Source organism: Corvus moneduloides, chromosome 18 (genome assembly GCF_009650955.1).
Source record: "Corvus moneduloides isolate bCorMon1 chromosome 18, bCorMon1.pri, whole genome shotgun sequence".
In the NCBI taxonomy this organism is placed as follows: domain Eukaryota; kingdom Metazoa; phylum Chordata; class Aves; order Passeriformes; family Corvidae; genus Corvus; species Corvus moneduloides.
The window spans coordinates 6,436,765-6,507,530 of NC_045493.1; the positions used below are offsets into that span (position 1 = coordinate 6,436,765).

The 70,766-nt window shown below is 42.9% G+C and overlaps 2 protein-coding genes across 3 annotated transcripts; both read left to right on the forward strand.

Moving 5' to 3' along the window:
- Positions 1-18,076: 18,076 nt before the first annotated feature.
- Positions 18,077-29,464, forward strand: TOP3B (DNA topoisomerase III beta). The gene is made up of 17 exons (XM_032128119.1): positions 18,077-18,335; positions 19,052-19,183; positions 19,403-19,509; positions 19,919-19,993; positions 20,901-21,097; positions 21,748-21,904; positions 22,998-23,111; positions 24,005-24,095; positions 24,369-24,523; positions 24,700-24,805; positions 25,137-25,283; positions 25,666-25,839; positions 26,624-26,752; positions 26,941-27,090; positions 27,515-27,615; positions 27,857-28,058; positions 28,943-29,464. Exons 1-17 carry the CDS (start codon positions 18,266-18,268, stop codon positions 29,422-29,424), a joined length of 2,589 nt encoding a protein of 862 aa, XP_031984010.1. The 5' UTR covers positions 18,077-18,265; the 3' UTR covers positions 29,425-29,464.
- A 2,277-nt stretch (positions 29,465-31,741) lies between these two features.
- Positions 31,742-57,893, forward strand: PPM1F (protein phosphatase, Mg2+/Mn2+ dependent 1F). Of its 2 annotated transcripts, none has more exons than XM_032127634.1 (7): positions 31,742-31,950; positions 41,321-41,454; positions 45,006-45,205; positions 46,321-46,509; positions 47,638-47,781; positions 48,711-48,804; positions 49,915-57,893. In XM_032127634.1, exons 1-7 carry the CDS (start codon positions 31,775-31,777, stop codon positions 50,286-50,288), a joined length of 1,311 nt encoding a protein of 436 aa, XP_031983525.1. In that variant the 5' UTR covers positions 31,742-31,774; the 3' UTR covers positions 50,289-57,893. The 2 variants fall into 2 exon arrangements, with proteins under 2 accessions (XP_031983525.1, XP_031983526.1); XM_032127635.1 differs by having other exon boundaries at positions 41,324-41,454.
- Positions 57,894-70,766: the final 12,873 nt, after the last annotated feature.

Below are 70,766 nucleotides of genomic sequence, written 5' to 3' on the forward strand. Positions count from 1 at the left end.
GGGGGGAAAAATGTCTTCCGACAAGCTGGTCTTCAGCACCTTTTTAATGGATAACAGATTTGCCATCATCACACATCACTTGGAATATATTATGACAAGACACACAGGCTAATATAATGCATTGTCTACACAAGGCTACTATGTATTAGTGAATTAGTATCTTTAACTTGATACAGGATGATTCAGTTCCAGTTACAAAAGCTTTCAAATCATTTTCCTGGAAGAACCTGAACACCCAGTGCAAGTACTCAATGTAACCAAACAACATCAGCTGCTTTGTTACAGAAGTTGCAAAATGGTTTCTTTCTTTGGTGAAATTCGGAAAGAAAAGCATGGAAAGTGTTTGTGACTTTCAGCACTTAGTAACAAGCTTTCAGGAAAGCCGAGGACACAGACAGGGAATCAGAAATGTCCGATTTTCACTGTACTGGGTCCTGTTCTGAGAGATATGGGGAGCTGGCTGCACACTGAGCCTGGCTCATTTTCATTTCCAGTATTCAGATATGAATCTTGGATAGGTGTTTTCAAATCTTTCAGCTGTCTGAGTGCTGGGTGCTCGCTGGTCTGACAGGTTTGGCTACCAGGAGAGTGCATAGAAAGTGTAAAAGCATTAAAAGTTCTGTCCCACACAGGGAAAGCAGGGTAATGAAAGAGATGTAAACTTAAAAACAAATATCTTGTCTTATTAAAAGACCGGTACATGCAAACCTTTGGTTATATAAAAAATTTTTGATCAACAGAGCAAGATTAGCAGATGTGAGTGCATGCTTAATCCAGCAGGCACAGCCATCTCCACCAGCTACAGCCAAGACTCCCTCTGTCTTTTCCCTGGCTGTAAATAGCAGATCTAGAAATCTATCTCTTGTCCTGGTTTTGCCTTTTCAGTCAAGAAAGTATAGGGAGACTTACAACAGTTTCAGAAGTGCTCTTCAAACTTCCCTAGGCAGGTCGACGATGGATAGTTGGAACTGGAATGACTCAGGAGCATTGAGTCATCTGCTGGCATTTCCCCTCTCCTCTCCACTTGTGCAAGCAATGATTTGTTTTCTTCCTTCTTCTTGATTAGCTCTATAATATACTCAGATTATAAAGTGAACTCGATTTTGTGTCTCTTGTATTATCTGTAGTGTCTCATTAGCCTCGGTACCATCATAACCCTTCTCTGAATCATCATTTGTATATGGATGTTTGACATATCAGCTGATTGTCCCTTTTTCCTTCCCCATCTCTTCTGAAAGCCAATGAAGCTATTTCTGTTGATACTTAAATATCACAATTTCTCCCACTATCACTAATAGCATAATGGCATTATGAAGAACCTTTCTGCAGTGCATTTTTGTGTGATGTAATGCAAACAAGATGGAACTCAATGAAGACATCATTAAATGTTACCCTCTTAAAATTCATTTAAGAATGAGCAAGAAGTTTGGGCAAAAAAAGAGTTGTTTTTCTGGGTCTAAGCATTGAACGAAGTATTTTCAGGACAGTTTCAGTCAGGGCAGATTTGACATGGAGAAGGCACTGTAATGTTTATATGCGTGTGACCATAAAAAAGCCTTGAGCGCACAGAAAATAGGTGTCTATGTGCCACTGCAGACACTTGTGTCATAGAAATAGTCCTGTTTTCCCCCTTCTTGTAGGGTGAGGTGAGACTAATTTCCCTAGGGCTTATAAACATTTCTCCAGATATATGCTAAAATGGGGTTCAATGTCTCCTGCTTTTACATATCGGACAGTCAAAGTAATGCTCGCTGTGAACATTCTGATCTCTGTGATGTAGCGTGAGATTCTCGCATGCATATTGCTTTATTTTTGTTTTCTTGGCACCCATAGTCACAACCTGGTTTTCTCTTCTTCTGGAGACCTTTGTCCAGAGAGCTGCTACTTTTTAAAAATCAAATCATTAAAGCCATTGTTACTTTTTTTTTCCTTTAACACAGGATAACAAATTCTGGCAGGTTTTTAGTACTTGATATCCACAGGAACTAGCACTGCTTTGCAAACATCCTCAGATTTTCAAGGTCTTGTTCCACCAAATACAACCTGCATTTTTCTATTGTTTTCCTTTGTTCAGCTTCCCTGTTGTCTCATTCCATGTGGTCTCACTTGAATCTTGTTTTAACTATGATAAGTTCTTTTGTTTTCCTATTCTATCTTATCTTCACAGCCACATTTATTTTTCCTATGTAAAGCCAGGCAAAATGTCTTGGTGTTACAGTGCTGATGTAGGGGTGCCCAGAAAGCCAGAAAATGCTTCTCAAGAAACATGGCTTGTAGATACCAGTGAGGCTGGGTGCACACACTTTGCTGGCTTGGGTCTTTTCCTTGATGCAGTTTTGCAATGCATTTGAGCAATTGTTTTGCTGAAGCAATGAGATGCTGAGCTGTCAGGCTTTCCTCATTCTGTGATCTCCTGAAAAGGCATACAATTAGGAACTGTCTTAGGAAATTATAGCTGTTTGCCCTACAGGATAGGGAACATTGGGTTCAGTTGGTATCCCTGATGGATTTGACTTCTGCAGAATTTTGTTCTTGATGGCAAAAAAAAAAATTATCCCTAATATTTTGGGTTCATTTAGGGGCTTAACTTGAGAGAAGTAGTGCTTGGTGATGTCATCCTGCCCAGGGGTATTGCAGAAAGACTTGCTGTTGCTACAGACCTGCTGCAAAGGTGCCCAGGCTCTGCCCAGTACTGGCAGGCAGTGACGAGGCAGGAGAGCAGTGGTTGCTGTGTCAGTGCTTGGGGAAACAGCAGGCACTTCTGCAGAAAAATTTACTGCCCAACACCTGCCAGGCTCTGTTGTCCTCTGTGTGTCCTGGGGAAAGGAAAAGCATTGACAAGCAGGGCAGTGAAAGGTGGAAACGAGCTCATCTTTCCTTGCAAGTGTGTGAAAGCAAGTGCAGGTTTGAGGCTGTGCTTTTCCAAATGCAATAGTTTTGTCTGTGCATCCCCTGGCAAGTCACTCACAGGGGACACCCTTGTTCTTACTTGTTTAATTAAGCATTAACATGTGGGTGTTACCTTGCACAGAAATTAGAAGTCTCCCTTTCCATCACTTGCTTTATTTTAGCTTTTGGAATGGGTGAAGATTTGTTTTCCTTTCCAGAGTAGTCACGCTGTTATGATGGAGAAGCTGGAGGGTCCAATTACCCTCCCCTTGATGTTGTTTGTAAAGCAATTAGAACTGGCAGTGTGTGATTAAAACCAAGAAGTTATCACTCCTGTCTTGAGGCAGGAGAGGTGACTGTTTGCAGATGAATATGCACCAAATCTACAACAGGAATAATTTCCTCAGCCAGTGTGTAACCGCCTCTCCTCTGTTACTGACTGCAGGTATAGAGCTGTGTAGTTTTTTGCGCATGAATTAACACTTGTAGCTAATAGCAGTAAACTCACAAATGGACTATTACTTTTTATAGCCTTTTAGCAGAGTCAGCCTAGTGGAGCAAAACTGTTAACAAATTAAGATACATTTGACAGGACTTCAAGCAGGAATCATAACCCAGGAGTCACTGGTTGGGACAGAAATGTAAAGTTGTCTGTAGAACAAGGCTGCGTCTCAGCTGTTGTGTGGTGACAAGTGCTAAACCACAAAATAAGAATTAAGACCAAGAGTTAACCTTGGAGAGATTTTCAGAGCAAGGAACTGACTTCGTGTAATGGTTGTAAAGAGCCTGTCATATCTGTAGTGCTACAGGATATAAAATAACAACAGTCACAGTAAAAATAAGTCATATTTGTCTACTTATGACACTGTGCATATTTTAGACATTGTATGTTGATCAGGAAACCTGATCTGCTGAGGGGAGGGTCTTTAAACCATGGACAGAACATATTTGACAGCGCAGATGCAGGGATTTTGTGGTATTTGTTACTTGAGCATAAACCAAACTGGAGTAAGAATGGCTGTAGGAACTATCAAATATGTTCAAAACAAGTCACCTTTTCCAGCAGACACCCTGCTACAGCCTAACAGGGTGTGGAATTTCTGGTATGTGGCTACAGCTCCGTTGTTTTGTTTGTTCTTTTTTTTAATCGAGGGGGTGGAGGTGGCTGCACAGAGGCTGTGTTTGCAGAACATCTGGATGAGCACTGGCTCCTCTGGTGCGTCAGTGTTAACAGAGAGTAGCTGCCCACCTCAGAGCTTTCTGCCTCTCCACATCTGTGGCTTTCAACCCTGTCATTCTGCTTTTTATTCGAACTTTCATAGAGTATCTAATATCTTTTACCTCATCAAATCCCATCTCAAAGACAATCTTTTAGTCAGCTTTAACTTTTCCCTTATTTTGGAACTAGCTGGCAGGGCTCTTGCATCTGACATTGGTTCGTTTTCTGCCTCACCTTTCCAGTACTCGACACTGCATTTTATAAGGCAGAGATGCAACACATGTCTTGAAGCCCCAGCATAAGCTCTACCCTACAGGGGGCTTTTCTCAGTGCATTCTTATTTTTGGGGCTTGTTGACTCTGTGCAGCATCACATCATACACCTGCATATGCTCCTATTGAGGAGTTCAGGGCAGTTCAGTCTGTCGCCAGCTCCCCAATGGCTACGCTTATTAGTAACTTAAAGCCCAAACTTAGAGACATTCAGGCTGATTTTATTCCTCTTTCTCTATCTTGAACCTTCGCTCCCCACTAGGATTGCTGAAACTTCATTCAACATAACTGAAGGCTCGTTCTCCTCTTAATACCTTGTGATATTCTGCTAAGAACATCCAATGTTACAGTTCCAGCATAATTATATTTTCCCATAGGTGTAAAATGTGTCTGCATCAATAGCTTGTTAAAAGAGTGTAATAAAAATTATGACCCCACAATTCTGCTATTAATATAACAATTCTGAGCCAAGAAAGCTCCTTGATCCTTCTTATGTGTCTGCTGTAACATGGTACAAGAGCAGAACACTGTAAGCCACTTTAATCCCTTCTTTTCACCCCCTAGCAATATACATTGGCCCAAGAGAATAACATGAATTGAAAGTTTAATTTATTAATATGCATAGTGATAATGTCAAAAGAACAATATATAAAACCCACACAGAACAGGATTACACGGTACATAGGGGAAAGCCTAGAGCTAATATTTAATATAGCAAAACACAGCCAAAAATAACTTCTCGTCCAAGGAGCAAAAGAGGGAGAGCTCTGCAGGTGCTGGAGCAGAGGAGCTGTGCAAGCAGCCTCTGCCTTCAAGTGAACAGCTGGACCCAGCCATCCATCCTCTGGCTGAGCTTCCTCTCTGCTGGGAGGCACAGAGATCGTGGTGCTTTCCATGAATGCCAACTGTTGGGCAGTGACTGAAGTTCCCAGCTATCACTTTGTCAACTTTAAAGTCTCTCACTGCTGCAATTTAACAGTGCACACCAGAATCACAGCAGCAGACACAAGCAACACAGGTGGAGAGCAAGCCACAGCAAATGGGGAGCCTCAGAGCTCAGAGCACTTCCTCAAGTGAAGCATGAGACCAACTGTTCACTTCAGCTGAATTGTTCACTTAAGCTTGGGTGAGCAAAGTTTCACCAGTAAGCAAAGTATCCTGCAGCCTTAGCAGAGGTACAGCCACATTAGCATGTCACTGGATTTGCCAGAAATGAGCAATTTGCCCCAGAGTCTCCAATCAGTAACACTCGTGTGAGTGGAAAGCTATTCAGCCTCCAAGGGACCGGCAGGTTTCACACACTTTCTAAAGTTTGCTTTCCTGCCCCTTCCCTAAAATGAACAAGGAAGGAAAGGATAAATGTGAAGGAATAAAACTCAGTACTTTTTCAGTATTACTGAATGTTCAGTGTACAGCCAGGGGAGCAGAACTCACTCTTGGAGGACAAGTTGAGAGAGGGGTGAGATGGGGGGTTCCTTGGCTTCCCTGCAGGTTTCCCACTCTGCCATGCACTTCTTAAGTGGTGGGATGAGGTCCAAGATGACTGTCTATCCTGCCTGCTGCTTGGCACTGTCACCTCCCTGTACATGCCCACCAGAGAAACTGCAATAGCAAATAAGTACGTGGTCAAAATACGGGACCTACTTGTCTCTGTTGATTGAAGAGTCTAGGTCTGGCAGCCAGGGCTCTCTTAGCTGTTGTGTCTGTAGATTCATCTCCTGTCTGATTCCTCTTCCAGCCTTCCCCAGCTCTAATCTGCTTGCTGTCCTTCCCTTTGCTGGAGTTGATTACTCCCTTCATGGCGTAGTCTGATTTAGAAGAGCCAGGTCAGCTCAGCAAAGCTCTGCTGCTTTAAACTAACTCATCTCCTCTTGAATGCCACACAAGATGCTCAGCTCTTATATAGCAATAATCTCTAAAAGTCAGGAGGAGGCTGTGGAGATGAGAATTGAGGGCAAACCAGGAGAGCTACCTCTCAGCTGAAACACCGGCAGCTGGGAGAGGCTGTGTGCCCACAGCCTGGCTCTGCTGCATGCTGTAGATCAGAGTCCACAAGCACAGCAGGAGAAGAAAAGCAGTTGGGGTTGCCCTCCCAGCCTCTTCCTGAGGAGGGATAGATAGAAGAGGATGTTTGTAGCTGCAGTTCTTGTATAAGTTTGTTGTCTCTGAAGCTTTTCTCACTGGTGTTTTTCAAGTGCCGGAGCCTGGGCAGGTTAACACAGGTCACAGCTGCCCTGTGCGGAGGTGTCACGTCATGCTGCCTGTTTTTTATACATGGGGCTTCCGTGATTTATTTGCTGCTTCTTTTAAAAGCTTTATTTCTCTCTAGTTGGCTAAATTAATGTATTTGTAGTAGTTCAAAATGGGTGACTAACAGCAGGCTGGGCCCCTGGCTGAGCGGAGGAGGAGAGTTTTCCCCCTTCTTCCAGGAGACAGGGGTCAGGAAGAGCCATGTGTCTGTCTGGCCTCTGCAGACTTTCAGGGCCTTTGTGATATTCTCCTGCTTTCCTCCTGTGGTTGCCATTGCTCTGCAATTTCCTGTACTGTCATAATTTTTTTTGAGTTTTATTTTGATACTTGTTAAATATGTGATTATATTTTGCTTTGCTCAAAGCTTCATGTGGTGTGTGCCAGGGTTTTATCAGCAATAGTGCATTGGACTGACACCCAAGGGAAAACCAAGGCTGCAAGGAGGAGGTTTGCCCAGGGGCTTACATATAATGTGTGGGGTAAGTGCCAGGGAAGCTGTGGGCCAACACAGGCCCAAGTCACTTGGAAGGGCAGCTGTGAATACTGTGTTCATAGCAGTACAGTCCAGAGCAGGGCGAGGGGACAGGCAGCAGAGTTATGCCCAACATCAGGCTTCTGTACTGGTGAAGCTCTTGCTGGACAGAAAGTAGAGTGGTTGTACCTGCTCCATTGACCAGAGGAACATGAGGCTGAAGACAGGTAAGTGAGTCTCACTGGCAAAGTGAGTTTTACGTCAGAGGGTCCCCAGGTGGTTTCTGCTCTGTCATTGCGTAAGGAAAAAAAAATTGGTTTGCACAGTTTCTGTGGTTTTAAATATCTCATTGTATTGCATCAGTCAGATGTGGGGATATGATAGATGGGGTGAAAAAGAAATATGTGAGATAGAAAATGAAGAAAAGTGCCATCCTGGTAGTACAAATGATTCTGCCCTGGGCTGAAGAGGGCAGGAGAGAATATGACAGACAAGTGCTCAGCCAGAGTTGAAAGGCAAATCTGAACTAGAGGAAAAAGGAGGGAGTGATTCTTCAGCAAAGGAAAAAAAGATTAAGATCTGACCTAGATACAAAGATCATTCCCATCCTGGCCCCCATTTGCTAGGTCAGGGGAGGTAATGAGGAGAACAAGGCACCCCTAGGACTGCTACAAAATTCCTCCAAGGTTTTGAGCCCACATAAGGAGGCTCACCAGGAAACACAAGGCAGCTGTGCTGCACCATGTTTGAGCTGGAGTCTGCCTGGGTGATGGGGTCAGGTTCAGGGGATCCAAACCTATTGACTGTGTGTCCCCATTCCTCAGCTCCTCACAACATCAGGTAAAAGCCAACAGGCAGAGGATGGGGCCTGTGGAACCACGGGTGATCATTCTGTCAGCCTGCGAGTGAGAGGCTTTTACGCAATGCTGGCTTAACAGCAGCACCTCAGCTCCCACCGTGCATGGGATCTGACCTCCTCAGCTCTTTTCATGTGCTTTTCCCCTGCCCTGGGAAGGGTCAGGCTCTTGCTGTTGGCCATTTCAAAATAAGGGTGTGTAGCTCAGCTGAACAATGTGCCCTAATGACAAACTGCCAGTAGGTGACAAGTTTAAAAATATCGAGAGATATGATGAGAAGCAGCAGAAGAATAGAACTAGGAGTAATAAAATGAGGTTGGTAAAGGAAGAATCACCTGAAAAGTCTCCTGGGAGGTCTGCTATGCTGAGGCATGGCCTCTTGGATAAATGTGAGCCTTCCTATGAAACCATTCATGAATTATGTGAACTCTTTGCTTTTAAATGCCTTCTAGCAGAGACCGCCATCCATATCAAGTCACCTGTTAACTCTTGATATTTCCAGCCTCTTTTTTTTGCCTGTTGCCACTACCCTGATTACAAGGCTTTCTTATACTGAAGAGTCATTCAGTCTTATCTGGCCCAGCAAGGCTTCCTCTGTATGGATCGTACCCACAAGAAATTAAAAAAAGATATATTTCTTGCTCAAAATTCAAACAATTTTACTTGGCCTTCACTATTACATTTGTATTCTGGATGTGAGGGAAAATTTTAAATGTGCTTGAAGTGACAACTAAATTCCAGTTTCATTTTTAAAAGTGGCTCAGATACCTCATTAATGGTGAATCCCACCCACTTGAATTTGGGTCCATTTAAATTCTGGACAAGGCTTGGATCACATATACCTCCAGGCTGAGGTCTCTGATTGTAACTGAATCCAGGCCTTTGTGCTTAAACTCTCTAATGTGAACTGTGAAGAAAAACCATGCACATGGACACTGTTGATAAAACCTGTGGGTACTTCAGGGAGATCTATTTAAGTAATGTTAGGGTTTTTTAATGGAAAAACATATCTTGCATTTGTTTTTCACAGGTCTTTAGAGTCTGACAGTGAATACAAACCCCCTCACGTGTTACAGGAAAATAAACCTTTTGTCTGCTGTTTTTTTAAAAACATGACACACAGTGCTCTTTACCACTCCAGAATTAGAGAAAACATTAATTCGATCCATTTAAGTGATGAATGCCCACAAAATGAAACCTTTTTTTATTTTCTGGAGTGGTGACCTTGGGCAGATTAGAGCAGCTAGGTAAGAAATCCAGCAAGTATTTATCAAAGGCTTCTAAGACAGTGCAAACTCTAGTGAGTTCAAAAGCAAGAGACTTTCAGTCTTCATACAACTGACAGGGTCATAACGTTTCAAGAATGCCAGGAATCCATGTGGCTGTTCCATTAAACACCCCTGATTAGTGAACGTGCTGATAAACTTAGAGAGTCAGAGGTCAACATTTCGGAGCCCAAGGTACCCAGGTATCTGAAAAAGTCTCCAGAATTCCCGCACCTCTCGCCCAGTTAACCCCTTCCATCACTGCACCCATGGAGGCTTGAAAATGGGAAAAGAGTGCCTCACACACAGCACTTCCCAGACAATTCTGCAAAGATGTTGAGTTATTCTGAAAACTATGGAAAAATTACCTCAGGCACCTCCCATGGAAGTGTTCGTGACAGCTGCTCTTTGATTTCAGCTCGAGCTCAGAGTTAGTAAATGTGTAAAACCCCACGTTGCACTGGCTTATCCAGCCTCTCTTCCCTCGACTCCAGGTGGTACCATGATGGCAGCAGGCTGCGCATTAAAACATCTCCAGAGCTATCACATTGCAAACACGAGAGTGGTTTCAAAATGCTCAGGACTAGTCACACCACCCTGTCGCTGCACTGAGCTCTCCTCTCTGCTCAGGTTTTGTTGCAAGAGTTACAGCTCTACTCCCGCCAAGTGCCTCTGGCAGGCAATTGGGAAATCTGTGAAAATACGGGCTGTGTGCCTGAGTGTCGCTTTTGCAGGACATTGGTTTAACTGCAGCACAATCAGGAGGGTCCCAGGAAGGCTGAATTATCCCAGCAGCTCCCCAGGGTGTTAGCCCATTTTCCAGGCAATTGCCCTAACTGGCAAGTTCCCTCCATGGATGCCGCTTCTGCCTCAGTCTCCCAGGCAGAGATGCAAAATTTAACCGGTCCTGCGATATACGGCTTTTCATTCCACACGCTGATTATAAGCTGCTGGAGGCACTAAGGATTTGTGTCTGCTGAAGGCCACAGCGTGACCCCATCAGTTTCTTTGAAAATCAATAGGAAAAATGTTGGAGAATGCAAAAGAAGCAGGAACAGTCAAAGTAAAGACAAGTGATGTCCTGTAATGGCTGTAATGATTCTGAAACACGCAAGGTCACAGATAATCAGGAATCTAATTCTCCTTTGAAAGAATCTGTCAAGTTACTTCCCCACCTCAAAAACAACTGCTGATTGATGTTATTTATGGGCTAACAAACTCATTGAAGGCAGTCTGAATGGAGGTTGTACAGCCTTTACTATCCAGGTGGAATTAGGTAGCCTCAGCTGTAGAAAAAAAAGCAGGTAAAGAGGTTTTCATTGTTGTAGTAAAACATATGGATGGGATGTGTTTCACAAAGTGCCAACATTGCTGCAAACCAGAGCCACAATGCAGCAGTTCCATTAATCAAACCCCCAAGAGTTCACACTTGAGAGATCTCCCGATTTGGCTGCTTCACTGTGCTGCAGTTGTTCAGAATTGTTGTGAAGTGGGGAGAAAAGACCCAGGAACGATGGAGGTGCCTTGGGACTGGGCAGAAAAGTGCAGAGAGGTCAGAGCTGGGCAGGCACCAACATGAGCCTTACAGAAGGAACCAATATCTGGGGGCTCTTTCTCAGTGTATACTGCTCAGTGTGGATTGCAGGTAACACTTCAGGAAGAGGACATTGAACTCTGCAGGCTGTATCTGGGAGGATTTTGATGCCAGTTTGTACCAATATACACCCCAATGTGCTGGCTAGAGCTGCAAAGCAGGACAGTCTGTATCTAACACTAAATGTCAGATCCCTTCCTCTCTACCACAGCTCTACCCAGCTGGCTTTTGGTTTTACTTCAGATTGTAAAGAGCAAGGGCAGAGCTGTCTCCTGTAGGAGGGAGGTAAAGGGTTTTACAACAAGTAACTGGGTTGGTTGACAAGAGAAGCTCTTTTCCCTGGACTGTGTGTGTGCTTGGAGCTGGCGGTGAGGGAGCTATGGCATGCATCCAGATCCAAAGCAACCTCCAAACTGTAGAGATGCAAGGAAAATTTGGACTTCAGCACAAGCGTGGGTGTCAGCTCAAAATGTATAATGCAAAATTGACTCACAGCTCAAAGGCCAGGGCCACAAGCAGGGAAGTAGCAACCCCACCACCCACAGATTTTGGGATTAGGCTAGATGGCAAAGTCAGCCAGCAGAAGGCCATATGAACCTCTTGTGTAGATATAATTTAAAATACATTGTAATTGTGAACTGCATTCTGAGAAGTTTATTGTAATAGGGGGTCTTAGAGTTTGTTGGTTTGGGAGGTTTTTAAAGAAGATCCTTAATTTTTTTCACAGCTACTTCAACCTCAGCAAGCTCCTAGACTTGAGGGGAGATGGGTGGTCCTTTCCAAAGAAAGAGCAGTGTAACTACACTTGTTTGGATCATTTTAACTTCCAAGATGTGGGATAGAGAAAGACCATAAGAAAATGTGGTTGCAACACGAAGGAGAGAACATAAGAAAATATGTGATGAGTGAGATGTGAAACTCAGGCAAAGATGAGGTTTTGGCTGGCTCCAGCTGGGTTCAGCTGGCCCTCAGCACTGAGGATTCAATGCAATTCAAAGAAGAAATTCCAAATTCCAAACACAATAAAAATCATTGTTCAAAATGAAGTTATTTCTGCAAAGTGACAGGCAAGAATTTACCTCACTCCTAATTTACACAACTTGAATGTGTAGAAAGCAGAGACATGAATAATGAGATAGACAGTAAACATTGCAATGTCTAAACTTCCCTGTATGGTTATGAATTACAAATTATGTATTTCATCACATCCAGGTATTATTTTTTGGCAGTGAGGTTGTTCATGGTGTGGTATTTTGTTATCTAGATTTTTGTATCACTTGAACAAGAACTTTGAAACTGCAAATATGGTCAATACCCAGTGCAGGCACAGCATGGCCAGAGCACATGAGAGTCTGTTCTGCCAGAGCAGTGCTGGGGTTCTGACAGGACAACTGTCAACAGTCAAGATCCAATGATGTGTAATGTGTGTGTGTGTCCCAGCAATATCCTGTTTCATCAGCATTCACCCTTTCCTCTCCCTTCTATTATTCAAAGTTTTTTTAAAAAAAAGTTCTTATAAGGGGCACAAGCATAACTTTCACTCCAGCACAAAACCCTTCTGGTGCTTTGTTGCTCTGTATGTGGTAGACTCTTTCTCCTTCTCCCCAGCACTGAAGTATCTGGAGCCCAGCTTTGTAGTCAAGATTTCAGGCACATTTTTGTGGCCTCATAGTTCTTATTTCGTTTTTTAAAAGGAAAAAAAAAGCTATTTTAATAATCTGACCTGCATTTTAATAATTTCTAATGTCTGTGGTATCCATCCAGATGTGTTTTTGCCTGCCTGACCCTCCTGTCAATGCCTATTAATTTCATGACAATCTTTTCAAGTGTGTTTGGAAACAAACAGGGAAAAGTTACTCTAAGGTCAAGAATGAGCCCAGGGAGGTGAAACAGGAATGATCATGCTCACTACAATAGAGCATATGATATTTCTGTAGCTTTTTCTGTCTTGCTCTTAAAGCGAGCTCTATGCATACAGATCAGTAAAGCATCCCAGAAGAGGGAAGTTGCCACTCAAGTCCTGGAGGTGAGAGGAGGAACCAAGGCATATTACCAAAGGGAATCAGAGAGTCAGTGGCAGAACAAGGAGGTCCAGGGCTCTAATCCTTCACAAGCTCTTCTGATGGACAAGTGAAACATGAATGTCTCAGTCAGAGTGAAGGCTTTGACTGCTTAAATAACCGTGCACCGGAATAACCTGGGGGATAATTGGTGTTGAAAAACTTGGGAGCCAAAAGGGCAGCAGAACTGGTGAGGCTGAAGTGTCCACAGTGTGCAAAATGCTTACCTAGACCTGTAGCTTTCTTGATTTGATACACTTACCAAGTCAATGTAAACCAAAATCTTGCTAATTGTTTAAACTGAGAAACAAACTTGGTTTTCTTTGAGAAAACCGCAGGAGAGGCTGCTTTCTTCGGGGTTTCATTATTCTGCCCTGTTGGTACAGCTGGACAGCCTTCAGCTCTTCAAAGGAGAAGTGAAGGAACACCAGCCAAAGCTGGATGAAGTAAAGGATGGGGTGTCAGTAGTACCGGGATGTCAGTAGTCCTAGATGAAGCCTGCCCCAGCCCCGTGGACAGCTGGTGCGTTGGCAAACATGGACTCTTCTCCCTAGAGTTTCTCCTGTGGAAATGAGGGTGCTTGCCAAGGGACTGGTGGGGTCTGGCAACGCGATTTTTGGAGCCTTCTCGGTATGGTGAGAAGCACTTCTGAGGACAGGGCGGCCAAGCCTGAGCTGGCAGTAGCACACAGCCGGGAGAAGCCTCTGCGAGGAGGCGGCGGTGTGAGCCTCCCCGGCCTGGCGCAGCCGGCGGGAGCCCATCCCCGGGGAAAACACTTCAGCTCGGAGCGAAGTGAGTGTACCAGGCGCTGAGCCGCTGCGCCGGGGGAGCGGCGTGAGGGATGGAAGCGGTGGGAGTGATGGGAGCGGTGGCAGAGGCGGCAGCGCTGGGCGTGGTGGGATGGGTGAGCGGTGGGCGCGGTGGCAGCTGTGGGGCGGATGGCAGCGGTGGTGGCAGCGGTGGGGCGGGTGGCAGCGGTGGTGGCAGCGGTGGTGGCAGCGGTGGTGGCAGCGGTGGGGCGGGTGGCAGCGGTGGTGGCAGCGGTGGTGGCAGCGGTGGTGGCAGCGGTGGTGGCAGCGGTGGGGCGGGTGGCAGCGGTGGTGGCAGCGGTGGTGGCGCGGCTCCCCGCCCGTCCCCGCCCGTCCCCGCCCGTCCCCGCCCGTCCCCGCCGAGCGCGGCCGCGCCCCGGGGCCCGCGGGCGGCTCCTGCGGCGGCAGCGCCCCCCAGCGGCCGGCCCGGTCCGGTCCCGCTCCTGCCGCGGTCCCTTCCGCGCTTCTGGGACTGACGCAGCTCCGTGCCGGAGGACTAGGAATGGAGTGAGGCTCTCCGGACACTTTTCGGAGCGCTTCGAGCGACTGTGTGACCTGGTGTCCCCGCAGGGTTCGTGGATGTCCGGCAGAGGGATCCCTTCAGGCCGGGAGAGCCTCTGGGTGGCCCCAGGAACCAGCCACACACGCGTCTGTACCAGCCCAGGGGTACATGGGGACTCAGAGTGTCCAGAGTCTCTCGGCCATGTGTGGGAGAGTCCCGACCGTGCTTTCCCGGGTGACCACAAGTTGAAATTTCATGTTTCGTTGAGCATTCAAAGAAAAAAGGAAGGTTGGATTTTGTAGAGGGCTTTTACTAGAGGAAATTAAAAAATATATGTCTGACATATCTGAAGACTTGGTTTTAACTTGCATCCTGATTGTTCCAGATGTTCCGCAGATGTCAAAGGGAACTAGGCATCAAAACAGCAGAACAGGTTTGTTTCAATATGTTCTAACTTTAGTATTGCCAAAGAATTAAAAGGCCTGGGTTTGCTTTGATTTTTCCTTTCACTAGTAGCTTCAGTGTCTATTAATTGTCTACTAATCAAATTGAAGGTGAATTAGTTCCTTTTTGTTTCACCCAGCATGAGGCTGATATACATCCTGATCCTGGCTGCTTCCCAATCTCTTCTCTTTGGGTTTGTATGGTACTGAGCAGCTCTAGGAAAAGTGCTATAAACATTGGCAGCGATCGATGCACAACCACGGGGGTAAAAATAGAGAGCTGAGCTCTTCCACAAAGTGCTTATAAAATCCATCAGCTTGGGGCTTCCCTCTTTAGCTCTTCCCTTGATAAATTTCAGGATGCATGGAAGAGTTGAAAGCTGCAGGAAAGGCTGGAAACAGCTTCAGTCCACTGAACAAATCCCCTTAAAAGGGCCCAGCACCCCCGGGAAGCAACAGACAGGGCAAAGGGTCCCTCCACAACTTGAGGAAAGGAGCTGCAGCCCCTAGGGGCAACAGCCCTTGTCTTGTCCTGGGGGAAAGGTGAGATGAGGGAAGAGTGTGCTTCTTCCTGGCCTGGGCCTTCCCTTCCCACTCTCTTTTCTCTTCTTTGTACTTCTGACTAAGTGAGACATCAACATTCAACTAAAATTTAATGTGCAAAAAATGCACTTTTTCAGGAATCATTCAAAAATCAAGATTGTTTCCATTGTGTCATCTAGGTGCTCCTAAGACTCCTAAGGGGAATTTATTTGCACTGAAGGAGATGCCATCAGTGTCCGACACTGTTTGTAGTGTTTCCGTGTCTATGGAGACTGGAACCTGAGTGATGGACTGGGCACGGGTACAGAGGTCCGTGTCCCTCGAACAGAGCATTTACAATCTGTGTGCGTGTTCTTAAAGGAGTGTGGTGATGCAAGTTCAGTGCACCTGTGTGGACGAAGCAGAGGGGCGGTACCAGCGCTTCTGTACGGCATGGCACACTTTGCACACGGGCTTTGGAAGGAAGGGGTGGCTGTGCGCTTTGCCGAGGTCCTTGCGCCGGGCACCGCGTGTGACCTGAGCTGCGGCCGTGCCCTGACCCGGGCCCGGCCCGGCCCGGCCGCCGAGAGCCCACGGGCGCTCTGCCGCCAGGGGGCGCTGGAGCGGGTGCCAGCCCCGGGAGAGACCTGAGAAAGTGTGAGAGTGCGCGTATAAAAATATATATACATTGTATGTGTGTGTATATGTGTGTGTGTGTATGTGTGTGTATGTATATGTGTGTGTATGTACAGTGAGAAAGTGTGAGAGTGCGCGTATAAAAATATATATACATTGTATGTGTGTGTATATGTGTGTGTGTGTATGTGTGTGTGTGTATATGTGTGTGTATGTACAGTGAGAAAGTGTGAGAGTGCGCGTATAAAAATATATATACATTGTATGTGTGTGTATATGTGTGTGTGTGTATGTGTGTGTATGTATATGTGTGTGTATGTACAGTGAGAAAGTGTGAGAGTGCGCGTATAAAAATATATATACATTGTATGTGTGTGTATATGTGTGTGTGTGTATGTGTGTGTATGTATATGTGTGTGTATGTACAGTGAGAAAGTGTGAGAGTGCGCGTATAAAAATATATATACATTGTATGTGTGTGTATATGTGTGTGTATGTATGTGTGTGTATGTATATGTGTGTGTATGTATAGTGAGAAAGTGTGAGAGTGCGTATATAAATATATATACATGTGTGTGCGTGTATGTGTGTGTATGTATAGTGAGAAAGTGTGAGAGTGCGCGTATATAAATATATATACGTGTGTGTGTATGTATATGTGTGCATATGTATATGTGTGTGTATGTATAGTGAGAAAGTGTGAGTGTGTGTATATAAATATATACGTGTGTGTGTATATGTGCGTGTGTATGTGCGTGTGTATGTGCGTGTGTATGCGTGTGTATGTATATGTGCGTGTGTATGTGTCTCCGTATGTATATCTATGTATGTGTGTACATGTATATGTCTGTGTATACGGGTGTCTGTGTGTGTCTGTGTATATGTCTGTGTGTGTGTAAGTCTGTGTGTGTGTCCGTCCATGCGTATGTGTCTGTGTGCGTGTGTGTCCATCTGTGTGGGTGTGTGTCTGTGTGTGTGTCCATCCGTGTGTATGCGTGTGTTTGTCTGTGTATGTGTGTGTCCCTTCATGTGTATGTGTGTGTCCGTGTGTCCATCCATGCGTATGTGTGTGTCTGTCCATCCGTGTGTATGCGTGTGTTTGTCTGTGTATGTGTGTGTCCCTTCATGTGTATGTGTGTGTCCGTGTGTCCATCCATGCGTATGTGTGCGTGTCCATCCGTGTGTATGTGTGTGTCTGTGTGTCCATCCATGTGTATATGTGTGTATGCGTGTGTGTCTGTGTGTGTCCGTCCATGTGTATATGTGTGTATGCGTGTGTGTCTGTGTGTCCGTCCATGTGTATGTGTGTGTGTGTGTCTGTGTGTCCATCCATGTGTATATGTGTGTATGTGTGTGTGTCCGTGTGTCCGTCCATGTGTATGTGTGTGTGTGTGTGTGTCCGTGTGTCCGTCCATGTGTATGCGTGTGTATGTCTGTGTGTGTATGTCTCTGTGTGTCCGTGTGTCCGCCCATGTGTGTATGTGTGTGTGTCCGTGTGTCCGTCCATGTGTATGCGTGTGTATGTCTGTGTGTGTATGTCTCTGTGTGTCCGTGTGTCCATGTGTGTATGTGTGTGTGTCCGTGTGTCCGCCCATGTGTGTATGTGTGTGTGTCCGTGTGTCCGTCCATGTGTATGCGTGTGTATGTCTGTGTGTGTATGTCTCTGTGTGTCCGTGTGTCCGTCCATGTGTGTATGTGTGTGTGTCCGTGTGTCCGTCCATGTGTATGTGTGTGTATGTCTGTGTGTGTATGTCTCTGTGTGTCCGTGTGTCCGTCCATGTGTGTATGTGTGTGTGTCCGTGTGTCCGCCCATGTGTGTATGTGTGTGTGTCCGTCCATGTGTATGCGTGTGTATGTCTCTGTGTGTATGTCTCTGTGTCCGTGTGTCCGTCCATGTGTGTATGTGTGTGTGTCCGTGTGTCCGTCCATGTGTATGTGTGTGTGTGTCTGTGTGTGTATGTCTCTGTGTGTCCGTGTGTCCGTCCATGCGTGTATGTGTGTGTGTCCGTGTGTCCGTCCATGTGTATGCGTGTGTGTGTCTGTGTGTGTATGTCTCTGTGTGTCCGTGTGTCCGTCCATGTGTGTATGTGTGTGTGTCCGTGTGTCCGTCCATGTGTACGTGTGAGTATGTGCGTGTAAGTCTGTGTGTCCCGCGCCCGCCCGCACCGCCGCAGCCCCGTGGAGCCGCCCGCGCCTTCCGGCGCCGTGACCCGGCAGTGACGCGGCTATGGCCGCCCGCTGAGGCGCGGAGCGCGGCCGAGCCCCGGCGGGGCGGAGCGGGGTGGGCGGTGGCTCCTCGGCGGTCGCGCTGCGTGGTTGGCGCTCCGGTGGAAGCGGGCTCGGCCGCGGGGCTGCGGGTGCCGCCGTGCCCCGGAGCGGGCGGGCTGAGCGGCGCTCTGTCCCCTCAGGCGCGGGAGCCGCCGCGCCCCAGCAGCGCCGGCCCGTCCCCGCGGCTCCGCGCCGCAGCGGCCGAAGATGAGGACTGTGCTCATGGTGGCGGAGAAGCCGTCCCTGGCGCAGTCCATCGCCAAGATCCTCTCGAGAGGTAGGGGAGGCGGGGCGGGTGCCCGTGCCCGCCGCTGTGCCGGCGGCGCTGGAAGCGCTCCGGAGGCGCGGCCGGAGCGCAGGGATGTGTGCGAGCTGCCGGGAGGTTCCCGGGTTTGCTGTCGCTGCAGTGAGGGTGAGAAGCACCCTGGGCAGTGGCTGCGTTGTTTTGGGGCCGGAGCCTCCTGGGAACGGTGGCCTCGGACAGGCTGTAGTTCATAAAAGAACGGAGTGTCCCATCACGTTCTGATTATTTTTATGGGCCGGTGCCTGTTTAATCCAAGAATAAAGGAGTCTGGTTTTGGTATTTTGTGTAGCTCTAGTGTGCCTTAGAGCATACGGTGTCTGGAAAGTGCCAATCAAGTAGCAAGTTGCTGTTCTGAGATTTTTGAAGTTTTATAAATTATCTGGAAAATAAAATAAATTTATTGTAAGTGTGTGGTCTAGAAAACTAGCTGTATTTTTGTAAGGTTTCCTGGTGGGAGAGAAAGGCTGATGGAGATAATGGATATTTTAATTTGAACATGAAATATACTTTTTAAAAGGCCCAAATTGATACTTAATGAAATAAACATTTGATCAATGAGTAGAATTTTGTTATCAGGAAGACCCTAGCTGTAAGATCTGAGGAAAGGGGGATGTAATTTCACATAGAATAATTTGTTTCAATAGCCGTTTTTTTTTACCTCATTGATACTTATGATCCTGTTTTCACAGGGAACATGTCCTCTCGCAAGGGACTCAACGGTGCATGCTCTGTGCATGAGTACACTGGGTCCTTTTTAGGACAGAGTGCCCACTTCAAGATGACATCTGTGTGTGGTCACGTCATGACTTTGGATTTCATAGGTATTTGCCTGCTCATAAGATGTTTTAACTAATACTGCTTGTAGAACTGCCAAGTCCTTCAGAGAAAGCTAAGAGGTCCCTTGGTATACAGTAAAGCGAGATGTGTTAAGGTAGAAAATTTTCCATACAAATTTTGAAAGCCAAGTGTTTTGCAAAGCAAAGCTGTTTGTTTTTTAAATATGTCTTCAGAGCTCCACTTAATATACTTTTGCTTTTCAGGAAAATATAACAGCTGGGACAAAGTGGATCCAGCAGAACTTTTTAGCAAAGCTCCCACAGAAAAGAAAGAGGCTAATCCCAAACTGACCATGGTGAAGTTTTTACAGGTATTCTTTCTTTAGTTATGTTTTTCTGTGTTCCTAAATAAGAATTTCCTTCCCTGCAGGGAGTAGCTTTTTGTCACAGTTAGATCTATTTTATTAACATAGTATAAATAATATTTTATTTTTGCTGGTTCTTACACTGTCTGAAATCTTTGTTAAATTCACTTTTGCCATTGCCTTCTGAGTTTTTTGACTGTTGATATCCTGCTTCTCGGAATTGGAGCATTGGATGCAAGTTTAGCTTTAACAGCAAGTGCAAGGCACAGCTTATAAATGCCTTCTTTAAAATAAGTCTGTGTTGGTTACTGCTTACACTTCACATGCCCTGCTGAAACCAGAAAGAGAAATCTATAGGTAGGGAGGGGGAGGTGTTTTTTGAGTTGCTGAAGAACTGTGCTAATTTTTGTCACAGGTGGAGGGAAGAGGCTGTGATTTTATTGTCTTGTGGTTGGACTGCGATAAGGAAGGAGAAAACATCTGTTTTGAAGTAAGGTTTCCATTTTTAAGACTCACAATCCCATAATATATGTCTGACAAGACTGTCAATGCATTGTTTTATGAGTATACAGTAAAATTCAAACTAAAGTTGAATAGTTTTGAAGGCATGGAGGGCCTTGGTGGAAAAACTCACATGCTTTGAACTCTGTGGGAGCATAAATAAATTTCAGAGGTGTTGATCATCTCAGATGAGCAATCAGGTCTCTTAAATGTTAGAACATTCCAGTGCTTCGAGAATTGGTCTGTATTCCCCAGCTGGAGTGGTTATTTTTATGTCCTTATAAAACTTCATCTCAATTATCTTTGTTTATTAAGCAATTAGATGCTTTAGAGCACAGGAGCTGCTTGTAAGTGTAGGCTTACTGCAGAAATTTGGTCTCTGCACATAAAAGGCATAGAACTAAAACTTTGCTAAGATATTTTTTAACATCCTATTCCCAGAAGTCTACATGAAGAGTATTTGTTTGGGAGTTTCTTGTTTAGTTTAAAGAAACACGTTTTATCAAGTAATTGTTTTAAGTTCTTTATGTACCACTGTATCATTACTTGTACCTTAGCAATAAGTAGAATAAAGCCAGACAGAAACTGGTACATGTTCACCAAAAGGTGCTGCAGCTGCACTGGTGAATGTCTTTGCCCTTAGCCAAGAATACTGATTTGTTCCCAGCAGTTGCTGTATAGTAAATAAATCCTTCAGTTTTGTTAGTTCTTCATATGCTTTTGAGTGGATGGACAAATACTGCTCTGGCTTATCAGCTAATGTATTGGCATGACATTTTGCTGAGTTAAGAAAGCAGTGACATAGAAACAAATACTTTGTGGAGAGTAGTTTTACCTTTAGAGAGGAAGCCTTTGTCTTTCAAATCCTCTTTAACTATGCTTCTGATTTTCCTTAGGTTCTTGATGCTGTTCTTCCTGTCATGAACAAAACCCGTGGCACGGAGAGGACGATTTACAGAGCTAAATTCAGTTCCATCACCGACACAGACATCTGCAATGCCATGAATCACTTGGGAGAGCCCAATCGCAATGAAGCTCTGTCCGTGGATGCCCGCCAGGAGCTGGATCTGAGGATTGGCTGTGCCTTCACAAGGTGACAGCACAGATTGCAGACGGTTTTGTGAAAGGTTCAGGAATGGCTCTGTGCCCTCATGATTTAACCCCAGCCAAGCCCCACACAGCCACTCACTGCCTCCCCACCCATGGGGTGAGGGGAGAGTGCTGGATGGGTAGAAGGGGGAAAACTCATGGCTTGAGATACAGACAGCTTAATAGGTAAAAAAAAGCTGCGCACACAAGCAAAGCAAAATAAGGAATTAATTCACCACTTCACAGGGGAAAGCAGGTGTTCAGCCATTCCCAGGAAAGCTGGGCTCCATCACCCGTTATGTTTATTTGGGAAAACAAACACCATCACTCTAAGTGTTCCCCCTTCCTCCTTATTCCCCCAGCTTTATATGCTGAGCATGATATCCCATGATCTGGAATATCCCTTTGGTCAGCTGGGATCAGCTGTCCTGGCTGTGTCCCCTCCCAGCTCCTTGTTAGGCAAAATGATTGTCTTAATTAGCTGTAAGAGATGATGTTTCTCAGAATGCTCTTTTCCTAATGCCTGAATGATTTTATAGATTACTCATATTTTGTTCGTGTATGATAATGAAAACGTCTGCTTTTCATGGGAATAAGGATATTAATGCATATGTTCCTTGTTTGTTTCCTCCCACCCCCCCCACCCCCCCTTAGGTTCCAGACTAAATATTTTCAGGGAAAATATGGGAATTTAGACAGTTCTCTCATCTCCTTTGGGCCATGTCAGACCCCAACACTTGGATTCTGTGTTGAGAGGCATGACAAAATCCAGTCATTTAAGCCTGAGACTTACTGGGTGTTGCAAGCTAAAGTAAGTTTTACAGTACTTGTTTTTACAAAAGAAATGCATTTGTATTTTGTTCATTCATAAATTCGTAGCTGCTGACAAGAATTCACAATGCCTATAGTTTACTCATGTGTTCTCATTCTGTTCACATGTGTGTCACCACTCTCAAGAACAGATTCCAGGATGTCAGTTTTGTATTAAAGTGCTTATTGTCTGCTGCTTATAAAAATTCTTCAGTGCTAATCATCTAAGCTTAGATTCAGCCAAAAAGACTACTTAAAATGGTTCTCTTTTGTTCCCTGGGGTCCTTGGACTGACTGTTGTTAATTTGAATCCAGGAATTAATTAGCCTGCCAACAAACATTGGCATTGCTGAGTATTGGAATTTTAAAGCAAATAAAATGCTTGTTGTGTTAATTGGCAATTGAGTCCTCAGAGTACTTTGGCAGCTTAGAGCAGTTTTACAGCCTCGCTGCTGTCCAAGCTCTGAGAGCAAACCAACAGGGTTTTATGGCTTGTGATCACAAGACTTTTTTTCACACAAATAAGGAATGCATGGTAAAAGTTGCCGGTTTTGGATTTTAAAAGTAAAAAAAAAAGGTGAAATCTGGCATCTGCTGTCATCTATTGTGATGTGTCTTGTGTGTCATGCTAGGAAATACTTGGTGCTGTTTACAGAGGATTTTGTGCTCTCTCGTGTTAGTCGCTTCATACTAATTCTTGTACATGGGGCTTAAAACATGAGCTAGTTACAGTTTAATACAAATGATTGATTTTTGCTAAATCAAAATGGTAAACTTTGAATTTCTGCCTATTTCAGTCTTTACTGTTCCCAGCACTAAACAAGGACAGTATTTCAGTTCAGGGCAGGAATAGTTCTGGTCATTCCCCAGACCCCAGAACTCCAAGTGGTCCATCCTTCTCAAAAGCCCCTGTGAAAAAGAGCACAACTGTATGTTTGAGCACTGGTGTCCTGGTGCAGGTTTGTCCTAAATTTATCCTAACAAATCCTGTATGTCCTAGGATTTGCTTGCTGGACTCTTGTTGGGAATATACATTCTCACACTTTTAGGAGTAGAGTTGGGGAGAATGAATTAATTTTATCTTTATCCAATAGGTGAATCCTGAAAAAGAAAATTCTCTCACTTTAGATTGGGATAGAGTGAGGGTATTTGATCGTGAGGTTGCTCAAATGTTCCTGAATATAACAAAGATGGCAAAAGAAGCAAAGGTAAGAGTGTTTACCAAGCGTCAGTAGATCCATATTTCATATAAAGGAAATGCAATTTAATATTTCATTTGCTGCATATTGGGGCTTTTGATTGTTTTTGTTAAAGATTGTAGAATATCTGTATTTTGGTTTTTACTTTATTCATCTTGGTGTAAATGAGAATAAAAGGCAAGAGATTTTTTTTTGTAGATCATATTATGCTGGTATGGTCATCTCAGCAGAAGCCTCCTCTTAGTACTGACTTTGGAAATGATCGTCATTCATGATAGGAACTCTTCATTGCTAAAGCTGCTAGGAAATACTGTTCAGATCTCTCCAGGCAGACCTCTTATTTTCCATGAGACATTGAATAAATTGGAATTTAATTGTGTGTAGGGCAATATTCCTGCAGTTAAATTTTTAATCATGTGTATGGTGCAGTCTTTATAGCCAATTAACTTATAACTCAGCTCTGTTCAATACTTGTTTGACAGTATGTTTGGATTTAAGTGCTTATAGACATCAAGGTTCAAAGACTGCGTGAAGCTTTTAAAAATTTGCATTCTTATAGTTACTGTTGCTTGGAATGAGCACTAAATCCTTGTAGCAGTGAAAGTATGTGCTGCTGAGGTAAGTGGGAAGTAAAGACAGCAGTAAGCTGCCTTGCTGTGTTCCCAGTTAGTTGTAGACCTGATCTAGTCCTGGCACAAAGGGACTCTAATTTTAGAACTTGATGAAATTATCTCCAGTCAGATTTTCTAAAGTAAAAATATGTTGGTGGTTACTGTTTTAAGAGAACGAAGCAGATATGATAAGAATAGACAGTGGTAGGTATGATACATGTTTATAGGCATGAGTGAAATTATGCACTTACCAAATGTCAGAACTTTTACTGTGAAAATGCTGTTTTCTAGGTAGAATCTGTGAGTAAAAAAGAGAAGGTGAAACAGAGACCACTGGCTCTGAACACGGTAGAAATGCTACGAGTGGCCAGTGCTGCTTTAGGTAGGTACAAAATTCAGATTTTCACACTGTTTTAAAGCAAAATATTTCGGCGTCTCAAACAAAACAAATCATACATCATTTTGGGCAAAGGATCAAGTTTAGAAAGCTGCTTGTCAAAAGTGAAATGTTTGGTAAGATCAAGGTGACAAAAGTCTTACGGAAAAGACAAACCATAATTTATTTAAATACTTGGGTAAGGTGTGCACCCAGATGCAGCAAACCATAATCACAGGGATGTGTAGATGATTTTTGTTTTCTCCTGTCTCCTCTTAGGAATGGGTCCCCAACATGCCATGCAAATAGCAGAGCGTCTTTACACTCAGGGTTATATTAGCTACCCTCGAACAGAAACTACCCATTATCCAGAAAACTTTGACCTGAAAGGATGTTTGAGACAGCAAGCCAATAATCCTTACTGGGCAGAAACTGTGAGTACATGAAGCAAAAGCTGTACTATCATTCTCTAGTCTGTGTTTTAGACTAGATCTTGCTTGGTGTATTATGACCTGTAGGCCTTCAGAAACTTTAAATGGCTCTAGTTTCTTTTATTTATGTTGTATTGTTACGGATTTGATCTGAGTAAGCCATTTCTTTCTTCACCCAGGTAAAAGCACTGCTATCAGAAGGCATCAATCGTCCAAGGAAAGGCCATGATGCAGGAGACCATCCTCCCATCACCCCAATGAGAGCTGCAACAGAAGCAGAATTAGGTACAGGCAGATTCAGTAGTGTTGGGACACTGTGAGGAAATCAGTCGCTTGAGGTGTAAGGTGCCAGTTTCAAAATCACCGAGTTTCAACAGAAATTAAAATTATTTGAATGGCAGGAAGTGAAGAGAGAGAAAACTTGATCCTCACTGAAACTTCTGGTGACAGTGAAGTTCAGAGCTGCTTCAGCAATTGATCCTTGGGACTACAGTACTGCCAAGAAAAAGAAAACAGCTTAATGCCTACTTTTCTAGGAGAAATTTGTCCCAGAATAGTAGCTTCCAAGTACCGAAATTTTATTATATTTTGTGGCTGAGGTGTTGTTTCTCCCCAGGTGGAGATGGGTGGCGACTGTACGAGTACATAACTCGGCACTTCATTGCCACTGTCAGTGCTGACTGCAAGTACCTACAAACCACCATTTCCTTCAGTATTGGCCCTGAAAGGTTTACCTGTGTCGGAAAGGTGGTAACTTCACCAGGTAAGACTAATCAGGAGTAAGTATTAGCTGCAGATTAATTTTTTTCCCCATTAATACACTGAATGGATATAAAAGTGAAGCTTTGGAAACAAGTGCAATTGTGAAGACTTTTTTGAGCTCTCAAAACCAGAGACCAAATCCTGTCCTAATTTTCACACTTCAGTTATGATAGAAAAAGTGTTATTTTTCTTGTAGTAGTCTCAAAGATTTAATGCCACATTTGCCAGTGTGAAGACCAGTCTTTTAACAGACAGTAAATGCCTTGTGGGGGATAAATTACACAAAGGCAGAAGTTTTTTCTTGGGCCTCTATAAAAAGAATGTAGCAGCACTACTGAGACTTTTATGGTAAACTGGCAAGTTGTTTGTTTCTTTACCTACAGGGTTCACAGAAATTATGCCATGGCACAGCATCCCATTAGAAGAGAGCCTTCCCCACTGTGAGAAAGGAGATCTTTTTCCGATTGGTGAAATAAAGTTGCTGGAAAAGCAAACCAGCCCTCCTGATTACCTGACAGAAGCAGAACTGATCACTCTGATGGAAAAGCATGGCATTGGTAGGAACTTGCTTAACTTACATTGTCCTGCAGTACATCCACCAAGAGTGCAGAGTGTGAACCACTCCTCTGCACCATCTGTCAGTAATGAGCTCTCAGTATCCATTTGGATATGTACAGTGATAATCTCTTCCCCTTCAAACCACCATGCCCATAGCTCCCCTCAGGGGATGGTAGATTGTTTCTTCCCCCACATTCCTTTCCCTTTCTTATCCTTATTTTTAGTAGTTTCTGGTTTCTGGCCAAAGCAGTATCCTTTCATAACACATTCCTGTCACTTCTCTGTCAGAAAGAGCTGATGTGTGGAAGGAAGCACCTCCCCATTCTTAGGAATGATTTCTTGTCTTTACAGCTTGCTTTAGCTTTGCTCTCTTCAGTAATCCTTCTGTATCTTATTATACAATTTACCACAATTCTACTTTCCTTTATCAGTCTGACTTGTTTATTTTCTCATGAATTTGCCCAGTCAGAGCAAACACAGTCTCTTACTCTTTTTCCAGAGAAAGTAACTGTGAGAATAGGTGTCTTCCCAATAGTAATTCTTTGGAAGAGATGAAAGGATTAAGGTTAAAACATATGTTTCAGACTTCTCAGAATTGCAAAGGAACTACTAGAAAGAGAGAAGTTATTCACTGGAAGTAGGGTAATAGTAAGAAAGTATCTGAATTTAAGCAGTCTTAGGAGCCCTGTAATTTCACATTAAACCAGAGAATCCAGAAGTGGGTCATTTGATGAAAACTCTGTTTTGTTCAGGGTGGATCTGTTGTTTTCCTTTGTGTGGCAGGAACTGATGCCAGTATTCCAGTCCACATTAACAACATTTGCCAGCGAAACTATGTCACAGTGGAGAGTGGTCGAAGACTAAAGCCTACAAACCTTGGCATTGTTCTGGTTCATGGTTATTACAAAATAGGTCAGTTAAATGCTCTTCCCTTTCCATCCTTTTACCTTCCTTTCCCTTTACTATATCAATGGCTGTTGTCACTGTGTATGTAGCATTTCTGTCTCAAATAATGCTGATTTTGATGTCAGTTTATGTATTAACAGTTTCCTACATCCATTTTTGACCTTTCACTGCTGCTGTCTCTGGTTTTCTGTCAGATGCAGAATTGGTTCTTCCTACGATCCGCAGTGCTGTAGAGAAGCAACTCAACTTAATAGCTCTGGGTAAAGCAAATTATCATCAGGTCCTGGAGCACACCCTTGATATTTTCAAAAGGAAATTTCACTATTTTGTGGATTCTATTGCAGGTAAAACTTTCCACATGTGAAGTTCCCTACAATTACTTAGTTGTTGCATAGAAAATACTTATATATTAGGCTCCACTCAGAGGTTAGGCTTTCTGAAAAGTTGTGCCAGGACTGGAAGTTTCTGGTCAAATTAATTTGATCTCCAAAGGGAGATGGACTGAATCATGTCTCCAAAACCCTACGTCAAGTTTATTTTGTGCCTGTGCAGTGGCGAGTTTTTGAAAATTTGAGATTAGCTGAACCTGTGTGTTTGTGCATGCTCAGTGAAAAATACTTTGTATTTTAAAAGTCTTTGTAGACAAGGAAGAGCATTGTGAGTAAAATATTTTAAATCTCACTTCTTCACAGATCTGTAGATGATTTCATGCAAGGTTTCCTCTTAAGAACTGGAATTCTAACATAAATGTGATTATTCCTTTTGCAGGTATGGATGAACTGATGGAAGTGTCTTTTTCACCCTTGGCTGCCACAGGCAAACCCCTTTCCCGCTGTGGTAAATGCCATCGTTTCATGAAGTATATTCAGGTCCGTTTACCTCATACTTGGAATTTGAATTTCACTTGCTGGGGGACATTGAGTATAAACTTCTTTTCTAGTATTGAACTTGGGTTCAGATGTGGTTGTCATGAGTGCATTTCTAAAACAAAAAGGCTGATGGGGTTTTGCCTTGGGGAAGAAACCAGAGAGCAGCTCTAGCTGGGTTTACCACAAGTTTTAAACTCTGTTGACCCTGCAGTTGCTCAGGAGATTTGTGTTCTGTTTCCAGGCCAAGCCGAGTCGCCTGCACTGCTCTCACTGTGATGACACCTACAGTCTCCCCCAGAATGGTACCATTAAACTCTACAAGGAGTTGCGCTGTCCCCTGGATGACTTTGAGCTGGTGCTATGGTCATCTGGATCCAGAGGAAAGAGCTATCCACTGTGTCCATACTGTTACAACCATCCTCCCTTCAGGGACATGAAAAAAGGTAGGAGTTCTGCAAACAGGCAGGTATGACCCTCACTTGAAATAAATTAGGTACAATCTAAACAATGTGCTTTATAGGAGTTTTAAAATCAGTGTTGCTTAGTATAAAGTGCTGTTCAAATTAGACTCTAGATCCCTAAACTTCACGTTAAAGTTACTGACCAAAATTTATTAGTTAACAAATTTTTGAATTTTTTTTTCCATAAAACAAGTAAGAAAATAATTTACCTACCTGCACTGCAGGTGACCTTCACAACACTCAGCATGCAGTGAAAGACACCAAAATACTGATGCCTTGCAAATTTGAGTAGGCTTGGATAGGAGTATAAACAAAGAACAGGTCTTGGGAATGTTTTGATACTGAGATAAATGGTGTGTCAAAAGCTGTTGAAGGATACAAGAGTGTTCCAGTGAACCACGGCACAAGAGGAGGTAGAAGTTGCAGTTAGTTTAGTAGCTGTGGGACTGAAACTTATTTAAAGTAGTGCACTGAAGCTTTTCCGCATCTTTTTATTACCATCTTTTAATTAAAAATATCTTGGACTAACAGTGAGTAGTTCGTGTATAAAATAGCAGTTAGGCAGGAGCCATACATTTAATTGAAAACGTAATTACTTTTCATCGGTAATCTGTCTAAACTGCCTGTACTGTACAGTGGCAGTATATGGCGAGTCTGAAAACCATTACAGAAAAATTTTTGAGCAGGGGATTATTCTGAAACTGTGAAGAGGTAAGTTGCCATTTTGGGAGCAGTTCCATTCTTCAGTGATTTAGAAAATCTCTAGTATACTCGAGTGTCTCTGGCTTCTGTGTCTCACTTCCTTCAAACTGGGTAGTGTGAGTAGTGAGATAAAGGGCGGTCTGGTTTCACTCCTCTTCCCCCAGGAATGGGCTGTAATGAGTGCACCCACCCCACATGCCAGCACTCCCTTAGCATGCTTGGAATTGGGCAGTGCGTGGAGTGTGAGAACGGGGTTCTGGTGCTGGACTCGACGTCGGGTCCCAAGTGGAAGATGGCCTGCAACAAATGCAACGTGATCGTGCACTTCTTTGAGAACGCCCACAAGGTCCGAGTGTCGCCCGAGACCTGCGACTTGTGTGAGGCGGCGCTCGTGGACGTGGATTTTAACAAAGCCAAATCTCCCTTACCTGGCGACGAGACCCAGCATTCGGGCTGTGTGTTCTGTGATCCCGTGTTTCAGGATCTGGTGGAGCTGAAACACGCGGCCATGAGGCACCCCATGCACCGTGGGGGACAAGGGAAGAGGCAAGGGCGGGGAAGGGGCAAAGGTCGGAGACCTGGAGGAAGACTCAACCCAAAGAAACCCAAGGACAAAATGGCAGCTCTGGCTGCTTACTTTGTATGATGGCCACACAACAGGCGAATAAACTTGTTATAAAAATGTGTTTCTCTTTGAGTTAATTTTTAAGTATTTTTGATGTTTCACTGCTTTCGTGTTCTTAGAACAGTTAAACACCTTCGGTTGCTCACAAAACAAACTATTCTGGATGATCTGTTAGTAACTGAGTAAGCCTTAAAGCTTTTAATTGGGATTCATTGATACAATTAGAGCTCACAAACAGTAGGGAGACTCGGGAAGTCTACCTGGACTTATAACTGTGGCTAAAAGAAAGGAAGTGGAATTTGTCTCTTCTTGTCATTTCTGGGGCCTTTGTCAGCCATGCAAGTGCCAGGAATATTAGAACTGATTAAGATCAGTGCTATGCTGCCATAGTGTTTAAGTGTGGCATGAGACTTGCTTCATCTGACTTTGAATCTTCAAAAATAAGAAATGATTAGTAGCTGTCAGATTTTTAAATTACATCTGCAATAGCAAGAGCACTACTTCAAGACTGTCATTCTGCTGCATAAGTGAATAATGCCAACAGACATACAAAATGGAAATTACAAATGTGAAGGGGAATATCTGCCTTGAGCGGTGATTCCCAAATTATGGCCTGTGCAGACAAGTTAGTGTCTCATGGTCAATGGGGCCCAGTTGAATGAGACTTCCTGCTGCTGCTGGAAGACAGATTGAGTATCCATGCTGGTTTTTTCCTCTGTGGTCACACAGCAGATCATATCTGACAAAATACACTTTGTCCTGTCTGTTCCCTGCATTGTCATTTCAGTGTTGGTGAGTTTTGTTGTCAAAAGGAGGGTGTCCTCATGCTTTCATGTGCAGCTGTATCTAACCACTGTGGCACTGGATGCCACATTGCAAAATCTCATTGTACAAATATATGATACTCTCTCCTTTCCTTCCATGTGCTTATGGCTGAGTGTGTCTGGTCAAGTACAGTTTGTGTCACTTATAGCCCCAAAACAGTTTCAGCACTCATGGTCAGATGGGAGGTGCAAAGGCTGCTGCATTTCAACACAGAATGTGCAGAGTGACCTGATATGGGATGCACTGGCAACAGAGAGGAAAGACAAGTCCCTACAAAGGTAATTTACAACTCTGCTGTTTTAATTGGCACAGTGTGTGCATTTACTGAACGAGAGAGCACAGCCAAATACCACAGCACCAAGCCTGTTCCTCTAATCAAATGTTTGTTTATACAGTTACAACTCAAACATGAACTATGTTTTAACAGTACTGCTTAGAAGATCCAGCCATAGGTAGAAGGGGGTTTTTTCTGTAGTTCTTTTTAGCTCTTTCTGGTACGAGCAGGCTGGAGCAAATAGCTTCTTTTCATGAAGAACCACGACAGGGTTTTAAAAATTAGCTTGATGTGGTGCCTCAGAGGCATAGGTCTTGGCATAAACTACAGTGGTTTTCAGGGTGCTTGTACTGATTCAGTTGTTTAAGTCCTCTCTTTATCTGTAGCCTGGTTTGGTACACCAGGAACTGCTCTGAACATACTTGTGTGCCCAGCTGGCTGCTGCTGGCTGTGATTTCTGTGATGCCGGGAGATGGTCCTGGATGTGTGGGAAACCTGTCACTGGTCATTCTCCACAGCTTCTGAGCTGAGTGGGAATGCTTTCCTCTTCCTCCAAGCATGGCTTTTACTTTGGCTATTTACAGACAAACTTTCGGTTGTAAAATCTATTTGCACCCTTCCCATTTGCACGTATCTCCATGTGTGATTTGTCAGGGTGTGTAATTCTTCAGAATCTAATGTAGAGTAAGTATTTTACGATGGAAAAGCCACTCACCTCAGTCAGTACTCACCTTGAGTGTACTGTGTGCAGTTTTGGGCGCAAAAATGTAAAAAATACATTACGCTATTAGAAAGCATCCAAAGGAGAGCCACGAGGATGGGGAAGGGCCAAGGGGAAGCCGTAGGAGGAGTGGACAATGCTCTCAGGCACATGATGGAATTTTTGGGGTGATCCTGACGTAGAATAGCCTCAGTTGGAATAACGTTCTATGATTTCGTGAGTGCTGAGCGAGGGGAGAGCTCGATGAAGAGACATCCCTGGGAAACACCTTTCTGCTGCTTTCAGCCCTTCCCTGATGGCAGAGCGTGTGTGGAAGGGGAGGGCACCAGCAGCTGCCCTGGGAAGAAAGCGGCGCGGCGCGGCGCGGCGCGGCCCCCGCTCTGCCCCGTGCCTTTCCCCGCGGCACCGGGAGCTCCCGGCCCGCATTCCAGGCATTGTTTGCGGCCCCGCCTCTCCCGGCCCCGCCCCCGCGCGCCCCTTAAAGGGGCCGTCACCGCTCCCTCAGCCTCCGGCCCCGCCCCGCCCGCCCCTCCCGGCCGGGCAGCGCCGCCATGGCGCTGGAACTGGAGCCGTCAGCGGCTCCCTTGAGCTCCTTCCTGAGGGACTTCCCGGCCCCGCTGGCCCCGGGGGAGCCGCTGCCGTGGAGCTCCGCGGGGAGCGGCGCCCTGAGCAGGGCCGAGGTGCCGGGCGCGCTGGCCGAGCGGGCGAGGAGCCTCCTGGGCAGCAGGTGAGGGGGCGGCGGGGCGGGAGGGGGACTCCGGCCGGGCTGCCCCGGGGGCGCCGCTGGCAGCCGGTGTGAGGGAGCGGGGCCGCCCCGGCAGCGGGGCCGCAGCAGGTGCAGGCGCGGGAGGCGCTTCTTCCTGACGCGGGGCCCGCTGGGGGCGGGGGAGAGCCCTCAGCGTCTCCAGAGAAATTTAGTTTTGCAGATTGATTGATTGATTTATTATTCCCCCTTCTAAATGACTTTTTGTGGCTGTTAATAGCATGCTTCTATTCAGGCCACAGGCCTTCGGCCCTGTGCCTTTATGGTATTGCTTGTGTGTGCTTTTCAAAAATACTCCTTTCCCACTCTCGGTGCGGATTCAGTGACAAGCCTGCAATTAGCGCGATAGGGCGATTCTTGTAGTGAAATGCCGACAGCGTGAATTCAGGTCCCTCGGGGCACCTGTGTGGGTCAGCTTGGAAGTCTGGGAGGGAGCGGGTCTGTGAGGTGCCTTGCAGGGCTGCCAGGGGTGCTCAGCTCCCCAGCCCTTACGAGTGCGACATGCTTGTGTGGGTTTCTGAAGCTGATGTTTTCTTAGGACTTCAGGAGCGTACTCACACCACTGCTGGAATACACAGCTGCTCATCAGTGGTGCTTCTGTCATCCCCTGACTGCATCCTTGTAACCCTCCTCCTGAACAGTTTAGACTTCCTCTTTAACACTGCTAAGAATTGGGATGTGACTTACTTCTTTTGGCAAGCTAGTGCTTCATCAAGAACAAGTTATTTCCCACCAATTTCTTGTCTCCTGATATTCCACTCCCTTCCTGCACTTCGGCAGTAGGGCCTGTGCATTCCAGGTGTTACAAAGTTCCTACCACAGTCTGCTTCACTGACCTGCTTGTAAGAGTCAAGAACAGCAATTGTGGATGGTCTAAAAGAACATGAGTGGTGATCAGACTGTGCTGTGGTACTGGGGCTGTGGAGGTGACTGGTTCTGGTTTGGTATATGCTGAATGTTACCTGGTTAGTAGAGGAATTTGATTGATAGAAAACATGGTTTGAATTACTTGCCTTTTTAACTACTATCTGGTGAGTTTATGAACACCAGGTGGATATTTTTTGTTGTTGTTGAAAGTCTATAGGTGATTTTTAGATATTTAAATTGTCTGAGAAATTGCCTTAAAAATCAGGTTACTCCTACATATTACAGAGATGATTATGGATGTAATATCATTCAGAGTAATGGTGTGCCTAAACCTGAAGATGAGAAATGCGTGCCAAAGAAATACAATTTCTTAGTCAGTAGTTTAAAAAGGCCCGGATAACCATTGCGTTAGTTGGTTGTGCTTTGACTAAATTGCTCTTGAACAAAACACAGCTATGCATTCCGCAGTGAGATTGCAAATTCATCACGTGCACTGAATCGTTGAACTCTGTGGAGCAAAAGTGGTTCTGGGTGAGCACTTTAAAGAACAGGGTAATGCCAGTCTTGAATAAATACTTATCACATGGCACCCACTCTGCCACGTGGACCGGGCTGATCCTCTCTACAATTGATTTAGAGAGGAGGGTATTAAGCTGTAGAGTTATGGGATACCTTACTCAAACTGCAGTGCTTGAAGAATCAGTATTTCTGAGCTGCATATCTGCTGACATTCTATTGTTGTCTATTGGGCACGGTAACAAGTGGAAACAGAAGAGGAATGATGGTTTTGCAATCCTTTCATCTCACCTGTCACTCCTGGTGTTTACACAGAGAGGAGCCTGCCAGTGTCAGAAGCTGCATTTTTCACATACCTGCCCTGCAGCTGGTTCTGGCTCCACAGTCTGTCATACAGAGCTGCCTAAGTCCTGAGCTGGCAAGGAAGGGAAAGAGAGCTAAAGAAAGTAAAGCAGGATTGAAGTGCAGCAATCTACTTATTAATTCTTTTCACAAAATGTTTGTAAAAAACAGAAATAGATGAGAAAAGTGTTTTTATGAATTCTTATGGCTGGCTGCGGGCAGCTCTGTGTTTGGGTGAAGCCATGAGTTTGGGCGTAGAGTAGTGTACCTAAAGTGTCAAATGTAGGGATCCCTGCAGAATTATAGCTCAGTTTTGGAGTCCTATGACAAAGAGAAACCTCATCTTGTAGTTGCAAAAAGGCTGCATTTTCCTGTTGGGTAGGCTAAGTTCTTGCATGTGGAGAAAGACTGATACAGCCCAAGGCCAAGACAGGAATCTTGTGTTTTGAAATTGCAGGCCTTCTTCTCATAATCCCTGTAATTAGGAACTAAAACTGAAGTCTCTGATTGTGTGAGAAATTGCCAACATTACATTTTCTTTCCCATGTTTGCTACTCTGGATCAATTCAAAATGCACCTTTGAAGGCTAAATAAACTTTTCTGCTGATGTGAATCCTCAATAAAATAGATGAGGGAATAGTAAGGAGATAAGAGAAAGAAGGATGTTAAAGGTTTTAAGACATGGAAAAATAAGGGCGAGGGCTGACATTAGAAGACATTTAAATGTTTGTATAAAAGTTGTTGAAGATGCAGAAGTGGTGCCAGATTAGTGACTGTGCAAGAGGTCACTGTAGTTGAGATCCACTGATCTGCAGGCTGTCATGGCAGCATCCCAAACATATGGATGGCAGCTCGGTGGAAAATACACGCCCTCAAATATCACAGTGTCATTCTACATAGGTTTAACGCTAGGAAGATGTTTGTGGATGTACCTTGCTGACTTCTAGCATTGATGCTTGATCTCTGTTTCTGGAGTGTGAGATTTCTCTAACATCCCAGCATCACAGAATGTATTTTACATGGTGATTAGTGCTGCTGAAGGATTTCTCTGTAGATCAAAGTGTTATTGGGAATTGAGTTTGACGCTCAGTTCTGCTGTTCTGCTTCTCATTTTCTGTGTTGTCAGGTACTTCATTCACATGTGCACAGATGTGTGGGTCATGGCCCAAAGGGCCCAAGCCAATAAAGGTCCATAGCCAATAACGGTCCAGCAATATCCTTGGCTCATGAGACAACGTATGGTGATGTTTAGTTTGTTCTTCCAGTTGCTTGGAGGCACAAACCTTTGTGCCTTTGCAATGAGGAATGTTGTTCTTCCATTACTGATCAGGATTTCTGTTGAGAAGAGACTGGACCAAGGAATAACATTGGTTGGGTCCAACAAGGAGTTTCTGAATGCTGTTGCTTCTCCAAGACTGCACACATCTCTTTACTTGAAAGCACTTGGATACATCAGGCTAACTCCTGGATGTCCTGATCTAAAATGAATTATTTTAACAAATTTCTGCAAATGCAGCTACCATAGCAAAACACCAGCTAAACCAGCAAACCATTTTGCTCCCTGGCAGGACTTGCCCCTAAATCACTAATCTGGTGAAGCTTTGCATATACTTCTACTTTGAATAGTCTATTTAAATCAATGGAACTGCCTGCTACTAACTGCAGCTAAATACATACATAGCATTCTGAAGAATTGGAGCAGGCTTAAGTAATCTTGTTTTGCAGAATTTTAATTAACATACACTTTTGGGTAATAGCTGTGTTCTGATAGTCTATGAAGGTAGCTGATTGTGAATGAAGAGGCCATTAATTACTTCCCAAGCTTTAGAAATTAACCTGAAATATTCCTGACTTTTACTGCAACAGAACATGAGATGAAATCAGACCCCTAAATATAGAAATTTTGTCTTCCCCTTGATAGGAGCTGAAACTTGTATGGCCATCCTGTGACATATCCAAAGAACAATGTGAAATTCCTGCAGCCTTCCTGTTTGAGGAGATTTACTACAATAACAGTTGAGAGACTTGGGCTTCCTGTTCTGCCCCCTCCCAATCAATCTGCTGTTGCCTCAGCATCCTGTTTTGTGTCTTTGTGCTTTACACTGTAGTGCTCACACCCAAGGTGAGGCCCTGGCATCTTTATTTCCAGCATTCCCTGCTTTTAGAGTAGTTAATTCAGCAATTCTGATATTTTGATGTTTTTATATGATTTAAGCATGAGGACCAGGAAAAGAAAATCTTATCTTGCTTCTGATTTCCCAATCTCTTCTTAAAATGCTCTTTAGCCTCTTCCTCTGTGAAATCTACGTTCTACTGTGACCTCTGCTTTTAATAAATCCCCTAAAACTTACTTCCTTATTCCTAATTTGAACCGTTTAGTGTAATGCACTGCTATTTCTCCTTGCTTGGGAACGTGTTTGCTGTTTTGCTCTCATAACCTGTGTGAAACACCCTTTCTGTCATTGTTTCAAGATAAATATTCAATTTTGAAACAACATGTTTAGGGCTTAATTGAAGAGTGGCTTTTGTGGAATTAAGCCTCTCCTGTTCTGCTGTGTGGTTTTTCTTCCTGCAGAGAATTAAATGGAAGTAGCAGGTGACTCTTCCTTGCACATTTTGTATAAAAACTGTTCAGTAATGACTGAAGGGCCTGTACAGATGGATTCTGGATTCTGAAGCTGCTGCTCCTGGTAGTTTCATAAGAAAAACTGGAAAAAAAACCTGCTTCATGTAACCATAAGAGATGGAAATTCTGTGTGTGGCATTGTTTATGTATTTGTTTTGATTCTCTTGTTCATCTCTTTTAGCAACCTGATGTCATTAACACAAGAAACAACTTCTTGTGCATTGTAGGATGTCAGATGTTCTCTCCTTAATGGATGTATATTTGTACTTTTCTGGCCACCATCACCCTGGGAGCTCTGGGTACTGCTCTAATAAATGCTAATGCTTAGAGCTGCTTGAGTGGAAACATTCTGTAGTTGATTGTAAGAATAAAAAGAGAAAGTAAAATAAAAGTAGCAGATTGGGGAGAAAATACTGAATACAAGCAGCTTTTGTTTGAGGAAACTTGTGACCTGCTATTATTTTGGCAGTGTGAGAGGATCTTTCACTTGCTGGAGAACTGCTGGCATTTGCAGATCTGCACTAAACTCACTGCTGATAGAGCTGTAACATGCTAGAAACATACCCTGAGCCCACAGTGGCAGAGCTGTGCTGGGTGTGATCTTCTGCTGTTACAGAGCCCATGGAACAAATAAGGGCACATCTTCCCTTGGACTTGAGGCAGCTGCAGCTGACTTATGCTAGAGCTTGTGCTAGCAGATACAGCACTTCATTTTCCTCAACATATGTGTATATGCACACTCTGAAAGGAAAAGAGGATTATACAGTGGTGCACTGGCCTGCAGTACCATTGCTGCCTTGTTGCTATGACTTTGGTAATAATGTCTGTTTGGGGTGGGAGGAATGAATTCTTTCGCTTGCAAAATAAGTAAATAAAAATGCAGAAGGCTTTGTGTAAACATGGGTGTTTGGTGTGTCCTAGAGAGGCTTTGTACCACCCTCAGGAGTGACACAGAGCTCGTTCCTCTGCTTCCAGTGCTGAGGAGCAGCTGTTTGGGGTCTGCCATCTGCTGCACTATTCTGTGTCCTCAAAGCCGCTGTAAGCTGGGCGTGGAGCACTGCAGGAAGTCTGTCAGCTGTTTTCAAGTCTTTGTAAAAAGTGTAGTTGTAGTTGAGGCTCTGGCCCAGGTGTGGTAGCCTGACCTTTGATGCTCTGGATGCTTGCCCCCTACCCACAAAGCTGTTTGCTAGAGACTTCTGAATACATCCTCTTAAACTGGAGGGGAAGGAGAGGTAGGAACATCTTTGAACCAGTGACTTGTTTGAAACACTCACTGCAAGTGTCCTGGCGATTTAATGACCAGCGATTTAATGACAATAAAAAAAAGTAAGAAGTTGTCTTACTGGGTTTCTGCTTCCCAAAAGAATGTACGTATTCTGGTTTTTTTCTTTTTGAAGACTGGTACTAAAAAGGTCAGTAACAGTCTTATGATTGACCTGACATATGTGATTACACTGTGGCTGTGGTGGTGTGACAGCTGGTCTTTTGAAATAAAATAGATAACTAAATTGTATTGCAGAAGAGAAACAAGGTGAACAAGAGAAGTAAGTTTTGTTCTATAATTTATGCCAAATCTAAAGTATGCAAAATACCATAATTGCATTCTACTTCTGTAACTTTATTTTGGCCCCCAGGTATGTGTATTAGCAGGAGCTTTGCGTAGCTCCTTTTACCAGTACTGTGTGTCCAGTAGTCCAGAATCTTTCAAGGAGGAAAGTGGCATATAAACTTAAGTGTCTTCTTTATTAGCATAAGTATTGCTTTACTCTTTAACTTACTTCTTTTATCTGTACTCAGGTTTTTGAAACGAGGCTTGTATTTTACTGTGAGTGGCTGCAGGATATGAGCTCCATGCTCCAGCCACTGTCAATTTGACTTCAGCTGCTGGTGAAGCTACAATGCCTCATCTGCACTGTTACAACATGCTTTAATTCTTTTAAAATATTTTTTATTGTGCTCAAAACACACCCTTTATGTTAGCAAAGAAATAGCCTGCAGCAAAGAAATTCAAAGTCTGTTTACTACTAGCCTGTGTGTGCCGAGGCTGAGTGTTTGGTGTTGCGTGCCAGAGAAATGGGGCTGACGTGTTTCTCCTAAGATTCTCTTAAAGTAGCATCCTGTGCGTGTAACACACCCCACCAGCTTTCCTCTTCTTCCCAATACGGTTGGTTTTCCCCTTAGGAAACAGCTACAGTGTTCCTTCTGATTCATGGAGATTAAATTATGCTTGATTCAGCTCGTCACCAGGGTGTCTCGGGCTTCTTTGAAGGGAAGATTTTAACAATAAGTGACATTCTTCTTTGCTTACAGGAAAGGTTTGAAGTCTGTAATGGTAATTGCAGTGGGTTACTTTTGCACTGGTTGCCATAGGTACTGCAGCAGTTTCCAGATGCTCTCCAGCCAAGTGAGACCTTGTAGCTCTCAACTAAAGCAGCAGTTCTTGCTCTTTTTTGATGACACATTTTGTTAACTCCTAAAGTCTCTGATTCAGAAGATGAACTTAAAACTGATAAACATCGAACCTGAATGAAAGATGCCATTCCTTGGAGCTCCATTTACTTGAGCTCGAGTGAAAACCAGTCTTGCCAATATGGTAATGCTATAATAAAGAGTTTATAAAGTAATCACAAATATGTTCTGTTCAGAACTGAGATTGAACTAAATAGGTTGGGTAACTTTTTAGACTTTTATCTTTTTTCAGTGTGTCAGAATCGGTTGTTTGATGTTGTTGCTGACTGCATAACAAAATCCCAATAAGCAACCACTTTCTTATAGATTTGCAGAGCTATGGAGGGGGAGGAAATACATAGGAAGCAAAGCTGAATGAAGTGTATCAGTACTGAGGAATCACTGAATTTCCTTTTCAGGGACTGGATGGCAACTGGAAAAAGTTTAAGGATGTAACATAATATGTAAATTTTTTCTTTGTTGCAGGCATCCTGTAAGCAGAGGTTTATACAGGACTTGTGCATTATAGCACTAAGTAGATTTCCTTTTGTTTAAGCTGCTTTTTATGGACCCAGTTCAGCAATCCTGGATTCTGGAAAGCAGAAATACGAAGTTTAAAATCAAAGTATTAAGCCCTCTTCTGATCCTGAGCTGTGAACCCAGGCTAGAGTTGATTTTTTTCCTCCAGCACAGCAGAGAAATTCTGAAGATGGCTGAAGCTTTGGCTCTCACTGTGCAGCTAAATGCATAGCTGGTTCTTAATGTTTCTTGTCTCTATTCTTGGAGCTGAAACGTGCTTTGACTAAAGCTTCTGACTTTCAGCAGCATCAGCAACACATCTGACATTGTGGGGCTTATATTTTCATATTCCTTTCTTTTTCTCTTACGCAAACAAAAACGGGAAGAAAGATTTTTGGAGTGCAGGGGGTGCCATATCTGTTTTGGATGTATTTCTTGCTTGACCTTTTAAAAGGTTGTCTGTCAGTGTCAGAGTCATTACAAGTGGGCATTGTTACTTTAACTGAGCTCGGAAAGGAACTGACTCCCCTAAACATATTAGCCTTAAAAAAGAAACAAAAAGCTGCATTCTGTTTTCCCTTGATGTGACATGACTGCAGCTAGCACTGAAAGGACTGCAAACACATTGCCATCTATTTGAAGTACCGAAATAACTCATTAAATTGGGCTGTCACTGCCACAGAATGCGTAGCATAAAGCAGGCCTGTGTTGGAGCCTGTTGACTGAGACAATGCTGTCTGTTTGCTGCCACAGGAGGTACTCATACACGGCTGTGAGGATGTGACAAGGCCTCTCTTTCAGGAGCACAATGGCAAAATGCATTTCAGCTTGTTGTCACTGGGATCTGAAACCCCGTGGTCTTCCCCTCTCTGCCCTTCTGTATGCACAAACCAGTCATTGCTGAGCAACATCAGACCAGTTGCTTCCACCATTTCATACTCCCCAGCAAACCAGTTTTATGCAGAACTTTGTAAAATGTTTCCTGGCAAAACAGACTCTTGTCCTTGACTTGCTGTAGGTGCCTTAATGTGGTATTTGCTTTGGTTATGTAATTCGATTTTTTTGTGGGAATCAAACACTCCATGAACAATGGATAAAGTGGCTCTTTATGGATTTTGGTGCTTATTCTTCATTGTGCTCTTAGAAAATGGCTGGAACGTGTGTTGTGTACTGTAGTTTTTAGTGCTTGCCATGAGACTATAGGGAATATAGGAGTTATTTTACAGTAGCCTCATTCTGGAGTTGGATGGGACTTACTTGTTTAAAGACTCAAAAACATACCAAGTCTGTGCTTCTTATAAACATGTGGCTTGAATAAAGCATTGAGTAAACAAGAGATGGTGAGCAGATCATGTAGCATTATTGTCTTCTAGATGCCTGCCTAAAAGCTTCATCTAAATCACAAGTCTTGGAATCTCTTCTTATCCTAGTGCCCAGTCTCAAATCTTTGCATCTTTTACCTGGGTGGTTTCTTTGGAAAACTTCCAGTCAGAATAAACTGAATGATAAGGGCTGTAGGTTAGCACTAAGCAGGACCTTTCTTGTAAGGGGAAGGAGAGTTCCAAGTAACCTTTTTAGAGATTTGCATCTACCACAACATTGAGATTTTGCTACTGTCTGTGGTGAGATTGTTGACTGTGAGCAAGAAATGCTGTGTCGTGAGTAGAAACAAAATGTGTGTGTTCAGAGGCTGGAATTGAAGGTAGCAGTTCCCATCTGAGAGCTCAAGAGAAGGAGGTACCATCTGCGACTGGAGTGTAAGGCAACAGTTTGAAAATATGATTCATACACTTCTTCCTCTTTACATTCTTGAGAAAGCAGTTGTCTAACCGAGGATCTTACTAAAGATTTGTGTGAATAAATATTGAACATATGGTTTCCTCTACTAGTTTACTAATGAAGTTGGTATTGTGTGCAATGCTTTCTAAGTATGAGGTCACCAGCCATACACTGCGAGGTTGTAGCTCAGTTTAAACTAATGCAGTCTCTTTTGCTTTGCCTTCCTTTTCTTACCAGCAGAGGTGTTTCACCACTTCTTGCAGCATCATTGACCCATGCTGCAGTTGATGAAGTTCTCCAAACAGACTTGACTGAATTTAAGCTGCAAAATGTGGAAACGGAGGGAGAGGGAGATGAGGAAAGGTTCACCTGTAAGTATACTTCTTTTTCTGTCTGTGGTTTTCCCAGAGGCTGTCTTTCAGAAGACTTCAGTGTTTTGAAATGTTTCCCAGATTTATTTGGTTAGGCTGCCTGGCAAGCAGCAGTGAATGGAACTTCATTTGCTTTTGCTGTGTATCTGTGGGATGAAAGGAAGCTGTGCTAGTTTTGTGAGCAACATGCAAACGCAGTGTCTGGAGCCCTGACTGATCCTGTGGATTGGCTTTCTGAAAGGGAAGAGTGTGCCCTTTTCCCTTCGGTAGAGTGATCTTAGCTAATTACTCCTGTGTTTTGACGTTGACATCACCACAAGTTGTACAGCCACACCAACACCTTCAGTTGATCCATATAAACCATCTTGCTTTTGTCTTGGCAACCAGATTCTGGCTGCTCCACATCTTGAACACCCTGGAACTCCAGATCTTTCTCTTGGCAAGTTGCTCAATAGTCTCTGTCTTTATCGATGATTTCTTTTCTTCCCACTCTGCCCTATAAAGGTGGGATGCTGAGGGAAGAAGAGTCTGATGCATTTGTCTTCTACCTGATGCCTGCACTTTCTCCTGAGTGAACTGGAGAGAGAGCAGACCTTGGTGACTGAGTACTGGGTTTGTGCCTTGTGTAACAGATGGTCCTAGTGAATTTATGTGCTGAAGTGTTTAACATCAGGCTTCACCAAACCTTCAGTCCCAGTGCCAAGAATTTAAATGGAGCAGGATGCAGGCAGAGTAGAAGATAAAAATGGAGATGTCCTCGGCAACCCAGTCTGTTCTGTAAGAGGAAGTCCTCACCCTTCCACTTCTTTGGGATGGCTTGAAAGGCAGTTAGTTCAGTGTGCCCCAAACAGAGCGCTGCGATGGCCAGGGTATGACACTTCCCAGAAGGCTCTTCCAGCATTCATGTCCAAGTCTGAAACGGCAGGAGGGGGAACTCAGTTAATTAAGTCATGCTGCACCCTGATTATGTCATCCCTCGCCTTAATGCTTGTGGCCTTCACTCACTGCAGCTAACCTGGCCTGGGGCAGGACTCTGCCTTGAGGGGGAGCTGGCAAATAACAAGTTCAGTGTGACCAGATCGCTGCAGCCTCTACAGGAAAATCAGAAGCAGCATATTGTAACTCACCTAGGATAATTACGTAGGTTTTCACAAAGCCGTTGGAAACTGTTATCAGAGCATCCTGCAGTCACTCTGCTGCAGCCTCTTTGTTGGCATCCGTGTAATTATCTTTGAGGTGAATATAGCAGTCATATAAGACATGAACTGCTATACATTTGTGAGCCTAAAATTATAACTTGTAGTTCTGGGTCTTATGTAAATCTTGGGCCCACAAACCAAAACAAACCCTATCTGAATGATAAAGAAATAACGTTTAGAAACAAGGAGTAATGAAGAACTTGATAGGACATGGACATTTTCTTGGTCACAAGCATCTAATGTCTCTGGTTACTATATATTGGGGACATTTGTAAGATATTCAGGCTGCTGTTTTACTCTGAAGGCCATAAAAATAGGACTGGAGTCTACTTTTAAGATAGTGCAGGCAAAATTGGAAAATCCTTGGATGAGTTTAATGTTGAACTAGTTCACATTCTCTCACTGTTCCTTGTTGACCAATGCCCCAGAACCCTCCCTGTTCTGGTGGTTGAAACCTTCTTTAATTTCCACTTTACATATTCCTGTCTATTTTGGTTGTTCGTTCTTATGTTACCATTGCCATTTAGATCAAATCTCTATTGACCATTCATTCCCCTATCAAACGGGATGGAAACTGCTCATTGTTCAGGTACTTGGTTGCCTGATCTCAGCAAGGAACAGCTACTTTAAAGGTGTTCATTTTTCTGCACCCTTGGACTGTACTTGTTTTCCCCTATCTTGTAACTGCTATTACATCACTTTAACTGTACAACTAGAAGGAAAGATATTCCTCATGCTACAGCACAGTATGGATTCTCTTCCTGCACTGCAGTAATTATAATAATTCTGCCAAAAAAAAGCATTCTTGGAATGAAAGAGAAGTGATTATATAAAAGCAATGGGGGGGTGTGCACGTGTGAGTACCACTGTTTGTGGTACATTGCAGAAGCATGTCTCTTGTTAAGGTACTAAATTCTTTGTCAGATTTCACAAGCTTGATATTTAAACAGCAATATGTCTCTTCTGGTCAGTATTAGTCTAGACATTTACAAATATGTAAACTAACAGCTGTAGACAAGGCTGTCTAAGATGCTGTCCTATTTAATTATTTTATGGGATGATGTAATATTTAAAGGTTTTTATAGCTTGCCCATTAACACCTACATATTAAGCAAATCAAAAGTAATTTTGGTTAGTATGTAGTGGCTGTTAATCAAAGATATGTGTTTAAATTTAAGCTTTCAGTTCTTCAGGCCCAGAGATGCATCTGAAGCTGGCCAGCCACTGTTGCTGAGGAAAAAAAAAAAAAAAGCTTGAGAACCAGGAGTTATAAAAAGAAATTCTGAGGAAGCTTTGATGCTAGCAGTGTTATCAGGAGTCAGGATAAAACAGATACAGGAGAGATAGTTCATGCACTGCAGTTCTTTAGAATATACACTAGTGACCAGCAAATTATTTTTGCTCTATGAATGTTCTTTTCAGTGCATTTTGAAGTTAGTTGATTTGGCATTGAGGCAGGTTTCCTACTCAAATAACAGAACTTTAAATTGTTACCTGTTTGGAGCGATACTGTGTTGCAAAGCTAGACGCAATGCCAAGCACCAAGCCATTCAGTCTGATGAACAGTAAATTTGGATTAATTGATCTTTGGGATCTATCCAGAAAAGGATTTGAGTGTCTGGCTGGAGCTTTTCAGGCTGTGCCCAATGGGCGCTTGTGGTTCCGCTCTGTAATGACAAAGCTGGAGAGTAGCGGAAATGCTCTGTCCCTCCAGCTTCTACAACCATGAGTATTTAAAAAGATAAAGATAACAGCTTAAAATTCTAATCTGTTCAGCTCAACTCTGAGTTGAGCTATTGACCTCAGCAAACATTTTCAGACTTGTTATTTTAGTTGAAGTGGTTCAGTAGGACATAACCTGACCCAAAGCCAGGCCAGTGCTTTTTCAACCCTTGCGTCCAAGACAACAGCAATCTCTTCTTGAAGGTTTTTCTGCCCACTTGGTGATTCCCTTTTATTTTTCAGTAGGTAGGAATTCCTATCACTATATCTTACTAATTTTACTTACATAATATTAACATTCATGTCTAATATACTAGACTGATTTTGTTTTTGGGTCTTTGTTATGATTTTTGTAATGTAATCACCTGCTTGATAAACCTCTATTTTGAAAAAGAACTAGCAAGTAAAGAAGCTGCTATTATCCCTAGTGTTACACTGTTTTCTGTTGCAACTTTCTCTCCACATTATTCTCAGGACCTCATTTTAATTCTTGCAGAGCCTGTAAAAGCAGGGTGCTGGATGTGTGTATGTAGCTGTAGTGAAAGAAACTTGAAGGAAAGACAGGCCAAAAGATGGGGTAGTGTAGGAAAGTGGGACGCAGCACTTACTGTTTTGTTTCTGTGCTGTCAGTGCTGGATGAGGAGTCGCTGCAGCGCTGCTTTTTTAACAAGCTGAGGGATGTGTGCTGCGAGTGGCAGAAGCAATTGCCATCGCTGAGGCCACTGACGCGCTTCCTGCTGGTGTCCATCCACGCCATCCGCAACGCCCGGCGCAAGATGGAGGATCGCCATGTCCTCCTCCCCGAGTTCAATCAGCTCTTCGGTCTCTCAGTAAGTCTGGACACAACAGGGGAGGCTGGCTGGGCAGCTTTGCAACATTGCTGTAAGCACAGGGGCCTGGTGATGGGTGATCTGTGAATTTCTTGCCATAAGTTATTTATCGTGTCTGCACTGGAGCAAGGACTTAGTGACTCAGATTGCTGGGGGCCAACTACTGCCCTGATAAAGAAGTGATGCAGGGAGGATCTTGTGCCTTTGGGATTCATGTCATAAGTTATGATACAGGGAGATGGGAAGTTCACCTAGTGCTATGTTGCTGGAGTTACAATGTTCTTGTGACTGACACAACTTGTATATGGATTGAGAGCAGCCCTGAGGAGCAGGACTTGGGGGTGTTTGTTGATGAGCAGTTCAGTGTGACCCAGCGATGTGTGCCTGCAGCCCAGAAAGCCAAACGCGTCCCGGTCTGCATCAAAAGCAGTGAGGGCAGCAGGCCAAGGGAGAGGACCTGCCCCTCTTCTGTGCTCTGGTGAGACCCCACCTGCAAAGATATGTCCAGCTTTGGGACCCACTACATAAAAATGAGATGGAGCTGCTGGAGCAAGTCCAGAGGAGGCCACAAAGATGATGAGAGGGCTGGAGCACCTCTGCTGTGAAGACAGGCTGAGAGCTGGGGTTGTTCAGCCTGGGGAAGAGAAGGCTCTGGGGGCACCTTATAGCAACTTCCAGTGCTTAAAGGGGCTACAAGAGAGGGGCTTGGAGCAACCTGGTCTAGTGGAAGATGTCCCTGCCCATGGCAGAGGGGCTGGAATAGGTCCCTTCCAACCCAAACCATTCTATGATACTAAGAACAGAAAGGGGGAGAACAGCAGTTGTACAAGTGCCAGTTCATGAAACTGCCAGAGGACTACATAACCAGCACCTGCTGCTTCAATTCCAGGTTATTTTTAAGGACATTAAGTGACTAACAGCAAACAAAGAAAAGTAATTGGCCTGCGAAGTACCCATTTCACCCATTTTGTACATGTGTAAATGGACTTAAATTGCCATTTGTATGGAAGAAAGCCCAGAATAAAGAATCTTTGCTTGTTGGTACCAGTCTGTGAGCTATTTTGGTTTTGAACAGGAATGTCTTCCTCTCTCTCCCCCCCCCCCCCCGGCAAAAGGATGACGTTGATCGCGCTTACTTTGCGGTGTTCGATGGCCATGGTGGAGTGGATGCTGCCAATTACTCAGCAACCCACTTACATGTAAACGTTGGGTTACATGAAGAGATTATTAAGAATCCAGCTGAGGCCTTGAAATGCTCTTTCCAGAAGACAGATGAAATGTTTCTTTTCAAAGCCAAAAGAGAGGTGAGTGGGTAGAGATTAACTCCATTGTATTTAAATAACACTGAGAACTGTTGGACAATGTGGTATTAGCCAGAAAATTCTGGCAGTGCAGTTTATTTGAATCACTGACTTCTTTATGAAATTATGCTACATACAAAGGTTTTGTTTGATCAAATTACTTCTTATTTTGAGGAAAACCAGTGCTTGGGAGCTCAAGATGAGTAATTGAAAAGAAGTGCTAAAATTATTTAAATTATTCTGACATATCAGTTATTTGGAAGAATGCTGGTGCCTCCTTGTCTAAATTGGGCAGCCTCTAGATGTTCTGTTGTCCTACCTCTTATCTGGAAAAGAGATTTCTCTCTTCCTGATAATATGGTTGCTATCTTCCTCTTTCCTGTCCTACCATTAGTGTCACTGATAGCTGTAAGTGAAAAATGTGTTCTATGATTTAAATCAGACTCCTCAGTTCATTAAACTTATTGATCAGCTTTGAATTGAATTGGTATGATGAACATTCTTTCTTCAAATCTGCGTTACACAGTTTGAGAATTCTTAGTATAGAAGTACAATGGAAGTACTCATTGTTAATATCCTCATTTCTGTCAATGAGGTACAAAAGAGGGACCAGCATTTTTATAAGGTCTGATTCTCACTAATCTTTACAGGGAATCTAGGACAGTTAGATTTTTTCCTTTGTTGACGTTCTGATTTATATACCCAAGGATAAGGGGATCTGTGTGGAGCAAGGTATTTGTAGTTGCTAATGTTAGAGTGGAGAATGTGAAAGGGATTGGAGAGATGTGTTTGTGAAATGTTCATTCTACTGAAATTCAGATCCTCTTGCTTTTCTGCATGTCTGTTTTAAACAACAGAGCTCTTAGTCTCCTAGATTGGTTTTAGAATTAATAGCAAGAGAAGGAAGAACATAAGACTGTATTAATCATCTGCATATTAGAAGATATGTTTATAAATAGTCTATTTCAAGTCTCTCTACTATCCTGTACTTTCTTTTTAAAGTATCTGAATTAGGATTAGCAGGTCTAATCTACTGCATTTAGTGTGATTGAACCCAAGTTTTCAGTAATGCCATATATCCTAGCAGGGCTTGTTGCATACTCACCTGACACACCTGTTTTCCTTCTGTAGAAGCTGCGGAGTGGCACAACAGGTGTGTCTGCATTGATTGTAGGGAACAAACTACACATAGCATGGCTGGGGGACTCTCAGGTGATGCTTGTGCAGCAAGGGAAAGCTGTGACATTAATGGAACCTCACAAACCAGAAAGAGAAGTAAGTCTGGCTTGTTTTTTCCTCTTAAGTGTGTGATGTCAGATTCTCTCTTGAAACCTCTTGGAGTCAAGCCTTTTTAAGTGTTTGGTGCTTTACATAAGTACATCTACTGCATGGTAGGTTGCATGGAATTAACAATTTCTTGTTTTGCATCCACTCCTGTGTCTTGGCAAGGTGATTCCTACACCTTGCCTGCTTGAAGGTACTAATGAATGGTACTCATAGTCCTGACTTCAGTTCCTGCTCAGATTGTTGAAAATTTGCAGTAATTAAAGACTTTCACAGGATTTTTGTGTGTGAATTTAAATCTGCCTGTTACAAAATATCTTAGTAATTTGAGATTAATGGCAATTTAAAATGTTAGCATAATGCAAGTCTTTCATTATATGCAGTACTGTCATTGAAAAGCTAATGCTAATCTGCTGGTCTAACTGGCTTAAAGTGTATTGCATTTCCTATCTATTTTAAATAGCCAGGTATTTTATTCCATGAAATTGGATGGGGACCTTGCAAGTTTACCTGGCATTGCATGAGCCTTTGCCTTCATTGCATGAATATTTGTAATACCTGAGTAGTTAAAGGAGTATCAGGGCAAAGACTATTGTTACTTAGCCTAGTTATCATGTATTTCATTCTGAATATTTATATATTCACCCAGTCAGTTGCTGTATGGAATGGGAAGAAGTGGCAGGAGAATTTACTCATCCATATGAGAAAGCAGAATTCTCAAGTTTTTGTATCATCATATCCTTTTTTTCCTGCTTTATGGATAAGCAGATAAGCCATGGCAAGGATGGAAAGTAGTGGCTTGTTTCCAGTAATCCTGTGTGCATGTTTCCATGCTAGATTCTGATATGTGTGTTTGCTGTATTCATTGTAGAAATATAGAAGCTGGAGCAGCAAACAAAATGTATTCCCCTGTTTTTCAGGATGAGAGAGCAAGGATTGAGACTCTGGGTGGCTGTGTAACCTACATGGACTGCTGGCGGGTTAATGGTACCTTGGCTGTTTCCAGAGCAATTGGTGAGATAAACCATCAGAATCAGTAAACTTCAGATTAAATTTGATCAAAACATGCCATCTTAGACTGTTTACTGTAAATGGTGTCTTGTTCAGCATCAAACAAATAGTAAACCACTTAGCTGTCTTTCCCATAAGGCTTGCAGCTACATCATCTTTTTGTGAGCATAGAATGTTGTTTCATTATACATACTAGCCATGATAGTCCTATTTTTTTTCTAATACTAAGTTTTTTGCTTCTTATAAATGCCTAAACTACTGTAATGTTTTACAGTAGTTTAACAAATGTGCAGCATTTAATTTGTGAAAGTGGAGGAAGCAATAAATATTTATCTAGCCTTTTTTATGTGCTTGAGTGTCTGAATTGTGAGGGGGTTTTGTCCACTTTATTATGAATGTCTCTTTCTCCTGACTGCAGATCTTTCTGCTTGAGTCAAATCACTGCATTCTCCTTCAATATCCAGAAATTTGGAGCATTTTAATTGTAGTATTCTTACAATCTTATTAAACAAGCTTACTTTGCTAATTGCCAATTAGGGCAAAAAGAGGAAAAAACCCTGGGCAATACAGTAGATGTAATGTATGAGTGGGAGCAGATTACTATGGAATTTGTATAAAGCTATTTGGATCAGTAGCAACTCATATTTGGTAAGTATGTCCATACAAAACTGATAAACTAAATACAATGAGCAGATTCTTAGGGCATTGTGCTATATATCTGGATAGCTAAGAAAAATCTGATTTTCTTGGCATTCTGAAGGCTGTACAAGAGGCACACCTGCAAAATGAACACCTGACTATCTCCTTGCACAAATACATTTCTGAAAGAAAAACTTTAGGAATAAATTCCTTATTTTCCCTGCAAGATTAGGGGAGCATAAATTAAAGTAACTCCTTAGAAACCCACAGGATTTAGGTGGGTTCCAAGCATCCTTAAAGAAACTAAAGTGTCTTCCATGCTTATTCCATAGCTTTTGACTACTCTTGCCCTGCATCAGGTATCTCTGGAACACGATCTGGCTGTTCTTGAGGATGGTAAAAGTGATTGGTGGGTAAGGAAGTAAGTGTTGGCGTGTGAAGTAATAAAGCCTTTGCTTTGGTTGCTTGTCTCAGGTGACATATGCCAGAAGCCCTACGTCTCTGGTGATGCAGATGCAGATTCCTTCGAGCTGACTGGCTCAGAAGATTACTTGCTCCTTGCCTGCGATGGATTCTTTGATGCCATCAAGCCCCATGAGGTTGTAGACTTGGTCCTGGATCATTTGATGCAGACCAAAGGAGTGGGGCTCAAAGCAGCAGAAAGACTGGTGGCTGCTGCCAAGGAAAATGGATCCAGTGACAACATCACTGTTCTGGTGGTGTTCTTGAGGGATCCTCAGGACATCCTGGCAGACTGTCTCAACGACTCTAAGAGCCCTAGGGCTGATGATGATGCTCAGAGCTCACCCTTTAACTTCCTCAGCTGCGAGGCAGCCGCCACACAGTGACAGAATCTGTTTAGTCCAGAATGTTCAAGTAAGTTCATGTAAGGAACTGCTTTCCACTGAAGAAGCCTCTAATACAGTAGGCAAAATGTATCAGGAAAAAAGGACAAATTGACAAACATGGAACAGAAAGGCAAGACCCCTTTTACTGAGTTCCCATTTGTCTTTTCCTTCTCCCTTTTTTCCGCCCCCTCCCCTCAAAAACACTGAACAGACGTGGAGACTTGTACAGCTATTTCATCTCTGGGAGCAAACACTGAAGTGTGTCCCAGGGCTGCTGGTCATATCCCTCTGTCCTGGAAGTGGTAAGAAACCGTAACAGGTATAAGCTAATGGATGAGAATATGCCTTTCATGAATTCTGAGTGAAAATTTAAATTAGTGCTTAAAAAGGGCACTGTATGTTGTACTTAACTGTGATGTTACTTTGGAAGTTGGAGGGAGGAAGCTGTCTCCACCACAGAAAAGCTTCCTCCTGTGTGTGTTCTGTGGGAACAGGCTCAGTGTGTAGGGACTGGGTGACACCAGTGTGCTGTGTAAGGTGCTTTTGGTTTGTACCAAAGATACTACAAGAATGATGCGGCCTCTTTACTCAAACAGAAACGTTTAACATTTGTGTGTATGGAGAGGAGAAAATAAAACTGGGTGCTTCAGAAAAAGCAGGAAAACCAGCTAGAAATATCCTGGGGAAAATGGTAAAAAATCATCTGCTTTCTGGGTTGCTCTGGTTTATAGACTGGAATCTGATATTTAACTGCACTGGATTATTTCTCCCTAAGAAATATGCTTATTGGCTATTTGGCAACCTGAAAAGGAAAGACCCCTCTTGTGGTATTTGAGAGAGATCTTTGCAGTTTGTGTGCTCAAGCAGGTGAATGTGCTCTTCCTACCACTATTTTGTGTACTATAGCAAAGGAGAAGTTTATTTTTATTGTAAATGTTTATTTGTTAATTTTCTGAACTTTACACTTGGAGGAATGTTCTGCAGTTTTACTTTATTTTGTTGTGGTTTTTATTTAAACTGGAATTTTAAAGTGTCTCTGTCTTATTATCTGGTGTAAAAAACCTGACTACCCTCAAGTGCCTTAAATATTTCACCCAAGGATTGCTGGCTGCCTATCACAGTCTGGTCAGCCAGTTCCTTGTTTCTAGAATGTGACTTTCTGTTTTCATTGACGCACTTAAATGTTTCAATTTTTGTGAATTATTTTAGTGGTAACTAGGTTTCAAAAAAACATCTCTTTGTTGCCAAATCTTGTGGTTTGTGGAAAAGCTTCACTGTGATTTACTCCCTGCCCTGTGCAGAAAGCTCTAGAGTTAATCATAAAGTAACAATTTGAGTAATTATTTCATTTAAAAAGAAGTGACTTCTGGCCTTCACAAGTAAATTTAGTAATACAAACTAGAAACAGTTTAGTAACAGTTTTTATTAATGGAAGGTTAATTTGGCCACACTTCATGAACCTTTTGGGTCTGAATAACTTTCTAAGGAACTGTGAAGCTCAGAGGATGAAAGAACTGTAATGAATGTGTGAGGGTATTGCACAACTGCTCTATTCATGATGTGCTAGAGCTTCTGGTTGTGTTTTGTCTTGCCGGGCTAGCAGAACTCAACAAGATCTGAAGGCTCAATGGTAAATTTGTTATTAATTTCGCTGTCTAAACAAAAAGTGCTTTGCATCTGGCAGCAAGATTGTATGCCACATTTAGAAGCACATGTCATTGCCATATGTCAGTCCTGTTGATTAAAATATGTTGAGCATTAATGTTGCTTAGGGAGGAAGTTTAGGTAGAAGAGCTGGAATGGCTCAAAGGAGGAACAGAGCAGCACTGTCCATGTCCAAAGTCTCTGGATCCTTCACTGATGTGGGATGACACAGTGACCCAAGGCTTTTGCTGGAATTGCTGTGGAAGATCCTACAGTTTTTAACGCAGGAGCTCCACAGTGACCTCCTCTCTCACTACATTGCAGCTCAGACAGCAACTGCCTTTTTGCCACAGGAGCTTTTCTTCTGAGAAGATCGTAAACAGTTTTCCATCCTACATTTTGGTGCCCTAAAATATATGGGGAAGGATTTCCATTGTGGCAGCCTGGTGGGCTGGGCATCAGTGTAGTGAACCTTCTTCAGTTAAGGAAGCCCTTAGACTTGTGCAGTAATCCCCTTGGATTTATCAATTTGATTTCTCGCCCAGATACTCGATTCCATGCTAAATCCTGATGGCCACTAGTGCCTCTTGGTGTCTTGGAAATAGTTCTATTATTAATATAGTAAGAATCATGCAGAATTGTTTGATGTTATTGCTGTCTGAGGTTTATCAGCAGAGGGGGAAGCTATTGTATTTATGAAGGGAGGTGTGAAAAGTTGGTAAGTCCATGGTGTGGTTTAGTTTCTGAAATTTGCCAAATTTCCTCAAAGGTGGAGGGGACTGAACAAGCCAAACTCTTTGTAATGGTTCTTTTATTTTAACCTTTTCTGGGCAGATTTGCATTACAGAGGAAAGAAAGTCTTAAGTCTTTTGGTGGAGGCTTGCAGCTATATGAGAATATCCTTTTTTTGTTTCAAATTTGTTAATTTCTGTTTTATGGGAGCTAAGTGAAGTGGGCCTTTAGAAAGCTGTCTGTGGCAATCATAAAATCTAGTTCTCAAGCAATGCTCTAGGGAAGAAATTCTGCATTCTTAGAAGCTGTTCCCTTACATTTGCATTCATTCTGACTGACATAGTGCTTCATTTCTTTGAAATGTAAATGGATAGGAACAATCTTTGAGAACTCATACAGATTGCAGCATGGATTAAAAGTATTTCTCTCATTTTCAGAGACTTCTTACTAGCTTTAAAAAGTCTGGTCAGGTCAACAGAAATTGTAACAGGTCAAAAAAGGGAGTTTGTATCCCATCACTAGAATAAGTAATTCCTAATGTGTCATCTACAGGAAAATCCCAAATACTGTTTGGGAGGAGGCTGTAGAAATTAGTTGAAGGATTCAAGACAAATGTTCAATAATTTTCATGTCTTACTAGACTCCAAATGAATGTGTGCTACGGCATTTTAGCACTCAGCAGAAGAAAAATTGCTCTTTGAAGGAGCCTGAATTTTTAAAACAGAGCACACTTAAATTCTTTCGTTGTGTGATTGGAAACTGGCTTCAGTTGTTCTGCTTAGTGGATATCCAACATCTCTTTTGCTTATGGGTAATTCATGCTTCTACCTTCTCTTCCTTTCCCCATCCTCTCCTTCAAAGACACACACCTAAGACAGTGAATATTCTGGGTCTGGCAGAGACAAGATTAAAATTTTACAAATTACATTTGTTGGGAGTTCGTTTTGGCGTCTTTTTTTTTTTTTTTTCCTGAGAATACAGATGAGAAAAATGCAGGAAAATTTTTAGAACAGAGGGAGATTAAGTAAAATCCACCCTCTGAGTGATGGAGGAGTGAAAGAGAGAGACAGGAATGCATTTAAGTATTATTAATGCCTATTTTAAAAAGGAAGTGGGCTGGAAAATAGAGCTACAAATGTCAGTTCTTTAGAGCGAAATACCGGTGCTTGAAAGAATTGGAAACACACCCATTAAGAAGGCAGAGCTCAGCTGTGGTAACTCTGTCTTCAAACAGCCAAAGAAGGAATAGCACTAAAAGTGTCCAAGGTGACTTGCTGTGACCCCTCAGTGCTACCTGGAAAGCTAATGCTACTAAATGGATTTTTCCAAACATCCTTCCATGTAAAGTAGTGCTAAGAGGGAGCATCCAGCCTCTGCAGTTCCTGGTCACTGTGCAAGTGCTGCTGTGAGTAAATGTGGAGTGTGTTAATGAGTGGAGGGGATGGTGAGCCCTGCAAGATGAGTAATTGGGCACGGAGTGGTTACGGCAGTGTTGGCAGTTAAGCAGTGTTAATCACAGTGATGGCTTTAATACCATTTAATAGACACTTATCTCAATTCAAAGTCAGATGTGATGCTGCTCTTCTAGAAAGCATTTCCAGTGCCATTAACTTTCTGTCATGAGGAGCCACTAAAATTTCCATTATTTTGTCAGATGTTGGGAAAAGTGCTTCTCTTGCTTTCTGAATTCTGGAGATAAGTTGGCTGTGTGCACTGGAAAACCTGTTTTCAGTTGATAGCTTAAATCAGTTCTTTGGAGTTGAAGCTTCCCTCCCAGGCAAAAAACCAAAAAAAAAACCAACGAAAAACCCCCACCTAAAAACTAACCTAAAGACTTCAAAAACTAACCTAAAAAAGGTATTTCCAAAACAAGTGGCCAAGAACTTTTGTAAATGGTATTTTTAAATGGCATTGCACAAAAGGTAGCTAGCAAATACCCTCCATCTATAAAGGGCATTGACAGTAAAGTCTAAATTAATATTCCAGCTCTACTCTTTGTACAAGTTTGACTCTGTTGGTTAAATTATTTGTATTCTTGTGGATGCAGGTACTGAACATATAGCACCAGCCATTGTCTGTTTCTAGTCTTACAGTACTGAAGTATCAAGCAAATGCTTTAGGGAGAAGGTGGGGGGATGTTAGCCACAACAGAGCAGATTGCAGATGATTCATGTATAATTCAGCTCTGGTTAAGCCTGAATTAAATTTCCCTGCTTAGTTCTATCACTGTCCCTTTTGCAATTGGGCCTGTGCCTTCAGAGAGAATCCTACTAAGAAGAAATAGTCCATTTTCCCTTTTCGAGGAGCAAACCCTCCTGATGAACAAAATGCCACTCAGGAAGGATTGGAGAAGGAGAAAAATGAGCTTTCAAATGAATGCAAAACTTCCCAATCTACATGAAGTTATGTACTCTCCCTAAACACAAGTTTATAGCAGGTCTGGTTGCATTTGAGTAGTGCTGGAAGGCAGGGGGGTTTCTGCCAAGCTCATCCTAACCTTTCAAACAGCATCAAAACCAAGAGGCTGGTCCTCTCTGCATTACTGAATCAAGCCACTAAACCAGCCAGCCCTGTGGAGTATTTGTTTTGCAGCATTGACAGCTCTTAAGAGCTAAGGCAGACACTTTCTGAATGTGTTTTGGTTGGGCTTAATATATTTCTTGGATTTTATTTAATTTAAAGCTATTCTTATTTATATAAGTTGTGTCAGCTGAGAAGTAAACAAATGGAGACTTGAAGGAGTGACTGCACCTCTGAACGTGTATCTGTCAATAAGCACTTCTTAAAATAATGCCTTAAAATGAGCTGGTAGGCTCTTGTGACAGATAACCTTATCTCTGCATGGAACAGGAAACCAAAATCTTCCAGAGAATCACTTAAACCTTTATTTTGGTGTGACCCATCAGACCTGAACGCTCACAAGCTGTTCAGTGTCCCTGGTTTAATGCGTGCTCCAAGCTGCGCATGCTGCCGCTGGTGCACACAAAAATAAACAAGGGACAGCTGTGTTGGCCACACAGAAAATTTAGCAAGATGCAGTTTTTGTTAAACAGTAGAGGACAAAATCAATAGGAAAAGAAATGTTTTCAAGCTTCTTGGAATGCAAACAATGGAATAAAAAAAAAGCAGCCTAGAAGAGTTGGCAGTGCACTGTCGGCTGAAAACCACTGTTTCAAGCAAATGAATTTAGCTGCTTTGTAATGTCTGTTTTATTTTGATAACAAACTCCTCTCAGTCAGAGTTTTGTCTTATTATGTGCTTTTTAGTTGAAGAGACAAGATATATTTAACTTTCTAAGGAGCCGAATATATCTGGGCTTTGTGACTAGCTAGATTCTGATTATTGAATTTTCTCTCAACTATTAAGCCTGATTACTAATTTCCAGGAGATATTAATATATCAAATACTGAAGTTATTACTGATTAAATGGTTCTGGATTTCCATGCACAGGAATGTCATTGGTTCTTCCTGATCTAGTGGATGACTCCTTGAAGTTATTTATCCCTTTTGAGGCAATACATTAGGCAGGTAGAAGGTTTGTTGCTTTGGCAAATGGAGCCCGAATGTGTGACCATCATTCCCGCCAGGAACTATTTATCCGTTTATCTAAGCAATGATAGTTCTATTTGGATGTCCAAGGATAAAGAGATAATAGCTAAGAAACCAGGGTGATCCTATGGGGACCTTCTCAGGGCAGTAAAAATACTTCTTTTTTTTCATGGTGCCCTTCATAACTTTGCGAAAAGGCATTCAGCTGAATATTGCATGATTAATGCTGCTTTCTTTGTGTTTTTCCCACTTTTTGTTTTTTTTCCTTCAGTGTGTTTAATAATAGCAAGGTATTTGTTTTATTTGGAGTCAAAACTTTGTACTGACAAAAAAAGGCCAGTATAAAGTTTTTAGCTCTAAGTTCCTCTAACTTAATTACTTTAATTACTTTTAACTTCCTCTTCTGCAAGTCACTTCTGTTCTGTGTCCTCCCTATTTGCTTCCCAGTTTTCTTTTTCTCTATCTTTTATGTCCTTTTACATTGTCATCCCCTCCCTCCCCAAAACGCTGCTTTTTAGGCTGTAAAATCTGTTGGCAGTTAAGTCAGTTTAGTTGCCACTTTGTAATTTTCACTTCATCTGTGTCCATAGTGAATTTGGTCTGATCTTTGGAGGCCTGCAACACCAAGTCTAAAAAGAACCATGTCAGCTAGGAAGATGAGAGACTAGAATAACTGTTGCTTTGGCATGGACCAGTATTGGATATGTGAGAAGAAAATCCTGTTATTTGTATTTTACTTCATAGGAATGCTTAAGCTTATGTCAGGTAACAATAGCTCTCACCCTGATTACAGGACTTCAGAAATGTTCTTGTCTCTGTATTTCCTTGTTCCTGCAGATTGACTGTGCTTTCAAACATTTGCACTGTTGAGAGTGGGGGGAAAAGCTTTCTGCCTTCCTTCCCCTCCCCAGCTCTCTCTCTCCTGCCACAGTTGGCTGAGCAGTCAGGTTGGGAGCAGCAGCACATCCCGAGGCTCAGTGACCTCTCAGTCAGTGCCGTTCTTCAGGGTCTGCTCCGTACTGTAACGCCAGTCCCGTGCTTGTGTAGTGGTAAGTGAGACCTCTGTAACTACTCCTGCTGACTTAAAACTGTATGTTCTTATCAGTATTAAAAGAGTACAAGAGCAGAGCACATTTCTTGCCACTGTGTTGGCTGATGAACCTTGAATGAAAGTAAGAGGGCCAGTGATTTTGAAATAGGAGCTGTTAGCCAAGTTTTGTAGAATCATAGTCCTTATTTATTTTGTATGCTAATCTGCACTTGTGACCCTGAGCAGAAAAGCTGCAGTACAGCAGGTTTTATAAGCTGTGGCTTAACCAGTTATCTAGTCTCTTAAAACTCTTGTTTAAGCTGACTGGTTTTATGCACAGGTCAGAAACCTGTTGTCATTGATCATTAAATGCTATGCATATTGTACATTCAGTTACATGGATTGTTCTAATAGTGCTTGTGTGTATCATGCTACATAACCATATTTTTTTATATATGTATGTATTGCATGAGGTTTAATTGTTAGGATTTTTTTGTATTGTCACTTTTGTATTCACACAGTGCCTCATGTATCTATTTGCATATTGCAAGAAGTTGTTTCAAAGCAGTGATTGGAAACAGGTGGGGATAAGAACTGCCACTGTAGGATCTGATGTTTCTGAAGTATTAATAAAGTATAGTGATTCGAAACACTGTTTGTTTCTTTTCTTAAATCTATGTTTCATTCTAATATTTCAAGTAGCTCATATTGCAACTTTTTCATGTAGGTCATGCTGCATATTTTTGAGTGGTTACTCTCACCATGTTACCTTCCTCCATGGGGCTTTTCTGGGAAAAGAGGTCAGTGGAAGCACTAGAAGGAAGCAATCCTTGGGATTACAGTGTGCTTACTTGAAAAGATGAACGTCACTAAAACCATTTTAGGATTACATACCTCCAATTTATTGATTTGGTCTGTTCCTTCTTTTTCCCAGCTGACCACAGTGACAATGCAGGTTAAGTGGGGTGTACTGCCTGCGTCCTGCAGTAATGTGATAATGATCTGAGAGACCCTGCTGCAGCCAGAGATGGTGACAATTTATTTACTTGCATACTTGTTAAAGAAGTGGTCTTTGACCGCTGAAGTGGAAGGCTGGAGAATGAATTCTCAGAGTGTTAGGGCTAATTTACTACAGGACATAGAGAAAGTTCTAAGAAGAATGGTAACCTGAAATACAAGTAAGGCTTGGAAGCTAAACTAACTTGTGTGATTGTTTCTGAAGTGCAGGTGTTCATATCCTCAGGAGAGGAAGACATAAGGAGAGCAGGACAGAGATGGAAGACTTGACAAAAGGCAAGCTTTAACAAGGGGATCTGAGATATGCAATCTTCCAGGCAGTTTGTCTAAATGCTTTTGTATTTATCCTAGAGAAGGAGAGAATAGAAGTCTGCAAGAACGTAGAATGCTGCACCACAGGGAAACAGATAAACTATTTTTTGAAATACAAAAATAAGTATAACCATAAGGAATCATCAGGTATATTCTGGTCAAGATGTTGTGGGCATGCTTGAGCCTACTTCAGACCAAATCTCAAGGCTCTTGAAAAAATCTTCCATTTCTCGGTCTTAAGAGTCCTTTTTGGTTTGTTTTTATTTTACTTTTTTAACAGTAAGAATTGAGGGTTGAAAATTCACTTGTAATAATCTCTAAAAAAAGCAGTAAATTCCCAGAAAAATGTAGACTGGGGATTTGCTTGACTAGGTTTAGCAGCAGTTTTGCAGCCTGTGATTCACTGGGCTCACCAGGGAGCACAAGCAGCAGCTGACTGCCACTGTTCTTCTGTGGTCTTGTAAAGCAGCTATGGGAGTCCATCAGCCAGGTAACTCCACAGTCCAAAGGCAACTACAGCTGATCTTTGCCAACAACAACACAGAGCTGAACAAAGTCTCATAGGAATCCCTGGCACTTCCTAACAAAGGGCGCTGCCTTCCTCTAGGTCTGAGCCTGTTCCAGCTGCAGTTGAGAACAGGACTGGACATCACCGTTGTTTCCCCTTGCTGGTGCCCAACGTTGGCTTTGCTGTCTCCTTTTGAATAGTAGGAGATGAAATCCAGGCATTGCTGATTCTTGGCTGTGCTGTCGTACTCGTGACTGTTTTCCTTCTCATCCAACAGATCCCCACCCACCCATGTGTTCAATGTGGGGCTCAGAGCCAACCTTCTGCTCCAGGACTCCAGTCATTGCAGGCTCTGTTGCAGGAGGGTTTGAGCAAGAAACAATGAATAAGCCTATGGAAGTGAATGTAAAGGAACAGCCCTTTGGCCAGTTTGGGTCAGCTGTTCTGGCCATGCTCCCTCCCAGCTTCTTGTGCACTTCCTCACTGGCAGAGCCTGGGAGACTGAGATGTTCTTGATTTAGAGTAAGCACTGCTTAGCAACAACTACAACATCAGTGTGTTATCAACATTATTCTCACACTGAATCTAAACTACAGCACTGTAGCAGCTACTAGGAAGAAAATTAACTCTATCCCAGCCAAAACCAGGGCTCTGCCAACAGCCTGGAAATGCCTATCCTCTCCACCTGGGAAATGGAGTGAGCAGAAGTGCTTCTTCAAAGACTGGGAGAACTTTAAGAAATATGGGCTCTCCTAGTAATGCAGACTTCACATCTCTGCCATTTGGTGAGGGATAGGTAAAACATTTTCTGCATCTAGATCGAGTTTGCTATTCAAGTAGCACTAATGTAGATTACAGGCTTTCATCTTACTGTCTCTCATTTTTTTTTTTTAAGAAATCAAGCATAACCTTGAATATGTCATGTAGAAAGTTGTTTGTAAATTACATGTAAAGACTGTAATGGGTATCTACCTGTTTCACCAAACTGATACTGCAGTTTTGCAAATGTAACTGTGCAGGTCTTTTATGGTCAATGTCCCTTATATTAAAAAAACCCCCAACAAATAACCTTGGTGGGTTTTTTCGAAGTGTTAAGCTGTTCTTGCACTCTTCTGATTTGGATCTCTAAGGAAATCTGTTATTGGTTGCACTACAGCAAATTCTTAATATCTTGTTAGATGCTTTTTGATAGTTGTGTTTTGTTTTGTGTGTTGTTTGTTTTGTTGGGGTTTTTTTGGTTTTTTTTACTGGAGTCAAAATGTTTTGAAGTTTGGATTTGCCACATTCTCATGTTGTTATGTTGAGCTGTTTGGAAAGGATCTTAAGTTCTCATTAGAATGAGAAAATATTTAAATGTTTAAATGCTGCAGCTGTTACCTAGCCTTCAAATAGAAGTAGCTCTTGGAAAGAACTATTTTGAACAAGCCTTGACAAAGATAAACCTGCTCATTTTATACAAGAGTTCACAGTATGCTTGAGGCACATAGTAAGGCAGAACTAGGTACTTTTTGCATAGCCTAGAAGAAAAAATTCTACCTGTGTTGTGGTGAGCCAGGCTAGCTACAGAACTGCAGCCTGCACTTTGGTGTTCTGTTTTCCCTGAAAGGATTGCATTGAAAAAGAGACTTCCCACATCATATTCCAGGCTATAGAGTAAGCACTTCCAGGAAAAAGCCTGTGACTTCCTTGTACCCAGCCTGATTTTCTGTGTACACCTTCAGCTTGTGAGCCCCTGCACATGCCAGGACAGTGCTCCTGTGTCAAGGTGAGGGAGGAGGGGCTCGGCTGGAAAAGGCGAGTGGCTCAGGAGTTGCCCCATGTCCTTTCAGGGCTCCGTGTGCCACCCCTAGAGGGCTCCCGCCTTCCTTCGGCCGGAGCGAACCACAAAGCCGGGGAAAGGGTGCGGGATTGGGGCACGGCCGCAGCCTGCGCTGCGGTGAGCCCTCTGCGCGTAGTGTCCTTCCCTTAGTGTGTTCATCTTGCAGGTGGGCACTGGAAAGCCGAGTGGGAAACGTTTCTTTGCATGATAACACCTTCCCCCTTCCCCTGTGTTTTTTAAGAACGCCATTTTTCTGGCGTTAATTCTGTGGTTTGCTTTTTACTGGTTAAAATTCAAGCAGTTGGTTCAGGCTGGGGCCCAGCTGCCCAATACCAGATCTCTGAAAACAGCAGTAATTTGGGGAGGGTGCAAAAAGCCTTTTAGATGGGAGGCAAGAAATAAGTCATTCCTGTAACGAGTGGGACTAAACAAGTGTAGGTTAGAATGATACTCCTCCTTGCTTCTCTTGGTCAAGATTAAAAAATTCTGAAGCCTTTTTCCTCTTTACATAGGACATAAAAGGTGTTTCTTCGTGTGTTTTTCTACAAGAGATGCCTCTTTTTTAATCTTTTAGTTGACAGCCCAGTTCCTTTATGAAACCATGTTCTGGTGTCAATGTGGGGAAAGGAAAAAATAATTTTAACAATGGACGAGAAGACACTTCAGGCTTTCTGTATAATTAATTATAGTCACTTAAAATCTTGAGCAAAGTCTATTCTTGGAGAAGTTCTAAGTTATAATTAAGGCAAGCTTCTAATGATGGATCTAATTGTTGGTTTACAGATAAGCACAGGTAACACGAGTTGGGCCACTGATAACAGATATTTTACCCAATAGTTTTCTGTTGATGCAGCTAATTCCATACAACTGTTCCAGCAGCTGGAATGACCGGCATGAGGTGAGTGTGGACGCATGTCAAGAGTTTTCTCTGACAGACTTAACTGGCCGAAGGTCATTGGTCTTTCCAGGTACTGTGTCCTTAGTGCTGGCTGTCAGAAGACTCCCGGGAGCACAGCTGCTTTAGCCCTGCTCCTGTTGAACCCCTACCATGAGGGACTTGGAGATGGGAGAATGAATCAGCCACTGAGATGGCTCTGCCAATTCCCTCCTTCTACCCCACATCTTTCTGAAGAATGGAAAAGTTGCCATTGAGACAAAGGTCAAATTCAACAGTGCAGGCAGGCACTGGTGAGTCTGCTTTTAGAACCAGACAGTAATCCTCTCCCTCTCTCTGTCCCCTCTTCAAAGGATTTCCGTCTCTTCAAAATGATAGAAATATCAAATCATACATGGACAGACCTTCCTCTTAGTACGGATCTAATGCTGGTTGCCTGTACAATTTTTAGTGTCCTGATGGATCCAGACACTTAAGTGAGTATCAAACTCTAGACATTCAGTATTAAGGTTACATTTAAAGTCTAAATACAATGTGTTTGAAAGTTACCAGCTAAACCACTGAGACAATGTTCCTGGTGCACAGTGCAGTGATACCAGAAAATTGTAAGGAAAGCATTTCAAGTGCTGGATTTTGTACTGACATTAAAACCTTTGGAAAACAGTTTAATCTTCCTCTCTGCCTCCCTCACCAATTATGTACTTCCTCATGGAAAAGTTTATAAGGCTGGGTTTTGCCTGAATTGTAGCGTTTCAGTTTGTGTCTTGGTTTTGTTTGCTATCTAAGGTAAAGAGATTATAGAACTGTGTTCCCAGACTTAAGCCTTTGTAATTGGTGGTTTGTACTTTATTTCATTGGTAATGCTAGCAAGAGATTGGAAAGGGCTGTTTTCTGCAGGGTAAATTATTTAGTGGTTTTTACTTTTAGGTAGTTTAAGGAAGAGCTAATGAATAAGCCCTAATACAAATACTAATGAAAATTGTTTGTTTCTTCCCCCTACTAATAATCACCTATTGTAATGGAAGACATGTTGCAGAGGCTGCCCCTGCCATTAGAAAGTTGTCTTCTAATATTTTCTTGTTAATGACCTTTTAAGTCAGTGAGCAGTTGGCCAGGCCAGGATGTGCATTAGCAGGCTAATGGCAGTCAGCCTGCCTTGCTGAGGGCAGTGTCTCACAGCAATCCTCTGGAGCTGGCTGCATCTCTTGGAGCACTTAATACTGGCTTTAGCTCTGCTAAAGCACTTCTTGTGCTCCTATCACCTCCTTTGGGAGACTACTCCATTGACTAATAGATCTCACTGTCAGGAAGTCTTTCCTGTTCTTTAGTCTTACTGATATCAGCTCCAAAATATATAACTGTAGCCTCTTTGACTCCTTTTCAGTGAAAAGTTTAAAAAAAAAAAAAAAAAAAGAAAAAAAAAAGGAAGGAAAAAAGCCATCACACTGGTATAAAAAAAAAATTGAAAAAATTGAAACTAACCTGGTTTTCAATCTTCACTGTAAAACTTGTAGAACTTGGGGTTTTAGTTAAATGCTGCCTGCATAAATTTTTGGCTGATGGCAGCAGGATCTGGAAGCGGGCTAGCATTAAATCCGCTCATAAATAAAACTACTGCGACTTTGGGTCTGTCAGGGACCGATGTGTGTGCCTGTGACATGTACAAAAGCTGGCAGCTAATGAAAGCCACGCTGAGCTGCTCAGGGAAGTTTGTGAGGTTACACAATGCACTAGTTGAGATGTCACAGGAAAGCCAAGGGCTGGGGGTGTGGAGGGAGGACCACCGGGGCTGCATTTTGCAAGAAAAATGGTGTCAGCACAAGAGCAGCCTGCAAAGCTCTTGGGCTGGGCAGTGGGAGCTGCCTGCAGCCCTCGCCAGCCCGGGAGAGAGGCTGGTGTGCAGGAAGTAGCTGGAGAGAGGTTTTCACAAGGACCTGTTGTTTGGTTGTTCAGATTATATCAGTGTTCTGGCTATTGAGAGGGATTTGGCCTTTGGGTTTTGCTTTCAGCTTTATTTATTTTTGCCTGTTCTCAATTCTCTTTGTGAATACCAATATTCTGAGTCACCCAGAACGATTTCTGCCTTCATTAAAGATTCCTTCCAGCTCCCCTTCAACTGCTTGTAGGCTGGTGCTTGCCCCTGCCTCCCCCTTTGCACTTTGCTGCACATATTTATCTCTCAGTATTCCATCACTTCTCAGCTCCTGCAGCTCTGGCACTTGAGTACCTTCAACTGCACTGCCTCTTTGGTTCTTTGCACAACTTGTGTTCTTCACCTGATCTCTTCTGCACTGTCCCTGCACTGTCCCACATGTTTCCCAGCATGTGAGATATGGTATGAGGCCACAGTTTATCCCAATGCTACAGCAGCTCTGCTTAGGGCTGATTGAGTGAAATGCTTCAACTAGGAAACTGTGCATCCAGAGCCTTTTGACTATTTCTGTTACACAGCTCCTTCTGTGTCACCCTGGATAAATCCATTTACTTATTTGCCTTTGTTTCTTTGGTGTACATCGGTGTTGAAATTGTCTATGGTATCTACATGAAACAGGCAGGGCCATGTTTCTCTAAAACCAAAATTAAAAGATGCACTATATAAAAGATGTAATTGTATAGTGCTTTAAGGGGTGCTCCTACATGAATTGCTGAGCTCTGTCACACTCTAAAGCTCATGTGGAAGAAATTCTACAAATCAATAAAGAAAATAACCCGGGAAGGAGGATGGATCTCTTATTATAGCACTGTGTCAATACTGTAGATGCCTTAGTGCTTGTTAATGACTGTCCCTAATGGTATTCAAACAATCTACATTTGCTTTAGCTTTTTTCAAAGTCCAGATGAGCTGCTCAGAGCTCTCTTAATGATGCGAATTATTTAATGCTCATTTGTATGCAGTATGTTCCTGCTTTGAAAGTACTTCACAGAACTGGAGCCAAATTCAGCCTTGCAGCTCTATTGAAGTCAGTGCTTGTCTGTGCATCTGTTGGTTGCTTCTCTTTTTGGTTTTGCTTGAAGAGTTAACTTCTTGTTATGCTGATATTTTTTTAAAGGTAGTATCGGCAAAGGGTTTTTATCACTCTTCTTTCCTCCCAAAAAAGGAGCCAGAAGTACAGAAGCAGTTTTGCTGATTCTCATATCTCCCTCTTAACCCCAAGCAGAATATAATTTTTGGTGTTCTTTTCTTTCCTTTACTTTGCACCTCCTAAGCACAGTTTCAGTGATATCTGGCACTTCTCCTGAAAATCATCCTGCGAAGAATCTCTGCCATCTGATGTATGCAAGATATTCTCTGTGGCCCATTTCTGGTTTAACACAACATGAACTGATGGAGGCCAAAGTCTTGTAAAATTCTGCAAGTTGGTTGTGCTCAGTGTAACAGTGTCAGGATGTACTTTCTTGTGGTTGAGAGCAATAGGCGTGGGAGCCTACCTGAAATTTTGAATTAAAGTAACTGCTGAAAGGTGGAACAGTCAGTCTTAGTTCAAGCCCATACTCATTTTTTATTAGACTTGATAACTGCAGTATTCTTGTAATGTAGTTTTTCACTCATCCCAACTATGTTTTTAACACGCACATTGAAGAAAATGAAGAATCATCTGCAATAATACTGTTCACTCCCTCTGGGTAACGAGTAGAGCATGATTTTCAGCTTGTAGCACAGACCCACAGCCATCTATTGCCTGCACGGAGAAACTGGGAGTAATGGAAAAGCATCCTTTCTAGATGTGCATGTCACTAGAATGGGCAGAGATGTTTCTTTTCAGGTGTTGGAGGTTTGCTGGCAGCACAGGGATGAGTGCTGAGATGTGGGAATAATGGGTTCATTTCCAAGCTCCACAGCAGATCAATTTGATGCCCTGTTGCCCTATTTTATATAATAGATTGTATGACTGCTTCCCCTCTCCCTTTCCTGCAGTACTGTCCTCCAGCTCCTGCCTGTGTCCATTTGGATGTACTCTATTGCTCACTCCTTCCCTGCTCCCCTCAACTCCTCCCTCCCCACTGCTTGCCCATCCCTTTTGGCCTGCATCTCTTCCGTCTCTCCTGCTGGGCTGGATGTAATCCCCAGAGGAATGTGGCCTACAGGCCTCTGCAGGACTTGAGCGTGTAACTATGGAGAGCCACTGATGCTGAATGCAAAGCAGGAAGAAGCAATGTCCCATCACCTGGCAGCACAGGAAGGGAAGAGCTGGGTATTTGTGGGCTGTTCAGTGCGCCTGGATGTCCAGACAGCTTATCAGAGGAAAAATAGAGGCCAGACTTTTTGGCTTCATATGCCATTTCCCTATTAATTGTGTCTGGGTGATGTATTCTCTGCCTGTGGTTTGAATAAATATCTTTCATAGCTACTTTCTGCTTCAGTCCCCCATGGGACAGCTCTTTCCAACTCAGCTGCATCAGTGTGCTGAAGATGTGAAGTCCAAGTGTGTGGAACAGAGGAAAGAGGAGAGAGAACTTCATGCAGAGCATCTAAGAAAGCTTTAGCTTCAATCATACCTCTGTGAAAGCTGTTGTACATAACACAAGCCTCATCTGCAGTGTAAATTGCACACAACTCTCTCAGTCATGACTGTTCTTTCCCTTTCCTCTTTGTATTTATATGTCCACAGAGCATTCAAAAGTGTTTGCAAGGAGAATCCCAAGCTACTGGTAAGGCCCAAACTTGTGATTGTTTTTATAAGGCTTTACATTTGGGATGTTGCTGTGTTTTAGAGAGTATCCTGGAAGAGTAACAGGGATGTAACAGAAAAAAAAAATCACAATTCTGTGTGGGGAAACTGAGTTTTGTTTTATGAAGTAAGCACCCATCTCAACCCTACTAGAGCAGAACAAACCCCCTTCTCTAGCAGAAACCTGAGTTGTTGTTAATTAACGTCTTGCTGAAAACTAAGTCTTTGCCATCTGTTCTGCCACCTCACTACGAATGCTGCTCTCGTGTTGATTATGTAAGTAAAAATGAAAATATATTTTGGTAGAGTGCTGCATGGCACTGTGCTGATTCTTCTCCTGTTTCTATTTACCATTCCCTGCCCCCATCCCACAATGAAAGGAAAAGGCGACAATTATTTGACTCCTCGGCAGCTTTATCCTGGAGCTGCTGTGCTGGCTGCCAAGCCCTGCGTGTTCTGGGAGCAGCCACCTCACCCCTGCTGTGTTTGAGCCATGAGCCCTTTGCAAACCCTGCTTATTACTGGATTCATGAAAAATCCATGGCGGGAAGATGCCCCTTAAGCTGAAGCTGCTCTAAATTCTTGTGAGGGGTTAACTTGAAATCCAGAAGAAGAAAAGTGAAAAGAAAGGCCCGGTTACTCCATAAGTGATAGCCTGACCTCTGGGAGCAGCCTGCTGCTCCTGTTACAGGCATGGCCTCTGTCTGTCCAAGGGTGGAGAAGGAGAGAAAGAGGAGGGGTAACTTTCCTGTAAGTGGGTTAGAGCAATTACTGAGGTCTCTTACAGCAAGTGAAGTTGTCAGTGTGAGTCACATTCCCTTTTTTCTCTCACTGCCAAATTTTAGGCAGTAACCAGACAGAGGGAGAAAAAAAATAGGAAAAGCGACAATGGGGAAAAATTCAACTGAAACAACCCTTCATTCGGGGTATTGTTTGACGTTTTAGCTCTGATTGTACACAGAGATAAAGGATCTATAAATATCCTGTCTGCTGAAATTCCTTATCACAACATCGCCTGTCAGCTGAACAAATAGGTTAGGTTCTCAAATAATACATAATTACATATGTAAATACAAAATTACTGATTGCCACATGCAATGGAGCCTCATCACTGAAGAGGACATTAACCTCTTGTGGTGCACTAGATCTGCCTCGGCCTCAGGACAGCAAGTGGCACATGCAGCTGTTACTGCTGAAGCAGCAGGAGCTCGGAGTCTGGGCTGGAATAAGCAAGAAGATATTTATCTGCATGACTAGACTAGATGAAAGCATCTTCTGACACTTTTTGAAAGTATCTGAGCATTTAGTTCTGTTTAGCAAATGTCTGGAAGCTTTTCTACTCTGCTTTAGAGCTTTTAATGAAGCATTGTGATTCCCATTGTGGTCAATTGTTTGACACTTTTATTATTACTGGTATGCAGAGTGTTTTTTAATGTTTGACAGCTGGAGAAAGAAGTATTTTGTGCATTGAAACTTTTAGCACAAAGCTGCTGTTTTCCATTCTGCCTTTGTCTTTTATTCTTGCTGATGCAAATCAATGAAAGACAGAACTGATTCAATTACATTTGTTTACTTCTTCCTTGATGATAATAAGACACAGCCTGCCTTTTATAAAAGGCAGAAATAGAGGATGTGACTGTTTCTACAGTATTTCTAGAACGACTTTTTTTTCCCTTACAATATAAAGGCATTTATTTGTTTCTAATGTCTTGATTTACCAGATAATGCACACTTCCTAATGTGTGTGGAGCAAGAATAGATCTATGAAGGACAGTTAGCAATGGATTCCATTTGGAAAGCTTCTATCTTGTTATTTTTATTAATCCAACAGTATAAATTATCAGAACACATCACAAAACAAACACAGCAAGATACTTCTGTCCTTCACAGTAGGGCTGCTGATCACTGCACAAAGCAGTGCCTTCCATTGCAGGTGCTGGGTTTATACAGCCACAGTCCTGCTACTGGGTCCTGCCTCCAGGGCACTGGTACCACTGGAGAGAGACACAAATGAGATCCCCTGGATTGTTTTAGTGAGTAATGTGCATGTCTTGGGGATTGTGTAATACTTTTTTTTTTTTAACACTTGTCCTGAGAAAGGAAGCCTGTGTCTGTCTGTCTTGCTTGTGCAGTTTGCAAGGGCAAAGATCCTGGATCAGGAGGGCATTTCTAGTGGACAACAGCTGCTCGTGAGAGGGTAGGACGAAGTCACCAAGAGCACAGAAAATTACAGCAGGGAGACTTTGTGAAGTGTAAATGGCTTCCCAAAGGAAAGGCAGAGGACGAGCAGAAAGGAGGAGGTGGTAAGGAAGTCATTACAAAACTGCCCTCATGCTTGCTTTTTCCTGCATTTTTCAAGAACAGAGAAAAGTGCAGCAAAGGATGGTAAAGGCAAGAGAAGTGTCTGAAGGCTTCTCAGCAGTGCAGTCAAACCTCCCGATTTTACAGCTGAAACTAGTCTTAGGGAGTGATATCACCTAGCAGCTGAGCCAAATCTAAAGGACTGCTGGTATCAAAATGATGCTTCTGCTTCCAGCCCTGCTGCTTTCTTTGTACGGGTCTGGTGCTTGTCTGACTCTTTAATGAGCTCATGCAGCTCAGTAAACTGCAAGAAAATGAATTCAGTAAAAAATATACCAGCCCAGGAAAGGAGAAGAATTGGACAGTGTGAGAATGGAGATGGCAATGAGTGGGAGAAGAACAAACATCAGAATTTTGCTGCACATTTGGGGTGTTTTGGGAGGTGTCTTGCTCCTATTTGATGCTTAACTTCCCCCTTCACCTCCTAGGTGGGGCTTCCCTCAAAAGGGCACAGGATGAACACGCCTGAGCAGGGAGGCTGACTGGAGAGGTGAAGGAAGATCACTCAGCAGTCCCAGCCCCGGGGGCAGAGAGAGGACTGAATGAGACTGCAGCAGCCCAGCAAGATCTTGGCGTGGGGAGGAGTGTAGTGCAAGAGGAACCAAGAAGGAAAGGGGACACGTGCAGAGTAACCACAGAGGGTTACTGCAACAAGCACTGGAAAAATGCTTGAATACAGAGCAATAGTCCCATCTCCCTAATCTAGCTCTTAAAGGGTTTATTCTCATCTATCCACGTAGCTGCCCCTGAAGGTGCTTATGTCCCTTATTTAGCCATACAGTTCTCTAAACTGGGTTTTGATAAAAGGACAGCTGCAGCATTTTTATTATCTGCGATAAGCAGCAGTAAAATCTGTTTAGAGTTCATGATGGAAATTTATCCATAGATTGGCATTTTTCCAGCTGCACTTCACGAAGGTAAATGGGACATGAGAGTGGTGCACTGCCCCCTTTTAATCCATTTTCTCTAGACGGGGGCACTTTGCCTCTCTGCAGGAAAGGCCAGCACAGCTACTGTGCTAATAAACACTCATTCCTCGCTGCAGCATCTGCGCTCCCCAGACTCATAAATCTAAGCAACTTGTAGTTGAATAGCAACTAAATATCCGTGTGCATTTCCATACCACGGACTGGTGCACAAGGCATAGGCTAAGTGGCTGCACATCTGCTGTCTGCTCCCCCATACGTGCTGCTTGGCAGAGCGTGATCACGTAACCTTCTCCTGCCGCCATTAATGGTACATGGAAAATTGGATGCAGAGCATCATCCTACAGATATTTTGCCATATCTTTCTTTAAAAATTGTGTTCTTTCTTGTGTGTTTCTTTTGTTGTTTTTTTTTTTTTTTTTTTAAAAGAAGCCTTTATTGTCTTTCTCTCAGGATTTCCAGGCCAGGGATTCAGTTGGGCTGTTAAAATCAGTTCAAAATGAGACATCATATTGAAAAGTTAGCTGAGATGCAGGGCACTGATACATCCTCACAACAACTTTGTGTCACTTGTACAAAAGCCAGAGACTCAGTCATGCAGTAAGATAAATGTAGTGCCTGATTACAGTGGATGTATTGCACTTATAAAAGGCATCTCTTATCAGGAGGCTCTGTGTGTCTGCAATAATAACCACCGTATGTCAGGTAAGACAAAGATAATGTGAGCCAGATCATTTTCCCACTGTCAAAACTTTCAAATCCAAAAAGCTACAAATGTCTTAACTATTAATTCAATTTTGCTACATCTAGTGCTGGTAGCTGGAGGGAACATCTTTCTGAGGTTCAGTCTTTCCTCTTGTCTAACTAATAACAGTCTGTGTGGCAGTTTTAAATGTTATGGCCATTTAAAGAAGTAAGAATTGTACACAGTTGTTGCCCATCTTGCATTTCCGTGCAGCAGGATTTTACCACATGAAACTGCAGTTCAGATGTTCCCATCTTGAGCAAACAGATA

Coding starts and splice junctions, on each gene's coding strand:
- TOP3B (XM_032128119.1), top strand. CDS start 18,266: ATGAGGACTGTGCTCATGGTGGCGGAGAAGCCGTCCCTGGCGCAGTCC. Junction 19,994..20,900: donor GAGAAAACATCTGTTTTGAA/GTAAGGTTTCCA, acceptor GATTTTCCTTAG/GTTCTTGATGCTGTTCTTCC. Junction 21,905..22,997: donor ACTGGGTGTTGCAAGCTAAA/GTAAGTTTTACA, acceptor TTTATCCAATAG/GTGAATCCTGAAAAAGAAAA.
- PPM1F (XM_032127634.1), top strand. CDS start 31,775: ATGGCGCTGGAACTGGAGCCGTCAGCGGCTCCCTTGAGCTCCTTCCTG. Junction 31,951..41,320: donor AGGAGCCTCCTGGGCAGCAG/GTGAGGGGGCGG, acceptor TTTTCTTACCAG/CAGAGGTGTTTCACCACTTC. Junction 47,782..48,710: donor CTCACAAACCAGAAAGAGAA/GTAAGTCTGGCT, acceptor CCTGTTTTTCAG/GATGAGAGAGCAAGGATTGA.